Consider the following 71,332-nt stretch of genomic DNA (forward strand, 5'->3'; position numbering starts at 1 on the left):
AAAGCTGTTTTCCGTGAATGCCGTGCGTTAGACTTAAAGAATGTCATTGATCTTACGTTTAAATAACCCCAGGAAGGACTGTTGTCGGTGGTAGTGACTGACGTTTCGACAACCTGTGCAGAAGTCATCATCAGAGTCAAGTGAATGATTGTTGTCAGTAGAATGTTCTTATTCCAGTTTGTGTAAAATGATCGGTTGGTTTTGCCGTGATGTTATTGACTGTAAGACTCAGTTACTAACCAACGTTAAAGACAAAGACGAACTGAGGAACAGACAGGGAACGATTTATAAGATCAATTATTCCGACTGCCAAGCCTCCTACATCGGTGAGACTGGCAGAAACCTCACAACAAGACTGACTGAACACAGACGGGCGACGAGGAAAGGTGATATCAGCAATCACATTGCTGAACACCATCGACTTACCAACCACAACATTGACTGGGACTCTGCGCAATGCCTAACCTACAGCACTGACTATTTTCAACGAATGACTCTGGAAAGCTTGGTTACTAACTTAGAACAGACTCCCCTAAACAGATGTCAACAACTACCCGCTCCATACAAACGACTCATTCACGACATAAACATCACAAACGACCGGAAAATAACGACCTAACTTTACCGACAGATCGAAACAGACCAATCACGACCGACTTACAGTAACTACACAAACTACAGTAACTACACAAACTACAGTGACTACACAAACTACTGTGACTACACAAACTACAGTAACTACACAAACTACAGTGACTACACAAACTACAGTAACTACACAAGCTACAGCAACTACACAAACTACAGGAACCACACAAATTACAGCAACTACACAAACTACAGCAACGACACAAACTACAGCAACTGCACAAACTACAGTAACTACACATACTACAGTAACAACACAAACTCCAGTAACTACACAAACTACAGCAACCGCACAAACTACAGAAACTACTCAAACTATACCAACTACGCAAACTACAGTAACTGCACAATCTACAGTAACGACAAAAACGACAGTAACTACATAAACTACGGTAACAGCACAAACAACAGTACCTACACAAACTGTATAAATAACTGCAATTAATTGAGTTACTGGAACCACGCAGCTACACTGAACATGCAAAAAACCAGGATACATAAATAGCTAAAATACTATACAGTCTGCCCAAACTACGACCAATAAAACTTAGTAAGGCGAACGTAGGAAATGCTTAAGTCTTATTTAAAGCAGAAATTACTAACTACAATGACTTCTAAATTCTTTTTAACGGCTAAAATAACAGTTTGTGATCACTTAGTGCAGTGCAATTATGCAATACAAACTGTGTCGTGAGGCCTAAACTAATCCGTGTACTAAGTCTACACAGCGCGTCAATTTGGAGTACTACTCTGACCAGCGAAATAATCTTTTAATTTTTCTGACAAACAATTTCTAACAAACCATTTTAAACTTTTGGAGAGAAAAATCGAAGAAAATTAGCCGAAGTGTCTTTTTATCGCTCGCGCGGTAGGATTTGAATTCTTGGTAACTCAAGGTAAGATAATTTTTTTGAGGATTTTTCTTTGTATATTCGTGGAAGAACGACTTGCCTTTTTCCAACCTATCTCTCAAAAACTTTAAAATAAATGAGTCGTGCGATAGACTTACTTTTTTTCCAAGGCCTGAAGTCGTTGATGAACACTATTCAAGCTTGGAGCTGCATCGTGTTATTATCGCTGGACCTTTTCTGACGTTCAGGCAGGATTTCTGTCGCCGAAGCATCTTGAAATCCGCTTTTTTCAGTCGTTTCTTCTGCCAAGACGACTTCACGCAAGGTGAAACAAATCGAAAACACGATCAAGGAATACAAGGCGGCCCGAGGTGCAGTTAATGACATCGGGGTTTAGATACGTAAATTTTTCAGTGGGTTATTTGAAAAAATTCGTTTCGGTGTGAGAAGAAGTTTAATCTCTTTTTCTTCACAAGAAAACTGTGAGCTGTAAATCTTCCATGTGATGATATTAAAGCATTATTCCAACAAGCATTCATGAGTCAGGGGCGAGAACTTTTTAGCATTTCCTACTACATTACAATTACAATAAGGTGACCAGAATCTGTCCAAAATGTAATTTTGGAAGGGTGCATGACAAGTTTATTTATCGTATGAATTGTAGAACGTGCAAGGAGAGCTCTTAAAGATTTATCAAAACACTTTTATAGATCGGAACGAACTTCCCTCGTTCAAGAGCAGTTGAGCGTGAAACTAAATCTTTATAGCATTTGCTATGCACGAAAAGTCTGGGGAAACGCTTACCTTGGTACTTGTTACGGGCTTACCTAAAGTGCAGTTACATCGGATATGTAAATATTTACTTTTTTCAAACTTTGAGATCCTTTTACAATCCAATATAAACATATTCACCGACTGCGTGACAAATTTTTGTAACTTTAGCCGCCTGGGTACAGCATCCATACCGTTTTCCAAGTTTTACTTGTGAATTGTTTTTATTCCTTCTAGGAACAATAAAAACCCACTGACTTAGGAGGAGGTTTGAGTGAAACAATTTCGGGTTCCTCGAAACACAACAAAAAGTGAGGGTCACCTTAACGCATTTGAGTTATGGAGATATAGAGTTAAATTCCATGGCGCTTTTTAAGAGAATGTGTTGTCACCATAATAACTTGTAGTGCCAGAGGAGAGACTCTCGAACTGATTAGTGATGTTGGGAATTTTGTGATATTAATGAATAAAGAGGTTGAGGCTGTTATAGTCCGTCAATTGATAGATTTAAAATACAAGGAGAGTGTTTTTATCCTCTCTAACTTCGCGTTACTTATATTCAAACATCTTTGTATGTCGGCGTCACTTCTCATTCAAGAATATGTCAGCGTTTTGCAAGAGAAACTTGTTTAATGTTATGAACACATCAGATCACCAACATGAGGCATGTCAGTATTCCAACCTGCATTTCTAGAACAAAGTTTCTATCGAACTATTTTCCTGGACTCCTGAAACTTCAAACTAACGGGACTCCATCAAAGATATATCATACCAAGTTATATCAGGTTATGTTTAATAAAAAGTTGCTTCAAAGCACCAACGTTTCGATGAATATTAAAATTTCAAAGTCAACTAAATTAGTATCTCGAAATTAAAAGTGTCCGAATTTCAAATAACCACAAACTGCAACTGGCAAGAATTAAAAAAGGGGGGAGGGGTGTAATTTGGATTAATGATTGTAAGACAAAAACGTCGATCAAATCAAACTGTCTTTTCCTTTGAGTCCTGTACATCCAGTAACGCGAAACATTATTAAATTGTTATTTGGTCCTACTCTTTTATTTCTATTATTCGGCCCCTTTAATTTTTACGCGTTTTGCAGGTGTTTGGAGGCAAGCGCGAGACGAGTGCGAATAGCGGGAGAGCTTTTCTTCTCGCACTCCCGTCCGTACTCCAAACTACGCCATGTATTTTACGTATATTCCAGCGACAGGGTTAAATCTTGGTAATACTTCTATTAAGAGATCTTTCCCCGGCCCCTTTTTCGAAAATTGCGAGCCGAGTATCGATTGCAGTTCTGATTCAAAGCATTGCTGGCCATATCATTACAATACGTTGTGCTGGTCGTGATAAGCTATAAGGAATGAATTGTCAACTTCGGTAGGAAACACTTTACAGTAAAATTCGATCTTGCTCCTTCTCCCTTCAGTCCAACTCTCATGACTCCGTGGGTGACTACGACTAGATCTAGAGGTTTCGAAGTGCTTGCCTTCTCTTGAAATGTCTCAGTTGTAAAGAAAATAAAGGAAGATTTAAGTACATGTATTTAATATACAGCCTACAAATTGAATTTTCGTTTCAAGCCAAACCAGGAGCAGGTGAAACACAATTAATGTCGGGAGATATTTTACCTTATTTCTTCAATTGCTCAAACAACTTCCCAAGGGGGAAATAAACGGGGAAGAAAAGGGAAAATTCGATGCTTTTTAATGCAATAGGGAAAGTTTAAATCTGGGTCCGAAGGAAAAAAATCTGAAAAAATAAAATTAGAAATTTAGTTTCAAGTCAAAACACACTGGGTGTGCTGTGTGGACTATGAGACTTTGCCTCCTACGGATTCGGAAAACATTCCCTTACGGATTTGGAAAACATTTTGAAGATAAGCTATTGCTGTTGGGTGTAACTGATGTTTAGCTCGTGTGCCTGCACAAAAAAATGGGGATTGCTGAGTTAAACTATTTTAAGCATCGAGCCGATCGTTAGATTCGTGTTTAACGCCCGAAAAACGTGAGCCTCGTTTATTAGTTCCAAAGGAATGTTCTTTGCAATAGTAAGCGTACACACCTGATTTTGAATAATCTCATGAAAAATAACTGACCTGGATATTCTCGGTAAAGTGATTCGGGCTAGAGACACCAGAATTTTCATAAATAAAAGATATGCTTGACTTCTTCTATAGAATGTTCCATATAAACATATCCTTGAACTGTTCCCTGTCGTCGTAGGTCGAAATTGTTTTCTTTTTGATCACTTCGGTTCACAGTCAAACTCACACCAAAAGTGCATGAATACAAATCATAGAGAACCTATTTTAGTGATGTTCGTGTTTCACGAGTTTGTTACTGCTTCTTTGGGATGAAGCAGACCGATTTCCTTCAGGGTTTGGGTTCACCACAGCCCTCGAGAAGCTGCTCTTGTGGGTCTGTTCGATTATATACCGCCCTGTAGGAAAACCTTTTGCTCAAACTTTGTTATTCGATTGTTCACATTCCAAAAAATAAATACGATTCCAAGCAGATATCCTACGATGCAGAAGAAGAACAGAGATATCAAGGTGAAACGAGTAGCGCACTCATCAGACCGCTCTCCCGGTATATCCCTAAGTGACCTATAGGAATTGTTTTCGCCAGTGCATGACTGTTTTGATTTGTAAAGATATGGGTAAGTAAATATCGCGTCACCTTTTGTATTCAATATTTACATTGTGTATACATCTCAACTAGCTTTTATTTGTGTGTGGACCATTTTTTAAGAGTGGACTATGGAGACGGTATACGTATTGGCTTGTAGTTCGTATGAGGAACTGATATTTCAGTGAAAAATGTTACACTAACTCGTAGAATACTGGATGATTTTTTAAAGAATAAATGTAATATCATGATTCTAAAATCAAATTTATTATGATCCCAAAGAAGACGATGTAAACAGTGTATATATGTTGAAGACAGTCAATAAATGGAAGTTTTTCAGTAGTGCGAGTTTCAAGTTGCAGCCTTGAGATCAAAATTACTAAATTTTGGCTGAAGGTTACCAATTCATAGAGAATAGAGAAATGATCGTAGTCTGACGAAAAACGAATCTTAAGCAAGGACGTCTGATGAGAAGACAGTTTGCATGGGAAGGAAATAGATACAAAATAACAACAGCTGGTAGATATAGAAAATGTTTTTTTCGTTTTGTCATGAGCGTGGGACAAAGAAAAAATTCTGAGCCCCCATGAGGAATGGAACTGGTAAATACTCGCTCTATTTAGACTTTAAGGCCATCAGCATTTATGTTTTAGTTACCCCCTCTACTCAGTGTACTAAATTTGAAAGAAGGGGTCAGGGTTGTGGACTGCCTAGTTGGTGGAACAATTCAGATAAGCAAAGAATAAGAGCGACCGCGCTTGTCACTAACTTTCGAAGTCAGCAGAGCCTGGGTAATATCTGAGAGGAAAAAACTTAAACGAATTTGACAATCCAAGACAGAAGGAAACTGTAAAAACAAAAATTGATTCAATTCAAATTTGTAGAAACTAAAACGCTTCCCTCGTAACATGGTAACACACCAGGCACATACTCAAGCCTAACATTGAATTAATAAAGTGGGTAAGTTTCTAAAGAAACTGGGTTGCTGCGTCGGTGGGGGCAACAAGGTACTTTGGTTATATCAACCAAGTTGAAATTGTAAATTGGCCACCGTAAAGAGTTAAAAAGCTGACGTTTCGAGCGTTAGCCCTTCGTCAGTGCGAAGGGCTCTGACAAAAGGCTCTGACGAAGGGCTAATGCTCAAAACGTCAGCTTATTAACTCTTTACGGTGGCCAATTTGCAATTTCAACTTAGTTGATATAACCAAATAACATTGAATTACACCACTTAGCGGTGTTTTCGCTCCATCTCTCCTGGTTGTATTAGCATCAAAATACTTATGCCGGCAGGTTCAGCTGAATAGTCAATATTTACCATCACTTTATCGGTAGGGATCAGGCAATGGGTAACGACTCTGGATCTTCTCAGTAACTTTACTGGATCTTCTCAGTTCAATTTACCTTAAATCTCAGGAGGTGAGATGGGAGGAACATGGCTTAAGATGATTTGTTGATTCAACAACACTCGTTCTTGGGTGCATTTTATACACCACTACGATTCGATGATTCTCAGTTTCCAGCGCTTCCACCTATCCCTAGAGAGAGTATGTCAAGTACACGAATTAATATTGTAAACATCACGAATTGGTGATCTTAATATCGCGAAGCATCTTTCCGGGGCAGCGCTCCTTCAGCCGGCCTTGGTAATTAGTTGTTCGTAATTTAAATTACGAAGGCGCTCCTCTCCGAGTTCGCGCTTGTTTCCGTACGTATTCCCGGTATAGCGATTCGGGCTAGAGATCTCACAGTTTATACTAACATGAAAACTCCGTTTAACTCGTCATACACCGAAATAATTTGCTTTTCGATTGCGTTGGTACACACATCAAAATCACAAGAAAAATTTATAAAAACAAATCTTGGAAAATCTATCTAAGCCATGATTGTATTTCACGAATCTATCTCCGTTTCCCTACGATGTAGACCGCTTTCCTTACACATGAGAGAACCGTACCCCTCGAAAACCTGCTTCAGTAGGTTTGTGCTCAATTAATCAATGCCCTTAGAAACCTTTTGCACGAGTTTTTATGAGAGAATTATGCAGAGACCTAGCATTAAATTGTACTAGTTAGAGTCGTTTTTCGTTCTTTCTTGCTTGGTTGCTTAAATATTTATGCCTGTAATCTCAGAAGGATAATCGACATTTATCATCATTTTTATCAGTAGAAATCAGGCAATGGGTAATGACGCTGGGGCCCGTTTCTCGAAACTCGGTAATTTAACGGGCCTGAAGCCATGCGTTAAGCACCCAAACCTTTTGTTTATTCAGCTGATAGTTTTATTGTATCATTTTCAAAACTTTTGACATCCCCATCTTGAATGAAAACAGAACAGCTTTACGGGCCAGTTAAGTTACCGGGACTTTCAAGAAACGGGTCCCTGGATCGTTGAGTTGGAGACAAATCAGAGGTACTTAGAGGAATATTACCAACAAACAAAGGATGCATCCAAGCCATGATGTAACGTTACTTCTTGAATTTTCACCGTTGCTTTATTTACCCTTTATTCATAAAACCAGCACCAACACCATTTTCTTTGAAAAAGTAATCACTACAGTCTATGAAATCAATGTCTCCAAACTTTAGTGGTGTACCCTTGTGAACAAAAAGAATCTTTTCTCGTGTTACTTGGTGCATACAGCGCAGGTGAACTCTCTACCAGCGACATATGGATGACACGGAAGTGAGCCACAAACACCTTCAACAGGGTACAGTAATGCACCATTTTTGTTTGCCCTGGTACCTGGGCGGGCCTCCGCGTCCTCGTCGACACATATGAAGTCGTACTGCTTCCTATGGTTGTGGAATGCAGTCATCAAGTACCCATGATACTCCTCAGTCCAGCCGGTTGGACATTCATTCCTTGCAGGCATCATAAGCATAGCGCCACGAGATTTGACAAAACATACAACGCACGGTGCATCGTGGTCATGAAGGGACTTCTTAAAAGGATTGAAAGAGCTCACTTCATACTCAACACCATAGACGTATCCCGCGCTCTGGTGTCCATTTTTGTACTTGTCATACTTTGGACTGCTTGGAAGACAGAGATAGTTCACCCCACCGCCTTGGTGATTGTAATTTCCACCACCCATCAATCCTAAAGGGACCATCGAAAACGATCGTTACTCCTCTCTGAACATCTTAATTAACAAGTTTAATAAAAGAAGGACCTCTGTTATGTTATCCGACTATTATTAAGCAGTAAAATTCTGAAAAGGTCATTTTTCTTAGCAGCACTTTCCATCGCTGTTCTCCGTGTAATAAAGAATCCTTCAATCGGTATCTTAAATCCCTCTTTAAAAGGAAAAAATATCATAAGTAACCATGTATATGACGCATGACTAGTAAGCCACAACATTTCCACTGCACAGCAACTCTAAATACTACTGACTGTTACCTTTGTAGACAATCTGAGCGCCACCAGGACACGTAGTTCTTCCCCAACGAACATACTTTATCCCAGACTTTCCATGAAAAGCTGAAAGAAAAGGTTAGTTTCTGGGGTATTGTGTCACAACTTTTTGAAAGTGATGTATCACTATGTTATCATACTTAAAAGCTGTATTCAGCTTAAATCATTGCTATGAATATCAAGGTAATTTGTGTTAGCATCCGTAACTATGAAAAAATGTTAATTTAACATCCACTCTTTATATCTAGCCTGATTCAATCAATTTAAAGAGTTGTTGCTTTAGTCGTTGTTTTCCTCAGATTCATTTTAATTTTAACAAGCCAAAGGTGGGAAGGAGTAGAGATGGTATTTTATAGCGAGGAGTAAACTGAATTACAGTCCAGATACAGAATTTCTGACTGTTTCTTATGTACATGGTGACTCCCATCCATTCTTTTCCTTTAATCTAGCTTTTTCAAGCTTACCATCTTTCCCTGGGGGTCCAGGGGGTCCGGGAGGTCCAACAATGCCTTGTCCGTTATTCCGGCCGTCCCGTCCTGAAAATATGACAGAAGTGACCACAAGTCATACTTCAAAAAAGAAGAAAGAAAAAAAATAAAAATAACAACTAGGTGTAAACAGCTGAGCGAGTAATGATATACAAACCAAGAAAGTAGCTCGAGAACCATGAATCACCATATTTAGGTTTCAGCAATGCTTCTAACCTAATAGGAGGAAACCAAAACAGGAAAACGTGCAGTACTAGAACTATACACAAACTAGAGCAACCATCAAACCCCGGTAACTTTAAAAATTTCCACTGGAACCAAGGAAACTATTTCGTTCTTTAACAAACTATCGTAACTGAAATACTATAGAATCGGTGCACAATACAGCAACTAAAACTTAGTAACGAAAATGTAGGAATTGCTAGGGTTGCATTGACAGCACAAGTTACATTGATTGCACAAACTACAATGACTGCTGATTACTTCAGCGGTTAAAATAAAATTCCTCTGTGATTGCTCAAAGCACTGCGATCGTGCAATACAGAAATCACACAAACAGTAATAGATACCGAAACTAATCTGTGTACAGAGTCTCACAACTTTACCAATTTATCGCACCACTGCACTAATTACAAACTTAAAAATCAAAATAATTACACGACGTGTTAATTTGGTAAACTACGCCTGCGAAATAATCTTTTAATTCTTCTATTTCTATATTGTCTCCAGACAAATACACAAAAAATTTAAAATTTTTAGGAAGCAAAATATACGAAAAGTGGTCATTTTGTCTTTTCTTCAATCGCGCATTAGGATCTGAATTCTAGCTAATTCGAGGGTAAGATAACATCTTTCGGTCTTTTCCTTTGTAGATCTGTGAAAGAGCTACTTGCCTTTTTCTGACTTATCTCTAAAAAATTAATTCAAGTTTGTATGCTGGTCTTTGATCAATCAAAATTGAGTTCATCTTAAATATAGAATTACTAAATCGAGAGACAGACTTACTTTTTCTCCAAAGCTTGCAGTCGTTGGTGAACATTATTCAAGTTTGGGGCTCCATTCGTATTATTTTCGCTGGACCTTTCCCGACGTTCAGGCACGATTTCTGCCGCCGGAGCATCTTCAAGTCCGCTATTTTCTGCCGCTTTATCTGTGGCGACCATTTCACAGAAGGTGAAACAAATCGCACACACAATCATGGAATACATGGCGGCCCGAGGTGCGGTAAAAAACATGGTGGTTTAGATATGTTTGAATATTTCAGTGAGTTCTCGAGAAAATTCGTTTCCCTTGCGAGCGGATGCCAACTCGTTCTTTGAGCTCTGAAATCTTCAATATGAAAAAATAAAGCTTTATTCAAACGACTTCCTGCGTAAGAGGCGAGAACATTTTCGCGTTTGCCACCACATTAGAATTACAATAGTATGACAATAATTGTCGTAAATAGATTGTTAGGGTGTCAAGTTTTTTGTTGAATCAAATTGAATAAAAAGTGAGAGGATTTGTAAAATAACTATCTTGCTACGTTCGTAGATTAATCCGAATCTCTTCCGTCAAGGAATAGTTTCTGAGAATGAAACTATCTTTATGGCTGGTGTCTACTAGAAAAAGCCTGGGCAAGAGTACCATATAACCCAACATTAACTATGCATTCAGACTAGTAGACTTTGTTTTTAAGTTTTGTCGTGAAAGATAAAGAAGTGGAATGCATAATTAATGTATGGGGTTATATGGTACTCTCTCCAAAGCCTGGGGGCAAACATAATTTAACAGTTTTCACACACTACCTTAATTGTAGATAAATTAGATGTAAATATTTTTTATAAAACATCGAGATCACCTCATTATATAATATAAACATTCACGACCGGGTGATAAATTGTAGTAGTAATAGTAATAAGTTGTAGTGGTAAAAGTCTTGAACAAAAGCTCATCTTTCAAACCGGCAGTCTAAATCCCACAGGTATCAACGAACGCTTTTCATTCCACTAATTTATTCGTGTTTTTCTCGTTTCCATGTTCCCACCAATCACGTAGCTCCATTTTCTGCCTTTAAAAGCAACCACAACCCACAATTCCTCTATTCGCTCCGACGAAGGGCTAACGCTCGAAACGTCAGCTTTTATAATCGTAACGGTGGCCAATTTACCATTTCAAATTTGTTGATATATTGAAATTATTTCGTTACCCCCACCGACGCAGCCCCAAACAGTTTCTTTAGAAACTATCAGTCTTTACTCATAGATTTAAAAGATTTGAACTTGTAAAATTATCAAAGTGAATTTTGTCTTCGTTTCTTTTATTCACAAGTCTTGGTTGATAATCCTGAGATGAATATCGTGGCAGTAAAGACAACTATCTCTTCGGAAATTAAGGTTTTTTTACACTCGGTCGCCCCCAAGAATTAATTCCTTGAGGTGCAGTTATGCAGCATTCGCGAAGTTAAAAGTAGTTGGAGCAAATCATTAGATTAAGCTACTTACAATACGCGTGTTGTCGTCGAACGATTGCGGGAGTTAGGGCAATCAGTGGGATGTGCATAATTACGAGCTGGAACATTAACAAATGACGGTAATTTATCTTTTCCCTTTATTTTCTCATGTCATACTAAGGAGGTGCAGACACGTTTTTGCTCTTTCCGTGATTTTGCTCTCTTTTAGCCATAAACCTTTGTCAGCCGACGTCGGAGTGGACAGCAATCTAAGGTCACCTGTGACAGCACTGAGCGATTTCCTTCATTTATTTTGCGCTATGGAACATTGTTTCTTTCGAATACTTGATTGGCACTGCATTTCAAGAATCATGCTTTGGAAATTTGCATCCTACGGTTGACTGCTAACGTTCGGGTATTATTCTTCAATTCTATGGTTACAAGAAATTTCAAGACCCCTATCGTGTTGTTTGCTACTCTAGCGGCTTCGATGCAAATTTTGCTACTTTCTGGAGAGGTGGAGACTAATCCCGAGTGGCAAGATACCCTTCACCAAGATGATGATTATTGACAGCTCCTTGGTTGGTTTGTTCCGTGTACCTGCCATTGGGCATGGAAAATATCTTAAATAGAGATCTATGACAAGAACGCCCCTAACCGGAAGTAAAGTTGGGACAACTTTCCCTGGGGCACTTAACAGATACGTCACAAGTTGAACAAATTAGTGCGTTGCAGTTTAAAAATTAGTTTTTTATAGGCTAATATGATAAAAAATTGTTCGCCGAAGACTTCGTGAATAATGTTAATGGTTAAAATGACTGAGGATTGGAGAAGAGCACTTACTAATACTGACACAGTAGGGAATGTTGGCTTAAAAAAGCGTTCGATTCCACATATCATTCTATGCTACTTCAAAAGTTACAAGGCATAGGAATGGCCGAGGAAGTTTGGTTGTCGATCAAGGATTATCTTGCTAATCGTAATCAAGTTACTAATGTAGTTCAGGGCCCATTTGTTCGAAGACCGATTAACGCTAACCCAGGGTTAAATTTTAATCCGGGTTTCTATATTTCTCTGTTCAAAAGCCATTTTAAGATAATTTTCCCAATTCTTCTTAGAACATTCAATCATCAAATTGTAAACAAATAGAATTAAAGTGAATTTTGTTTTAAAACTTACAAATCTGAAAATAAATTTCACGATAACCCTTGGTTATCTTAACCCGCCTTTGAACAACCCGGCCCTGGCTGCGGTGCCCGCGTACGTAGAGTTACTTCCGATGTTCTGCAAGGTTCCGTACTCGGTCCCTCCCTACTTTCATTATTTTAATGATTCACCGGACATTACTAATAATTGTGAAGGTGAACTTCATATGTATGAGGGTGGTAACATACCACAAGATTTCGATTTAGCGTCCTGGGCGCTTGTTTACTTACGGTACCTCAAGGGAGAGCGCTTATTCGAAACAGGGCGCCTTTTTCTTTAAGAAACAGCAGGACATGCAACAGAGCTATAAAGCAATATTTTTCCGAGTGCGGAGTGCGGAGTGCGGGGTCTAAAAAAAAAATTAAACGAATAATCAAATACATAAATAAATAGAAATAGTAATTCAAGAAATAAAAATAATAATAATTAAAAAGTTCACGCCGCCCGAAGTGGACTGTTCATATGGTATATTTAACTCAAGATTTTCATAGTTAGCAGTTCACTTTTACGGAAAAAAAAGTAAAGAACAGTCGAGTTTTGACCCTGTCTAGAAAATGCGAGAAATTACACCTTCGGTTTTTCTGGAAAGCCGTATTACCTCGAAACAACCTCAAGCTGTGCTTTCCAAAAATAAACTGCCTGTGTGAACTAACCCTTGAACCATTCTCACGACTTGTCAACTGCGCGTCTTAAAGTTCTCGCAAAGTTCAAACTAAAACCTTGAAAGATACTCAGCGCTGAAAATTAGTAAGATAAATAATGTAGACTGACAAATAGAGAAACAAGTCAATACACAGGTAAAGTTGCACTTTGAGAAATGAAATTATTAAAAAATATATTTTCCCAAAAGAGCCATTTAACTGCAGCGCAGCTTAACCAAACCACCTTTATCGCCAATAATCACGCGCAACTCCTTAGCCTCGCATTCCTGTTTGATTAGCGATGTCACACAGAGGGCAAGGTTGGCAAACTGATTTATCTGCAAAACTTTGCTTTTGTCGAATTGCTTTTGGTTCTTTGAAAATGTAATATATACTTAGATTCCGTTGTGAACTTTCGCTAGATAAGGGACACCGCTTGTGATTGATAGCTCTGACAGCGGTGTCGACTACGCCGACCAGAAACAGTGCTAAGCTTCAATGTAAATCTTTCTACCTATATAAGCACGAATATTATATAAATCGCTTTCTCATGAAATAAAATACTTTTATTTCATTACTTTTATTAAATAGTTTATTTAATCTTTACCTTTTTTTCCGTAAAAGTGAACTGCTAACTATGAAAATCTTGAGTTAAATATACCATATGAACAGTACACTTCAGGCGGCGTGAATTTTTTAATAATTATTTTTATTTCTTAAATTTCTATTTCTAGTTTTTTTATGTATTAATTATTCTTTTAATTTTTTTTTTTTAATAGATTTTTTTAGACTCCGCACTCCGCGTTTTCGGAACAGCCCGTACAAAGGCCGAACGACTTTGTTGGGAACGGCTCACGTCACCTGTCTGGTCCTACAGACGTCAGCTTTCACTCATGGTTTTCTATGGGGTTGCGCGTGTGGTGCCGGACGGGTCATATGATAACTCAAAATATGATAAGATGAACCCATTCGTTTTGAAATGGGCAGGGCTGTAATTTGGATTTAGTATTTTAAGACAAGAACAATCAATTCAAAATGTCATTGACTTTTCAGACCCGTACACTCACCAGCGTGACACATTCTGAATTTGTTACCTCGTCCTCTCTCATTAGGCTGAGTCACGGCTTTACTACACTTCACGATTTCTCTCTCCAAAATGTTTAAGAGAATTAGGAGAATTTCCCATGAAAGCTCTTAGCCTTCTGATTAGACTTAGTTTTTCCGTTTTCTAAGATAGGGGAAGCAAGTGCAAGACCGACGCGAATTACGAAGGCGCTCCTTTCCGAGTTCGCGCTTTTTTCCGTACGCATTCTCGGTACCGGGATTCGCGCTAGAGATCCCACAGTTTACACCTGTATAAAAGATCCGTTTAACTCGTCATACACCGAAATAATTTTCTTTTCGATGGCGTCGGTACACACATCAAAATCACAAGAAAAATTCATGAAAATCTTGGCGAACCTATCCAAGCAATAATTGTTTCAAGAATTTTGTCTCCGCCTCCCTACGATGCAAACCCCAAAGCATGAGAGCACCGCAACCTGGTGTAGTGGGCATGTGCTCAATAGGCCTCTTTAGAAACGAGTTGGAGCCTTATGCGAGTTTCGCGCTGCAATGGTGCTTGGGATCGTTACTGGGGACAGATATCAAAACAACAACACAAAACATGGTAGCGAAGCAAGAAGAATGTCAAACTTTAACTGCTGCGTACCAGGCTGTACTAATAGCCATCGCAACAAACCTTCGGCTTTTAAATTCTACTGCATTCCATCAATCGATATAAAAGGAAGCAGACAACTCAGGAGGTCGAAGTCATGAACGAAACAGAGACAGATCTCACCAGCGAGACATCAAACATGGACGCGACTAACGTCCAAGCAGTATAAGACTCCGAAACGCAAACTGACTTAAAATGCGAGCTCATTCGTGAAATGGAAAAACAAATAGAAGATCTTAAGAATGAACTTGAAAGCTTAAAAGTTAAAACCAATGCACTACAATATCAGCTTGGCTCAGGAAATCGAGAGACTAGTCGACTAAGCTTCCAGCTGAAAAACCTGCGATTTGACATCGAAAAGTATCGTGACAGAGAAGAAGCCAGCGCCGTAAACACATACAGTTCCTTTGTTCAATGAGTTTTAGAAGCTTAGCTCCTGGAATATCTTCTTCAGTTAGTAAAAATTTGCTTTTATCCATGTTCTTTCTACATGACAACACTAGAGAACAAGACTTCATAACAAGTCTATCCCTAGTAACGATCCCAAGCACCACTACAGCGCGAAACTCGCCCCAGGCTCCAACTCGTTTCTGATCACTGTCCTTAGAAATCTTTTGCTCGAGTTTTGTATTTCTATTGTCCACATTCAGATGAATAAACACGATTCTGGGAAGAAGAAGAACAACAGAGATATCAATTTTTTGCAATCGTTCACGAGGTTTAACATTGACATTTTTTTCTCAGTTTATCCTTTTTTTTATCCTTCGTTTTAACCTAGCTGCTTTAGAGTACTTTTTGACTCGTTAACAACTTTTATGATAAATATTTTGCGAAGAGCTAACATTAAATTATACTAGACTGAGTTAGAGTCATTTTTCGTTCTTTCTTGCTAGGTTACTTAAATATTTATGCCAGTAATCTCGGAATGGTTATCAATATTTATCATCATTTTTATTAGTAGAGATCATGCAATGGGTAACGACACTGGTTCTCTGAGTTGGAGATAAATCAGAGGCATTTGGAGGAATGTTGCGAACTCTGAAAGGATGCATGGAAGCCATACTGTAACATTACTTTTTGAATTTTCAGAGTTGCTTTATTTGCCCTTTATTCTTACAACCAGCACCAACGCCATTTTCTTTGATAAAATAATCACTACAGCCTATGAAATCAATGACCCAAACTTTAGAGGTGTCCCCTTGTGAACGAGAATATCCTTCCCTCCTCTTACTTGGTGCATACAGCGCAGGTAAACTCTCTACCAGCGACATATGGATGACACGGAAGTGAGCCACAAACACCTTCCACAGGGTACAGTAATGCACCATCTTTATTTGCCCCAGTTCCTGGGCGGGCCTCCGCGTCCTCGTCGACACATATGTAGTCGCGCTGCTTCTTGTGTCGGTGGTATTCAGTCATGAGATACCCATGATACTCCTCGGTCCAGCCAGATGGACAATCATTCCTTGCGGGCATCATAAGCATTGAGCCACGTGATTTGACAAAACATACAACGCACGGTGCGTCATGGTTGTGGAGGGATTTCTTAAAAGGATTGAAAGAGCTCACTTCATACTCAACACCATAGACGTATCCCGCGCTCTGGTGTCCATTCTTGTACTTGTCATACTTTGGACTGTTTGGAAGACAGAGATAGTTCACCCCACCGCCTTGGTGCCCGGAATGTTCACCACCCATCAATCCTAAAGAGAAAATTGATTATGATCACAACTTTTCAGGGAACAATTTATAATGAAGTTTCATAAAGGAAGGACCTCTTTGATGTTACCCGACTATTAGTAAGCAATAAATTCTGAAAAGGTCATTTTTCTTAGTAACACTTTCCATCATTGTCGTTCGTGAAGAAATGAATCCCTAAAGATTATTACTGCCTTAAATCCCTCTTAAATAGGAAAGATAATCATCGTCAATCATGAATGCAACGCATGACTACTAAGCTACTACGAAATAAAGACGACTGGCGCAGGAATTACTGACTCTAACCTTTGTAGACAATCTGAGCACCACCAGGACACGTAGTTCTTCCCCAACGAACATACTTTATTCCAGACTTCCCAGGCTGTCCAGGTTTTCCAACTGCTCCTGCAAGGTTAAAAATGGGTCAGTTTAGTGCATCTTGAAGATGATGTTATATGTTATTAAAAATGCTGTGTCCAGTACAAGTAGCGAAAGGATGTTTCTGCCTTATTTCTACCTGCTATGAAAAGCTGAAAGAAAAGGTTAGTTTCAAGGGTATTGTGTCATAACTTATTGAAAGTGATATATCACTATGTTATCATACTTAAAAGCCGTATTCAGCTTAAATCATCGCCGTGAATGTCAAGGTAATTTGTGATAGCATCCATAACTATGAAAAAAATGTGTATTTGTCACCCACCCTTTATATCCAGCTCGATTCAATGAATTAGAAAAGTTGTTGCTGCAGTCGTTGTTTATCTCAGATGAATTTTAATTTTAGCAAGCCAAAGGCGGGAAGGGGTAGAGATAGTATTTTATAGTGAGGAATAAAAGCGAATTATTATCAAGATACAGAAGTTCTGACCGTTTTTTTAAGTACATGATGATTCGTATCTATTCTGTTCCCTTAATCAAGCTTTTCCAAGCTTACCATCTTTCCCTGGGCGTCCAGGAGGTCCGGGAGGTCCCACAATGCCTCGTCCGTTATTCCGGCCGTCCCGTCCTGAAAGTATGACAAAAGTGACTACAAGCCTTGCTTCAAAAAAGCAAAAAAAAAAAATAATAATAATACAAATAACAATTAGATGCAAACAGCTGAGCGAGTAATGATATACAAACCAAAAAAGTAGCTCGAGAACCATGAATCCCCATATTTAGGTTTCAGCAATGCTTCTAACCTAATAGAAGGAATTCAAAACAAGGAAAATGTGCAGTTCTAGAACTAGACACAAACTAAAGCAACTATCAAACAGCAGTAACTTTAAAATTTTCTACTGGCACTAAGGAAACTATTTCGTATTTTCAAAAACTATTTTAACTGAAATACTACAGAATCTGCACAAAACTACAGCAACTGAAACTTAGTAACGAAAATGTAGGAATTGCTATGGTTGCATTGACTGCACAAATTACATTGATTGCACGAACTACAATGACTGTTTTAGTAAACACAACAAGTGTTTTACTTTGTCCATGTTGAAGTTTTTACACGACTACTTTTTCCCGCGAATCGGGTTACATAATTATACAAATTAATAAACCATGTGATCATAATATTTATTACACTCCCCGGGTTATCATCACGATTTTGGTGATGAAGCGCGTTAACTTAACAAACTTAGTGTTCAATGTTGAAACTTAAACTCGACCGTCACTGTTCGACACTGTTCAATGGGTCTATCGTATGTTTCCTTTTTCTTACACTTCAACAGGAATTAAGTGCTGTATTACCCTACGTAGTATTTGCGGCTTTCGATCGTTACTGCTTGCAACCTTGACCTTAGCCCATCGAATCTGACCATCTACCAGGCAACAGTTCTTCGACCCTTGCTAATTTCCAAAAGTTTCTTGTGGTCCCCAAAGTCAGACTTAACTATCACTATGTCGGCTACTGATATCGGACTCTCCTTGTTCAGTCCCTTGCATTTCTCATTAGCACGTAGACTTAAAAGGTACTCGTGTTGGCATCGACTTTTAAACTGCTGTAACAACCTTTGGTGATGCTTCGCTTCTTTGTCAGGGACTTGCTTACACTAACGATTTCAAAGTGCTGGTTGTCTGGTGCGATAGCAACTCGTCTACCATTAATCAAGTGTGATGGGGTAAGTGGACTGGAAAGTGACTCTTCGTCATCGTAGACATGTGTTAGTAATGGTCGAGCATTAATGATTGTTTCAATCTCCGTCACTGCTGTTTGTAGCTCGTCATAGTCTAATGTTGTGCGTCCCACTGTTTTCTTCACGGAATGTTTCACACCTTTGACCATGCGTTCCCAGTAACCACCCCACCGAGAGGCTTTCTCAACGACAAAGTTCCATTTGATTCGATTGTCAGTTAAGTAGCGTAGAACTTCCTCTGATCGTGTGATCTCCCTTATGTCCTTGGATGCTGATTTGAAGGTTGTGGCATTGTCAGACGTTAGGGTGAATGGTAATCCCCGGCGACTTACGAACCTCCGAAAGGCCAACAGAAGGGAATTGACACTTAGCGATGGCGTTAGCTTCAGATGGACCGCTCTTGTGGAGGCGCAAGTAAATAAGCAAACGTAGACTTTATTGTAGCTCTTTCATAGAAACCTTTCATCACGTATATATAACGTGCCCAGGAATTCTAGTCCTGTGTGGGCAAATGGTGGGTCTAGAGATACATCGGTAAATCTGGAAATGGTGGTGGTCTGTAGGGAACCCCTTCTACCTTTTTGCAGGTGACACACTTTCTCAAAATTCCCTTCGCGGCTTCGCGACCTCTTGCTATTCAGAATCTTTCTCGAATAATGGTTAAAGTATCCTTGATACCACTTTGCGTTATCTTGGAATGTACATCCTGGATGATGAGATTCGTCAATGGTTGTTTAGACAGAAGTAAGACTGCGGTTTTGCTCTGTTCTGAAAGTGGGGCATTGCTTAATCTACCCTTGCATCTGTTGATTCATTGATCGTCCAGGAACAAACCTAGTTGTGTAATATAGACTGGCGGAAATGTTCCTCTTTGACTTTGCAGAAAATCAAGCTCTTTGGCAAACGAAACTTTCTGTAAAGTCCTAATCCAAAGCTTCTCGGCCTGATTCATTTCTTCTGCGTGGAAGTCCTTTCTTAGCTCCCTGGATAACTTGCGCGTTCCACTGTCCAGTGTACTCTTCTTAGCATTACGTATGATCGCAACATGTAGGCTGTGACACGAAATAATCGTGCTACACTGCTGTATCGTTCGATGTCCATAACTTGGCTGAGATCAACTGACTGATATTCTGACTTTGTCGTGACTAGAGAATGCGTTACACTTGCAGGATGTTTTACGATTTCTAGGAGGACGTCTTCGTTTTCCAACAATGTTTTTGTTTGAGGCGACCTGGGCCAATGATCTCTTGACAACTTTAAGAACTTGGGCCCATTCCACCGCGTTTGGTTTCGCACTAATTGCTCTCCTCCATACCCTCGTGACGGTACATTAGCCAGATTCAACTCCCGCGATAGAAATTAAAATCAGCCTCGTCAGTTAGTTCTCGTATCTTGCTGACCCGGTATTGCACGTAAGGTTTCCATGCCTTGGCGTTTTTTATCCAACATGGCGTGGTGAATGAATCAGTTCATAGAAACGTTCTTTCGATTTGTAGAACTGACTGTAGGGCTTGTTGCATCGAATGAACCAGCTGGCCTAACAGTGTGCTTCCTAGCAGTTCCAACCTGGGAATTGTTCCAACCTGCACTGGCTTCCGATCAAACCACAGAATAGAAGTCAAGATAGCAATGTTAGTTCACAAATGCATCTACGGCGTTGCACCACAATACCTCTCAGACTTGATAAAAATCAAAGTGAGTCCGCGGTATCAGTTGAAATCACACCGGGGCATACTCCTAATCGATAACACCTACAGAACAAAAAAGACACTCGGGGATAGGGCGTTCGAACACGCTGCGCCCAAAGTATGGAACCGACTACCTCTGTAAATTAGACAGTGTCAATCGTTGGATACTTTTAAAGTTTACTAAAGACACTTCTTTTTAATTTAGCTTTCTATTAGTTCTTTTATTAATTCATATTTTACCTTTATTGTTTTTCTGGAAAATTGTAAATTATTATTATTACTATCATTATTACGATTAGCCTCAATGCTGTAAGATTTTTAATGTTGTAATGCGCATTCGATCATATCTTTTATTGCATGTTAGACTGCGCAGTATAAGAAATACATTATTATTATTATTGACTGTGGTTTGATCGGGGCTACTCTAGTCTTTGATGTCTCGATATTGACTTCTGTTTCACTATTGCTGAATTCGGTTCTCAGGTAGACGACTGCTGCGTACGTACTTTCGGAAGCATCGGAAAACCCATGAATTTGATACGAGCAAATGGCTGACTCTGTCGTGGGATGATTGGCATAACATCGGGGCACTCGGATGTTCCTCAGAGTGTTCAAGTCGTAGAGCTTCTCCTTCCAAGCTTTCATCCCAGTTGACCTTCTCGATACACAGACTTTGGAAGAGGATCTTCATGCTGATTTTGAACGAAGTTAACAGGTCAATAGGATGGAAAATTTTGGCAGCCAGTTTCAGTACAGATCATTTAGTAACTGGAAGGCTTTCTGCGTACTCGATGAATTCGGAGAGGTCATTGAAATTCCTCTCTATTTACGTCCCAGTAAATCCAGAGTATCTTCACAAATTGTTCTTTCTGCGATTTAGCAGCTTCTGCACTTGATGATTCTTCTTCGCCTTGATTTCGTGTGCTTTCCATTTCGTTTGGATTGGTTTTTCTTTTCTTCGTCCTGCTTTATTCGTTCGCGAAATGACTGAAAGTTAGAATTCCACTTGCACCTTGTTCTACAAGTCCACAATTTCATTCTCACGAAACACTCCCCCTGCCAGATCGTCAACATAGAGACTTGAACTTAGCAAAGATGTCACGGCAGGTTCACTTTCTTCATACTTGTCAAAGCGGTGATTTATGGTACTTGCGAGAATAGTTGGACTTGATGTCACGCCAAAGACGAGTCTTCAAACTGGAACTGTTTGATTTCTGGGCAATCCTTCTCAATGTCGTCGAACTAGAGAAACCTTAACATTCTTCTATCATGTGGGTTGATCTATATCTAATGAAAAGCCTACTTAATGTCAGCTACCACAGCAATTGGATAACCTCTAAACCTGATCACAATATCAAAGAGGTGTGGCACAGGTTATACTCGTTTGAAGCGAGGAAATGACCTTCCTTCCACGGCAGAAATACCTCGTTTCCTCGTTCCTTCTCGTCGAAACGTATATTCTTCAGAAACTCGCCACCATTTAAAGTGCACCTACACCCAAAAAATTTTTTTCGCTTAACGAAGTAAGCTTATTTTTTTGAGTATTTCTGCGCAAAAATTTTTTTATTTGCTCAAATCTTCAATTTTCTATGCCCAGTCAAAATACGGAAAATCGGCCGCCATCTTGCCCCACGACCGAGTTTAAAGAGGAATGGCTCTAGTGGGTAATGTGACGTCAAATCGAGAACACGAAAGTCTGCTTTTCACACATTTTCACTTGTTTGGGAAGGTTGTAGTCGATAATTGTCCGAAAATATGCCGACTAAGTGTGTTGTAGAAGGATGTAGCAACGTGCGAAATTTGCAAGAGGGTATCGCGCTCCATACAATCTTCATACAACACACCTAGTCGGCATATTTCGGACGATATCGACGACAATCTTCCCAAACAAGTGAAAATGTGTGAGATGCAGACTTTCGTGTTCTCGATTTGACGTCACATTACCCGCTAGAGCCATTCTTCTTTAAACTCGGTCGTGGGGCAAGATGGCGGCCGATTTTCCGTATTTTGACTGGGCATAGAAAATTGAAGATTTGAGCAAATAAAAAAATTTTTGCGCAGAAATACTCAAAAAAATAAGCTTACTTCGTTAAGCGAAAAAAATTTTTTGGGTGTAGGTGCACTTTAATTGAGACTCGAATGGTTCGTCCCGTACTCCTAGCGAGTCTGTGTCCAAGAATTTCTTCAAAGTGATACTCAACTCGTCGTTCTCACTGTGAATGTCATATCGGCTCAAGGACATCAATTTTGGTCTCTCGATGATGAGATTTGTAGTTGAAAACTTCTCCCTGGATTCTTCAACACTTGTGTGACCAGACAAGATCCACGCAAACATACTGCTAACCGCTACGGGAGCGCTTTCGCCGCGAATAACATCTCCTGATACAACATCAAAGAAATAATGCGATCCGATTAAGAAATTAATGTTTTGTGCATCCCCTTCAACTATACTTGCTTCAGCGAGTTCGAGACCTTGCAAATGTGTGTAATTGTGGACATTAACTTTGGCAGATACCGCTGAACGAATCTTCGGAAAACACAGCGCTGATATTTCGATTTCTCCTTGAGATCCTTGTAAGTGTAGGTTTACCACATCGCATTGTTGGTTTGTGTATCTTTCGTCTCCAAAGGTTTTGAGATGTAATGTTTCCGACCTGACAGGTGAAAGATTTAGCTTTGATTTTAATCGGTTTGCTATGTACGTAAGTTGACTTCCGGTATCCTAAAGAATTCTGACAGACGCAGTTTTGGGAATAACATCGTTAACAGCCGTAGCCTTAGCCGTTTGTAAGAGAACAGTTTCCTTTACTTTATTGCGCACAGTTGTCGTTGCTGTCTTCGTTTCTTCGGGAGAAATTTATTTCGGTTTTGGGCTTACAAAGTCACGCAACGAACAAATCGACTGATGATGCCGCTGACCACAATGACGGCATGTTTTGGGATTTTCGCGTTCCTTCACATCGTCACCAAGTCGCAAGCAATAGCGCTTTATACTAATGACGTCATGAAATTTTAGACCCCCCGCGTGACTCAGACAAACAAACTCCACTTCTTTGAGAGCTACAAGGGAAATGGCGAGTAGTTCGCTTATTCCCTTACAGTTCTGACCGAAGAGGACGGCGTTTCTGGCTCCAAATTTGAAAGAGAACCGGAAGAATACACTGTAGACCAGCTAAAACGGTGGTTAAAATGTAGGGGCTTAAAATTAAGCGGTAAACGAGAAGATCTTGTACAGACTGTGTGAGATGCGGGAATTATCACACCCTTGATCCGGCAATCGATCATGGAAAATGGTTTGCTGCCAAAGTTTTTCAAGAAAATTCTGATGTAAACAATGTAAAAAGGGGGTTGACAGGCCTACACGACTCCCCAGCGCGTGTTTAGAATAGCCTATTCAAAGTTTGGCTCTCACGAGCATGTTTTTGAGCGATCGCCTTCTTGTAAGATACGAGCGGCGGATTTTTGTATATTTCGCTCAATACTGATTGTGTTTCTATTATATGCCAGTTCATGTAGGTTATGTAGTTAATGTTCAGGCAGTTGTCATTGAATAATTTCTGTCTCTTTGACGCTGAATTTTCTCTTTCTTTCGGTGCTTTCCTCTAAGGAGCATGTGCTCAACTTACTTGCGCTGGTCTTAGATTTGCCTTTAGTGGATCGGGAAATTCGGCTGTTGGACCTTTTCCGCCGGGCCAGTGAAGAGCACAAATATAACTTAAGTGTTTCTTGTTATGATTTTCTCCGTGAAAAACTCATGCGAACAAGCCACCAGCCAACGCTTGCACTTTGCCATGTCTCGCGAAGGTTTTGGGAAAGGAATGAATACTTTCTTCCTTAATTCCTTTCACTCTTTGAGTGATTTTGGCCATTTATCTGCATATCTTGAGTCTGTCTTACACTCACCCCAACAACAGTGTTTGGTACTAACCATGCCCCTTCCTTTCAGAACGCCAAGTCATTTTTTGACGAAATTTTCCGTCGTTTTGTTTTAATTTTAGAGCTCTCGCTCATACATTTCCTTAAGCTGGTCACAATGTTTGTCTGAGTCTGTGCGGGGGGTCTCATAGGTTATCACGTAACAAAATCTATTTTTAGTAATAGTATAAAGCGCTATTAACGCATCGTTTATCTGGTTCCAAAATGTTTCTTCGTTTAGCGGTATCCTTAACAACATCGCACGAGGCAGAATAATGTACGTTTCGACAAAAGACACATTTGCTTTTGCAGCTCTCACCTTGCTGTGAGACCAGAGAACTGAGAGTTGGTGGTTGATTACGAAATTTGGAAGGACCCGATGCTTGGGGTGATTTTCGGTCCTCTCTTGTTTTCGTCATCTCGCTCGCTTCCCCCGCTTCGACTTCAATCTTTATCACGTTTAGCAACTCATCAATTTTCCATAATGAATCATTAGAGTTCCTAGCTATCTGCCACCTAATCTCGGACGGCAATTCGGACTTAATGATTGAAATTAATATACTGCCGTATTGATCTGATGTTACACCGAGAGATGCCCAGCCGCGGGAATAGGCATATATTTGATCGTACACTTATCTAAGGCTTGAAGGGCGATCATTTGAGCATGGTGACACTTTAACAAGCTGGTCCATATGTGCACTGATAATTTTTCTGGGGACGGCCAAATCGTTCTCGCAATAATTTAACAGCGGCATCGTAATCTACCTCGGTTAATTTAAGACCTTGGATTGTTCGAGCTGCCGCTCCTTCAAGAAGAGAATTGAGATAGTTAAACTTATATTTATCAATGTTAGAAATCCCTTCGTTACGATGTACCACGGACTGAAATGAGTCCCAAAAGGTGTTCCTTTTTGCATCATGTCCTTTAAACCTTGGAAAGGATAACTTCGGTAATCTAGTACGAATAACATTTTGACTCACTGGCTGTGCCATCGCTTGATAGGATTCCATGTGTTGTTAAGTTGACATATTTGCTTTGCTTGCATTGTCAATTTTCCCCTTGCGACAAATAATTGTAAAGGTAACTTCCACGGACCCTTCGATTTCTTCATCTATAGCTTCGACTTCGCATAGAGACAGAATTTCTTGATCTGTTTCGGTTAAGGACTTTTGTTTCCCATCCAAAAGTTGTCGTACAACATCTAGCCGCTCGTAATCCTTCGCTTCCAAATCGCCTTGCAATATTTCGGTTAACTCGGCACAATTTCGATACGTATGGTCGGTGGCCTTCTCGTACAGCTCGTAGTCATTTCGATTTCGCGTTACTCGATTCCATACTCGATGCACTTGTCGTGCTGGACGCATTCGATTTCGATTTTTTGTTTGTCATCGCGATTCTGTCCCACGTTGGGCGCCATTTAGCAAACACAACACATGTTCTATTTTGTCCGTGTTGAAATTTTTACACGACTTCTTTTTCCCGCGAATCGAGTTACACACTTATGCAAATTCATAAACCACGTGATCATATTCACTACATGATGATAACATCAGGGGTTAAAATAACATTCCTCTGTGATTACTCAAAGCACTGTGATCGTGCAATACAGGAATCACACAAACAGTAATAACTACATAAACTAATCTGTGTATAGAATCTCACAACTTCACAAACTTAGCGCACTACTGTACTGATTACAAACTTAAAAAATTAAAACAATTACGCAGTGTGTTCATTTGGCGAACTACGCCAGCGAAATAATGCTTTAATTCTTCTATTTCTATATTGTCTACGGACAATTACATACACAATTTTAAGTTTTTAGAGAGCAAAATATAGGAAAAGTGGTCTTTGTGTCTTTTTATCACTCGCGCGTGAGGATCTGAATTCTAGCTAATTCGAGGTAAGGTAACATCTTTCAGTTTTTTCCTTTGTAGATCTGTGAAAGAGCCAATTGCCTTTTTCCGACTCATCTCTAAAAAATTAATTCAAGTTGTACGTTGGTCTTAGATCAACTAAAATTGTGTTTATCTTAAATGTAGAGTTGCTAAATCGATAATCAGACTTACTTTTTCTCCAGAGCTTGCAGTCGTTGGTGAACATTATTCAGGTTTGGGGCTCCATTCGTATTATTTTCGCTGGACCTTTTTTGACGTTCAGGCAGGATTTCTCCCGCCGCAGCATCTCCAAATGCGGCTTTTTCTGCTATTTTGTCTGTGGCAACGATTTCACGCAAGGTGAAAACCATCGCACACGCGATCACGGAATACAAGGCGGCCCGAGGTGCTATAAAAAACATTGTGGTTTAGGTATCTGAGAATGTTTCAGTGAATTGTTGAGAAAATTCGTTTCCCTTGTGAGAGGATGCCAACTCGTTCTTCTCCGCAAGAAAACTGTGAACTGTGAAATCTTCAATATGATAAAAATAAAGCTTTATTCAAACAAGACTTCCTGCGTCAAAGGCGAGAACATTTTCGCGTTCGCCACCACATAGAATTATAATAGTATGACAATAATAAGGGTGTCAAGTTTGTTTGTTGAATCAAACGAGGGAAAAAGTGTGAAATAAAATAGCCATTTTATAAAATTTCTCTAAAATAGCCATTTTGCTACGATCGTGGATCAAACCGAATCTCTCTCGTTAAGGATTAGTTTCTGAGAATGAAACCATCTTCGCGGCTGGTGTTTAGTAGGAAAAGCCTGGGGGCAAACATAATTAACAGTCTTCACAGGCTACCTTAATTGTAGATAAATCGGATGTAAATATTTTGTATCAAACATTGAGATCACCTCATTATATAATATAAACATTCACGACTGCCTGATAAATTGTAGTAGTAATATATTAAAAAGATTTGAACTTGTAAAATTATCAAAGTGAATTTCGTCTTCTTTTCTTTTATTCACAAACATTGGTTGCATGATAATTCCGAGATGAATATCATGGCAGGAATGACAACTATCTCTTTGGAAACTAAGATATTTTTCACACTCGGTCGCCCCAACATTTATTTCTTCAAGGTGCAGTTACACAGCATGCGCGAAGTTGAAAGAAGTTGGAGCAAATCATTTGATTAAGCTACATACAATGCGCTTGTTGTCGTCGAACAATTTCGGGAGTTAGGGCAATCAGTGTGATGTGCATAATTAAGAGCTGAAACGTTCACACATGATGGTAATTTTTCTTTTTCCTTTATTTTCTTATGGCATACTTTTGAGGTGTAGAAGCGTTTTTTCTCTATTCGTGATTTTGCTCTCTTTTAGCCATAAACCTTTGTCAGCCGGCCTCGAAGTGGACAGCAATCTAAGGTCACCTGTGACAGCATTGAGTGGTTTCCTTAATTTATTTTGCGCTATGGAGCATTGTTTCCGTCGAATATTTGGTTGGCACTGCATTTCAAGAACCATGCTTTGGAAATTTGCATCTAACGGTTGACTGCTAACGTTTCGGCTATCCTTCAATTCTATGGTTACAAGAAATTTCAAGACCCCTATCGTGTTGTTTGCTACTCTAGCGGCTTCGATGCAAATTTTACTACTTTCTGGAGAGGTGGAGAATAATCCTGAGTGGCAAGATACCCTTCACCAAGATGATGATTATTGACAGCTCCTTGGTTGGTTTATTCCGTGTAACTGCTACTGGGCATGGAAAATATCATAAAAAGAGATCTATGACAAGGACGCCCATAACCGGAAGTAAAGTTGGGACAACTTTCCCTGGATCAGTGATCAGATACTTCGCAAGTTGAAGAAATTAGTGCGTTGCAGTTTAAAAATTAGTTTGTTGTAGGCTAATATAATGAAAAAATTGTTCGCCGAAGACTTATTGGTTAAAATGAGTAAAGAGTGGAGAAGAGCACTAACTAATAATGACACAGTAGGGACCGTTGACTTAAAAAAGCGTTGGATTCCACATATCATTCTATGCTACTTCAAAAGTGACAAGGCCTAGGAATGGCCGAGGACGTTTGGTTGTCGATCAAGGATTATCTTGCTAATCGTAATATCAAGTTACTAATGTAGTTCTGGCTGTAGTTCCAGCGTACGCAGAGTTACTTCCGATGTTCTGCAGGGTTCAGTGCTCGATCCCTCCCTATTTTTATTATTTTCTAATGATTTACTGGAAATTACTAATAATTGCGAAGGTGAACTTCATATGTATGCTGATGATAACATACCATAATGATTCGATTTAGCGCCCTGGGCGCTTACTAATCAACCGTCCCATGTTTTACCTTTGGAATGAGGAAAACAACAACTTTGAGTGGCTGAAAATGTGGAAGCGGGTGACCAAGTGCTAAGTTATTATTTCAGCCCCATGGACCCCTGGAGTGTCAAGGGGATGTACACAGTGGCTGAAGAGAAGGGAGTTGGCTCTCTCTGAGCCACGGGGGTATGTTTGCTGGGCAGCTATTAGCTGCACCTATCCGGAAGCTGTGCCCAGGAAATTCGCTGGAGTCTAGACCCCCCTTGCTGATTAGGAGCCTAGTTTCCCTTGTTAGCTTCTCCCGGGATAAACATATCAAACTGTTTCCCCACTGCGATGGACATTTGTTTTTGTCGGTTCCAGCCTGGCGCGACCGCTAACCCAGATGCCCTCCTGAGCAAATTTTCAAAATGGCGAACAAGCCAAAGAGAGAGATAAGAGAACCAAAGCGATTCTGCAACGAATACTCAGCATACACCCCTGTTAAAAAGGTCATTTCACAGAGAAAAGATACAAAATTGTATGATGTTGAAGTCACGGAGGTTGACAAACCCAACAAGAGACTGAAAATTCACTACATTGGCTACAGTACACGCTTCGATGAGTGGAGACCCTTCGGGGACGGTGAAGCATCTGAATATTTTCGTTCGAAATTGTATAGATTAGAAGGCTGCAAAAAAAATTTATTGGACGACGTTTAGGGTAAAAACAGAAATCTAACCTGAAAAAAATGTATTTATTCCGACTCTTTCGGAAAATAACTTTACAAATCTTACTTGTTTATCTCGTAAGTAAACGATGGTAAATTAATACCCGAATCGCTTTCCGAGCTACCCGATTCTTCTCCCGCTTCCTTCTCACTAATAAAACAGGAAACGAGCAAAAAGAGGAAGTAATTTGGATATATCAACAAAGTTGAAATGGTAAATTGGCCACCGTAATGATTACAAAAGCTGACGTTTCGAGCGTTAGCCCTTCGTCGGAGCGAAAGAGGAAGGTGTGGCTGTTTTGACTAGCCATTTGACGAGGTTCAATCTGCTCCTTGTTCGACAATTTACATATCAAAAGAAAGGAAATTTGTTCCTCTCTTTGATTTTGGCGGTACATTTTCAATATGCGCTTGCGTAAGAGAGAAATCGCCCAAGACTCCTTGCTCGGTCTTGTTTTGACCACGTACGCCTTCTTAATTTTGACGGACCCGCTCGGGAAAAGGTGAAAATGACGAGGGAAAAACTTTACTTTGTTGTACGAAAATACACAAAATGGAAAGCCATGATATTATAGTTCAATATTTCGGTGATACATTGTTAACTTTTTATACAGAGAGTCGGCAAGGTGATATAACATCCAAAAATCGCACTCGATTTGAGTGGGCCGATGAAGTGGGCGTGGTCACGAAATTCAGTAAGAGACTATTTGTACCCCGTGAATTTGATATGACCCACCAGATACATAGGTGAAAAAGGGGTCCAGAGTCTGAAGACAGGGGCCTGGAATTCAGGCATGCCACCATTGCGCAGATGGGGCACAAGGGGAAATTTTTCTTTTCGACGGCAATGGTTTGTCCCTGTCTAAAAGGGTCTGTTTTGGACACTTTTAATCACACTAGCATATACTGGGGTGAATTCCTTCGCATAAAAGTTATGTCTCTGTTCGTGAGATGGTGCTTTGGGTCAAAAGTTGAATTGCAAGTGAGTTGACCTATGCGCAGGAAGCCAAAAAAGGCAAGCGTCATTGCTGCCCGGAGCATTAAGGAATCCCTATTGTCAGTACTCTGCACCTTAAGGAGACTGTAAAATAAGTTCAACAGTTGTAAAGTTATTGGTCTACGTACTTTGGACTGGTGCCCCTGTAAACGCTTAATGCCTCGAAGAATGAGTTGGAGACGAAGGAAATTAGATAAGTGAAGCTCATAGCCGTGGCTGGAATGGTAATTTTTGACTGCCGACAAATAGTTCTTGAAAGTGCTGTATTGCACAGAACGAGCTATTGCGACTGAGAAATTAATTAAAATATCTTCGCTAATAGGAAGTTGTGAACTGACGTATATTTGTGAACAGACAGTGAAAAATTGCCGCATACCAGAACCATATGTCTTTTTGGTGCTCTGGGCAAGGGATATCCCCAGATAATGCTCAGCTTCCTTTGCTAGAGCTTGTACAGATAGGCTGGGATGGGGTCAGGTGTTGCATTGGCTTGGGGTGCGAGCTGGTGGAAGCGTTCCATCAGTTAGGATTTCCTTGACCAGTTTGGCCGGCAGCTCGTGCACAGAATCCACTGTTGGGTCTGTAACAGAATAATGCTGTGGACTTGCAGTTAGCCCCGGTAAAGATCTTTGGAGTGCATCGTTCCCAGAGGAATCGCTTGCTTGCGTGGGTGGAGCAGTAGCTGGTGGAGACAAGTCATTGAAGGCGCTAACTGCGGCTTGAGCGGCGGCTGATGCGGCCTTTTCAATCGCCTCGTTTAGTGACCCTCGAACAGTCGATTGTACTTGGGTGAGCTGGGTGGCTGATAAAAGCCCATCTTGTAGCGACTCCCTGTCCAGTAGCTCCTGGACTTGGCGCTGAAGCTGCTGAAATTGCAGTTCAAGGGCAGTTTGATGATTTTGATTTTCCACGTGCTCGCTGCCATCTTGAATAGGGGCGGAGTGCCAGGAAGATTTTCTGTGTGAGTCTGTGCCTCTTCTAATCGTTTCATCAGGACAGCATGTCCTCCGGTCGTCGTGAGGTTTAGCCTTCTACACAGGGATCGCAGATCCTTTACGTATAGCTTGCTAAGTTCGAGATCGGCAGGTATAGGACCGGGATCGACCGGCGTGGAAGCGTTCCTTGCTCTACGAGCCGGAGGCATGTTTCCAAGACCTCAGTGGTTTTCGGTTAAAAGACCACGAAGAATACACGTTCGACTAGCCCTGCACCTTCACCTACGTAGAACCTGGCGAAGCTTACTGCTTTCCGATGATGGACGTCCTGCTAAGTTGGTGTCTAAGTTAAAATGTACGGAATTGGGGATCCCTTGCTCTCATGGTTCTGCTCCTATCTTGTTGGAAGACAACAGAGAGTCGTTGTAAATGGAACTTGCTCTACCTGGTCAGAAGTAGGATTTGGGTCCACGCAGGGGTCAATACTTGGACCGATGTTAGTTTTTATTATTTATTAATGATATGCCAAACGCAGTATCTAGCGCAAAGATTGTAATGTTTGCTGATGACTCAAAGTGCTATAAAATCATAGAGCAAGAGTCTGATTTTGAAAATTTGCAACGAGATTTAGATGCACTTTTAGATTGGTCCTCGCGCAATGAAATGCATTTTCAACCTGCCAAATGCAAAAATGTGCGCATATCTAGGAAACGTGTAAGCCCGCCACGTACTTACAGTTTACATGGAATTAACCTGGAGGTGGTTAAGTCTGAAAAGGATCTTGGGGTTATGATTGTCAAGGACACCTCTTGGAAGGAGCACATAGTTACGATTGTTGTTAAGGCAAATAGGATGTTGGGTTTCCTAAAGAGAGAGTGCGCGAGTCTGGTCGATAGTAATGCCCTTCTGCACCTTTACTTCCCATTAGTACGCTCCCACTTATGTTATTGCTCGCAAGTTTGTGCCCTTCAGTCTGCTATAAATTAGTTAATCCTCATCGAGCAGGTACAGAGAAGAGCCACGCGTTTTATTGTAGGTAGAAACAGTGATCTTTGTTACAAAGATCGTCTGATTAAACTGAATTTACTTCCTCTAAATTATTGTTTAGAATATCTAGATTTAGTTTTCTTTTATAAGTCCTTGAAAGGAGATGTAATTAAACACGACACCTTGATGAATATTTTTCCTTTCTTAGAGGGTGGTCTCGCCGAGCTAACTCTGAACTTTATCTTAGAACAAACAGAACTCGCACCTCACTTTTCCGTGATTTTTTCTTCGACAGAATTACCATTTTGTGGAATAGCATTGCTGATGACATTAAAGTGGCTCGTAGCAGTTTCCTCGCGCGGGGAACAGATAACTCTTGCGTCACGCGCGAGAGAAACGTGCGAAAGAAGCCCGAGATTAAAAGACGAAAATTTAAAACAAAGATGGCGGCGCGAATATTTTTTTCTACTTTTGTGAGAAGTTTACCTAAGAGCGTATATTAGATGTGTTGAGCGGCCACTGTGAATGCAGGAGATAGAAACGAAGATAAAGAAGACGATTTTTGGAGAAGTAAAGGTTGCTTCACTTCACATCTAAAAGAAATATTCAACCGATATGAAATCTTGCGACGGCGAAAAAAGGAGAACTCAAGTGAAAGATAATCTACCTGAAGTGGAAGAAGACTTTGAAACTTCAAGGAAAATAATATGATGCAGCCGGAAGTCGTGTGTAGGATATTTAAGATGAGCCCGGGAGGCTGTCTTTGACAGCTGTTTAATGATTTTCTTAGCAGTAAATCTCTGTAAACTTCAGATCGCAGGTGCTCGGTCGAACACACGCGATAGTCAGCGGTAGCTGTAAAAGATCATAAGCAAATGTTGATCTTTTAGAATCCGGAATTTGAGATGCGCTAGAACGCGCGTGGGAATTGCTAAACTCACGAAAGCTATTGCATGAAAACAAGTCCGGTGAACCCTTCTTTTTATTGTTCCAATATGATAATAACGTCGAAAGGAATCATCAGAAAAAAAAACTAGAAAATTCTTCGGAAGGAAATTTGCGATGTGCGAAAATTGCCTTTTTTCTAGATTTTCTGTAATTCCGCTCCAAAACCAATCACTGAAAAAAATCACGGGATCACCGGGTTAGTTTTCGAATTATTTAAGCCACAAGCTAAAAAATGCGTCTGGCATGCCATGGAAACTGTCAGTGACGAAATGACACCTATTTTTGGATAACCAATGATTATATAATTCAACCCCGTAAAAGTGTTCAACTGGCCTTGGTCAGTCTTTCTGTTGTATTCTTTCAAAGTTGGTTTGGTTTGGCTGTCGCGACCGACAGATCCAGGTTTTGAAGCATACAACAACGTTGTTTATTCTCCCTTGCGGTTGTGAGCTCTGAGATGACTCACTAGTCCAATATAAGAGTGGCAAACTTTTGGACACTTGTGGCATGGATAGCAACCCTGTGCTAGTATACGTTCTCTGCGGCAGCGACGACGTTACCTCAGATCTTCTATTCGAGTATCCTCAAACTTCGCAACCCCGCACTTAACAGCTGTCTTCCACTGGGCTCTATCGCTTACAAGAGCTTCGACGTCAGTTATGTCGCATTTGTTCAGCATGCTCCTCAATTGATCTTTAAAACGCTTCTTAGGCGCACCAACTTTACGAGCACCATCAGACAGTTAGCTGTATAAAAGGGCTCGTGGTAGTCTCTCGGCGCTCATACGAACAATATGCCCTGTCCACCGAAGATGGTCTTCCAGTATGTAGGCCAAAGTTACAAACCACCAAAAAGATGAAACCCGGCACGAGCCACCTTAAGTTAGCTACATCCCTGGATTCCTTTTAGCGCAAGCTCAAATCTTTTCTCTTCTGGCGTCTGCATTATGTTTTTGGTAGGGATAATATTCGCTCATAGAAGATTATTTGTCCAAAATGCAGAAGAGTGAATATAAGAAACGCATGTTCTTGATAAGATGCTTTTATCTAATCATATATATGTTTTGTTTTTAGATTTATGGGGTTTGGTAGGGTGGTTGAGCCTTGTAGGGAATGCTGTATCCTTTTGTTCTAACACCTGTATGTATTCTATATGTGCAAATCTTGAAATAATAATAATTATGAAATAAAAAAGGAAAAAGTTATGAGCCAAAGCGCGCACGAAGCCCGTTACTCGAGGATGCAAATTATGAACTTGAAAGCAACCATTCGAGGAGCGTTTTGAGTCGACGTCGTTTGAAATTGCCTGAATTTCAGCAAATTATACCCGAGTTGTTCCATATGCTCGAGGATCTCTGCCTATTAAGTATTTTTCAAGTGTATCCTGTATACTGTATGCAAATTATGAACTTGAAAGCAACCATTCGAGGAACGTTTTGAGTCGACGTCGTTTGAAATTGCCTGATTTTCCCGAAAATTATACACGAATTGTTCCATATGCTCGGGAATCTCTGCCTATTAAGTATTTTTCAAGTGTTACTTTAAAAAAACCTTTGCTTCCAGCCACCGAAAAATGAACCGTGAACCGATGAAATGACGCGGGCGATTAGTGCCAGCACTGGGATAATTTGGATAATTTGGGCGCACCATATCTCTAAAGCAAGCACGGTGATTTATTTATTTATTTATTTTTTTATTTATTTTTTTATTTATTTTCGAAAAAAGACATTGGTAGGGAACATTTGCAGAAAGTTTAGAAAAAAATGTTCGTTTACTTTTGTTTTCTGAGAAATCACCTTAATTGTCTTTATTCTTTTACACGCCCAGTGGTGAATCAGCATGGAAGTCGAATAACAGTAGGATAATGTCAATCACCCTTTATTTCTCTCTGTTGAAGGGCCATTTTATTTTCAGAACGATTTCTTTAAAAAGTCGGTTATAACTTACAGATGGCAATTTTTCGGCGTTGCACTTTGGTTGACTCTAACTGTGATTAATTCAATGTTGATGAGTGAATTGATACAAAGACTTACTTTTTCTCCAAAGCCTGAAGTCGTTGGTGAAGATTACCCATGGTTGAGGCGCTATTCGTATCATTTTTTATGGACCTTCTCTGTCGTTCAGGCAAGATCTCTTCCGAAGCCACTACAGATCCGCTTTTTTCAACTGTTCCTTTTGTGGCGACGATCTCGCGCAAGGTGAAAAACATCACATGCACGATTACATAACACAATGCGGTCCTGGGAGCGGTCAATAACATTGTAGTCCAGGATACGTTTGAATCTTTCAATTTGTTAATCAGAAATTACGTTTTCCTCGTGAGTGGAAATCAACTGGTTTTTCTTCACGAGACATCTGTGAGTTCTGAAATCTTCCTTGCGAAATTCAAACAGACTCCACGAGACAGAGGCGAAAACTTTTTCGCGTTTGTTACTGCATTACAATGAAATGGCAAGAAATGTCAGAATTACGATATTGAAAAGTGAGGTGAGAAGTTTACTTGTTGTTCCAAATTGGAGAACGTGTAAGGAGATCAAAAATAATCAGGCACTTTTGAGGATCAAAACGAACCTCCCTCATTTAAAAGCAGTCAGAGTGAAATCATCGTTATGGTGGCTGTTTAATACGAAAAGCTTGTAAGTTCCTCTTGTAGGCTACCTCACGTGCGAATTCACTGGATATAAATATTGACGTTTTATCAAACATTGTGAGCACTTCATTGTGTTACATAAACATAATCACCGGCTGCATGAAAAATTGTTATAATCATTTCAGTTCTGAAAATATTTAAAATTGAGAAATTTACAAAATGAATTGTGCCTATGATTCCTTCATTTTACAAACTTTGGTTGATAATCCTGCAATAATATCGTTTCAGCAAATGACCTCCGTCTATGCGAAAATGTGGATTTTTTTACATCCGGCAGCCTTCAAGGGTTAATCCTTTCAGGTGCAGTTACAAAGAATTGAAACGAATTCGAGCAAACTGTAAGATTAGTTTTGCCAAATTGCGCACCTTGTCGTCGAAATATTTCGGCACCCCGAGGAATACGCAAAGTCAGGTGCGAAAACGTTTGTTTTTTTGTTAGTTTGTTTATTATTATTTTATAGAACATTAGACGCAAATTTACACAACCCGCATATAGCATTAGCTAGTCTTGGCGGGTATTAGTAATAAATAAGTAAATACTACACATTGCAAGCTAAAGAAGTTTCATTACCACGATAAACTAAAGAGATTTTACAAGTCATAAAAAATTCGACAATTAATTTTTTTTCAAAATTTTTGGTATAGTCTGGTAGCTAGTCCTATAAGCTTTAATTTGATATAGGGATTTAGATATCTACAGTTTAAACCGGACGCGCTACATCGCTTGCACGCGAGACACCCCTGAAGGTGCACGGTAACCTTAAAAGAGTTTCGAGTAAAATAATCTCGGGTGGTTCAAAGCACAATAAAATGGGAGGCACAGAGTTCGTTTTTGAGACATGGACACATAACGCTGAATTAAGGGGTACGTTTAGGAGGATTGTGCCGTTTCCATAATAACTTGTTTTGCCTGGGAAGAAGCCTTAAGGGGGGGATTTTTATGATGGCAACAAGTAAAGGTGGAGAGGATGAACTCATCCATCAAACAATAGATTTTGAATTGTAAGTAAAATGTTTTGAGCGTTTTTGACTTCTTGTAGCTTTAGCTTGAACATTTTTGTTCGTTGTCGTGACTTGTCATACAACAATGTGTTAACGTTTTGTTAAAAAAAAAAAGAACACTTGTTCGCAAACAAGAACACATCACCAAGTTGAAGCATTCCGGTATTCTATCTCGCATACCTAGTAACACAATATTCAAAGTTACATCAAAGCAATACATTTTCGACGAATATTCTAATTCTGAAAGCAACTAGAGAAATACCTCAGTTGAATGCTGTTTACTGTCCTTGTTTCGAAAAAACCTTCACCGCAACTGACAATTAGAATTTCAAATTTGATAGGGCAAATTCATTCGTCTATAAAGGCAAGGCTAGCTGTAATTTGGATCTAGGACTTTTAAACCAGCATAACCAAATCAGATGTCTTTGACTTTTGAGATCCATTGTTCTGGCAGACTATAATATTCTAAATTTAATTTAATTTATTAGCTTTGCCAATAATACATATAACCTATAACACAGCCGGATAGAATAAAATAGCAATAACAATAACAATAATGGGCAGGCAACCACAACAGCGATAGCCAATTACTGAGGTCCCAAAAGTATTAAAATGGTGAAACGATCACATCAATGATTAATAATTAAGAGCAACATAGAGTTAGTGTTGTTTTCAGGCTGCGACATGAATTGCATTTTGTACAAATAGTTTTATAAGTCCTGGGAATGTCAATGTCATAGATCTCTCTAAGTGCGGTCGAATAATAACACATCAAAACACGTTTAAAGTCACTCACATTGTTCATACTTAAGTTAAGCTCGTCAGACAATGTGTTCCAGATTCTTATTGTTCGTACAATAAATGAACTTTGAAAGGTTGAGGTCTTGCATTTAGATACAAAGTATTTAGTAACAGTCGTATTGGCCGACAATCGTGTGTGTCTTGTAGAACGGGGAGTAGGAACAATTTCGGGGTCTATATCCACCAAACCATGGGTAATCTTAAAAAACAGTAACATATCTAAGTATTCATGCCAGTAGCTAATAGTTAGTAAGGAAAGAGTTTTTAGTCGTTCTTCATAACTCTGAGAGCACGAGAATGGTAATTTCAAGATGTATTTTGTAGCCCTTCTCTGTATCTTTTCTAGATTTGAGATAAGATAAATAGACTGTGGTGCCCAAACTTGTGTAGCAAGCCCAGATGAGGTCTAAGGATGGTTAGATAGATTGATCTTCTTACACTGGTATTTTGTATGTGACGCGTGTTTCGTTTAGCAAACCCAAGGAGCTTGTTTGCGCTTGAGCATTGCTCTAAGACTTGGCAATTCCATGTTAGGTCAATGGAGACCCAGACACCAAGATCGCGTTCGTGACTTGTTTTCTCCGACATAGCTCCATTCATATCGTAGGCAGTATTCAGTGGCTTGATTCTACGTTTGATGGACTGGTGGTGGCTTTTCGTCTCATTAAATTTTAAGCCCGATTCTGTGGACCAAGATCCGATATTATTTAAGTCCATCTGGAGAGCAATTTCATCATCAGTAGATCTTATTTCTTTGTACAATTTGGTGTCATCTGCGAACATTACAGTTTCGCTCTCGGAGATCATGTTCGGAAGGTCGTTTACGTAGAGCAAAAACAGAGCGGGTCCCAAGATGGACCCCTGGGGGACTCCTGATGTAACAGGTAATGCATCAGATGTGGCGCCAAGAACAATAACGCGTTGGAGACGACCTGTGAGGTACGACTGGAACCATTCGTATAGTTTCCCTCCAAAACCAGAGATATGAAGTTTAGAATTTGCTGTCTCGACCTTCCCAGTCTCTATTCAGCTTGGCAGAAGGTGTTAGGAGAGCTCTAAAATGATAATTTTCTTGGCACTCTCGAGGATCCAGATTATATCAGTTCTTTTTCTAAAAAGTTTACAGAACACTTCACATTATTTACGACAGTTCTAGGACTGTAGATTAGATGTAGTTTAATAGTTTCCTGGTGAGCGGATGCAATCGCAAGAGCGCAAATTACGAAAGGCTGTCCTTTCCTCGCGCTTGTCTCCGCACGACAGAAAGCGTCATAAATATTACGTTTCTTCCAGATCTTCAATTCCTCATAGAAATTCATAGGTATCCTCCTCCAGTCGCATTCAGAAAACCATGAGGTATCTATTATAGTTCTGGCCATTAACATCATTAAGATGGATTTTACTGGCTGTGATAAGCTACAAAGCACAGGCATGTCAACTTTGGTAGTAAACACTCTACAAAGAATTTTATCTCGCTCTTTCTCTTGTCATTCCAACTTTCGTGACACCGTGATTGTATGCTTACTTTCTCTTTAAATATCTAAATGGTGGAGGAGTAAAGGAAACTTCAAGTAAATTTAACGAACAAGCAGACTATAAACGAAGAGTGTCACATTCAGTCAATCTATCCTTGTAAGAAATGGGTATAACATCGATTGGTAGCTCGTGCAAACTAAGATCGATTGGTAGCTCGACAAAAAAAATTCGATCATTTTAAGCAACGAGCCAATCTCGAGTCTTGTTTACTAGTTTCAAAGGAATTTTTTTGTAATGGTAAACAAATACCTTTAAATTTTGAATAATTTGATGAAAAATAACCTAACTTGAATGCTACAGGCAAAGCCTTTGACGCCAGAGACAACAGAATTAATATACATAAAAGAACTGTAGATGCGTTTGACTTATTCTCATAGGATTTTTTATACACTCCTTTAACTTTTTCTTGTCGTGATACAACGAAACTGCTTGCACTTCGATTACATCAGCACTCAATCAAAATCAAACCAAAAATGCTTGAAAACAAGTCTTAAAGAACCTACCTTAGCAATACATTGTGTTATGAGGTTGTCACCGCCTCTGTATGATAAAGACCGATTTTCTCTCCTGTAAGATCACCACAACCCTCTAAAAGCTGCTGTAGTGGGTATGTATTCGATTAATCTCTGCCCTCTGGGAAAACCTTATGCTCGAGCTTCGTAATTCGATTGTTCACGTTCAAATAAATAAACACGATTCCAAGTAGAAACCCCACGACGCAGAAGAAGAACAGAGATACCAAGGTGAAACGAGCAACGCAGTCATCAGACCGCTTTCCTGAAACCGCCATAGCACTGCGTGACGCTACTGAAATTGTTTTTGACCAGTGCTTTGACCTAATTTGTAAAGATATGCAAAATTACGCCTAGGTAAATAACGCTTCCTCTTTTGTATTTAGTATTTACACTGTGCAAACATCTCAACTAGCCTTTATTTGTGTGTATCTTATTCGAAGGGGGATCTGATATTTCAGTGAAAAATGTTGCATTATCTCGTAGAATACTAATGTAAGAGAAAAATACTAATGTATTTTTAAACAAAAATCATAAATTTAAAATGTAAAATTAAACCCAGCATGTTCCCAAAGTTAGAGACAGTAGATAAACGGAAATTATCAAGTTCTGCGAGTTTCATGTTTAAGCCTTGTGTCTTTTGAGATCTTTCCTTCTTGAAAATTACAAATTTTCTTAAGCGCCACCAAATCACAGAAAAATGAACGGAGTCTAACAAAAAACGAACCTCAACCAGGAATCTCAGGTGAGGGGACAGTTATGCATGGGAAGGCAAATACATGTAGATACAAAAAATTCGGTTAATACTCACATCTTATGAATTAAAACTCCAAAAAATCCTCTTTTAGCTATCCCAACACTGAGCAAGTTGATGCATTTAAATTTCAAGGGAGGTACAAGAGTCGTGAAGTTTTTTTTGCTGTACTTTCGAGTTTAAAAGAAATGGACTGCATTTGCGCTGTTTCTACTCATAGCTAGTGCAACAATCTAAAAAGACAGAGTAGAAAAGCAACTGCCGATGTCACGAACTTTAAGAACTAGCACAGTGCGACATGAAACATGCATGGTCACGAGGCATCCTTAGAATTCATAAATGTCCGCAAGTTGCAGCAAAGTACAGCAAGGAAACAACCAGTGGGGTTTGTACTAAAAGTTATGTCCCTATGTGTGTACAATGGTTGCCAGGCAGTGCTAGTTTTTATGGAGCTCGTGATCTGGGTAGAAAGCATGCATTCTTCCTTGTAAACCTTTAGAAATAAATTGTCACTTTACTTCATATACATTGTTACTATATCTTTACATTTCATCGCCAGTTTCCCCGAGCAGGATAGTGACATTTTTCAGCTCTGATATTTCAGATTCTATACAAATCCTTAATTGTTCTGATTTGAGAGAAAATGAACGAGATCTGCAGCCAGAATGGCATACACAGTAGCGAGTTCACTCATGTACATTCGCCTCATCATCGCGATTGCTTGAGAATTTGGCATCATCAACCCCTTCCTCAAAGAATTTCTGAAAATGAAGGCAGATTACAACAATTTAACTAGATTTGTGAATAGTCTTTTTAACAAATCCAAGGGGATAAGAAAGCAAGGATAAACAGCTTACCTTCCACACATTTTGATGGAAATTCTCTCCGTGATCACTGTTAGTTTGTCCCAGACCTCTTATAGGAGACTTAAATTGTCGGTCGTCATCAGTAAGAAACCCTGGGTCATATATCGCCAAGTAGTTACGTAACTGGATATATACATCAGCGTGGAAGTTCTCTGCAACACTGTCAGCTAATTCTTTCAACTCTTCCATACAGGATCGGATGTTTGTTTGGTCGCAAATGGATTTCTGTAGAGAAGGTGGAGAAGCGCAAATGCCTCACACTGTGGCCACTTATTACAAACACGTATGTATTTGTATGAACTTCGCGTTTGAGTTCTTGTTATTCGACCTGAATTCTGGGACGTCGTGTGTATAAAGCAAGGCTAGTGATTAATTAAATTTTTGCAAATTTAAAGGAAGTATTTGAATCAGTTATGTAACCGACTGGAATCTCAGAGGCTGTACTTAGTATTGTTTCCGGAGATTACTTCTTCTTAAGATAAAAAACAAAAAACAAATACAGAACAAAAAAAAGAAAAACAGAAGTACAGAAAAACAAAAAACAAAAAAAAAACAAAAATCAGAACTACGGACATTTCTTTTGCGAATTTTACCTGTATGGTAATCGTGTCGTCTACGTTAACATTGCTCCACCACCACCCTGAAGGGATGTAAAGTATCTCCCCTGCCTCCTGTACACATTCTTGTGGTTTGTGATCATCTTGTAATTCAGGTCTAGTATAAATCCACCAGGTAAATGACTCAGACTGCTGAGAGGTCTGTGTTCGATGATTATTGTGATTTACTCCTAAAAGATGATTAATTCAGTGCTCATTTGTATCTATGAAGGGGATTTTTCAGTTTATATCAAAATGTCATCCGGCATGAAGATGATGAGAATGGATAAACATGGTAACTGAGTGTGTTTTTGAATTTAACATTAAGTTATATTCACTTATTCACAAAGGAAAAGTGTAACAATTACAACGCCGGAAATTTCTAGGTTAAATCTTTGGGAGTCCAAGGGTTAACTGAAATGGCTGACAATCTTCGAGGCTGGTGCTTTAAAAGGCTAGACGAAGGGTTTAGTTCAAACTGACGTTCTAAACCTTACAAGTTTCAATGTAAGGAAAGCTATATATCTTGTAATCATCTCGAGGATGGTTATACCATGAAGTGAGTTTGATCAGAAAATCATATTACTCGACTCAACATGGTAAGGTCAAAGTGTGCTTCACAGCTGTTGTCTAAAGTGAAGGAACCTTTACAAGGTCTGAGAAGAAACGTTTCGACGAATTGGTCCCAATCATACGAAGCGGACAAGAGGAACGTAGAGGACAACTAAACACACACACACACACACACACACACACACGTACGCACGCACACACATACACACACACGCACACATACACAGATACACAAAAACAGACTAAATCTGAATTTGCCAAATTTAAAAGAGCGGTTCCGCCATGAAAATTGTAACGCACCCGGTACATAGTACTTTGATGGTGGATAAAGACCCCAAAGCTTTTTGCCTTGTATCAGAGCGCTCCATAACGAGGCATTTAGTGCCTCTACGCGCCAGTGAAAACCAGACCTTGTTGGAGCCATCTCGAAAGAAAGCTGGGGAGGACGAATATCTTCGTCCACAACTTCCTGAAAATTTAAAAAGTTGAAGAAAGATTTCAGTAAGCAAATAATACATACATACATATATATATATATATATATATATATATATATACAATTATTTAGGAAAATAAAAATTAAAACTTCGCACTAAAACTTCGCACTACAGATCTGTTTCGAAAGGGTTAAAAGTCCTCTCTCGTCAGGTGGGTAAGATACTAGTTGACTAACGACATTTTTTACGTAGGTGGTTTGAGCATGCCTTATCAAATATTTAGTTGAGTGCCGGCACGCACTCGCCAGTTCGTTCCTTTTGTTTAGGGTGCCCGCCCCTGTTCTGCATATGATAAAGAATTTTTCAGCTATGCAAAGATTGCATCTCTTTGTAGTATTTGAGTACGGCCTGGCGCGAGCTATTATTTTCCAGGTCACGGAAAACTCCGTTTCAGCATCCTTCAGGGACCAGATATATTTGCTCAACTCTGTTGCGTTCCTTTTGTTCTCATGTCTAAATGAGGCTGTATGATTTCTAAATCTTGTTTTAAATTGGTTCGCAGTAAGGCCGACGTATGTTTGGGTTCCCAGGGGACTTTCAACTGTGGCCTTGTAGACCACATTTTGAATTAGGCAATTGCCACGTAGCGGGCAAGAGTGTTTGTCTCTACAATTGCATGATTTTTCTTGTGATGGAGAGTTATTTGCGAGGGAGGACTTGTTGTGGGCGTCGATTTTTCTTTCTAAATTTGGTATGCATGAATAGCTTACTTTCAAAGTGTTCCTATTAAAAATTTTTCTTAGCGGGTGCCCTGGCGAAAAGGACTCTTTTACGATGCCTAAAAATGTTTTTCCCACGTTAGTAGCAACGTTCTTACTAAAAGGTGGGTTATACCAAGCTATATTTCGGTGTCTGCCTCTCCCTTCTGTACTCCTCTGGTCTTTAGTTGTTGTGTCAAATTTTAATTGATGATTATAGCCACTTGCTTCTAACGCTTGCTGATACATGGGTGCTGCTTTGTCGAAGGATACCCTGTCCGATGAAATTTCGCTAAGCCTTTTATTGATCGCCAGGGGAATGTTCTTTAGGATGGAAGGTGGGTGATTACTATCACAGTGCACATACAGAGGTGTGTTGTTAGGCTTTGAATATGGCTCATGAGATCCTTTCTTTAGGTTCAAAGTGACATCGAGAAAGTTGACCACTTTTTTGTTTGCTTCGATAGTTATTTTCAAGCCGTTGGTGCTGAACACTTTGCAAATATCTTTTTTAATTTTTTCGATCCTTCTCGGTATTTACTGGAATGCGCCCAGGCCGTCATCCTTGTATAAGCCTATTTGTTTTCTGATGTCTTCTGGCAGTTGGTTTAGTAAGTACGATCCCACTAGTTCACAGGTTTCCGCACCGTCATACGAGCCCATTGTAACATCAAATGAAGTTGTTGAATGCTTTTTGTTCCATGGGGTGTTGTCGTTGAATTGAAGTGATTGCTTGGTGTGAAAAATAATTCTTCTATCTTCCGCGGAAATGTGCTATAGGAAGCCGCGAAAGATAGAGCGTCGCTTAGAAGCTTGTATGAAATGGACGGGTAGAAGTTTACAATATCGAAGGCAATGAACGAGTGTTGGTCTTTGTTAGGGATATTGATGAACCAATCGAGGGTCGCTCTTATGTTTTTCTATTGATGAACGTTGGTCTTATCGATGACGGCTTTGTTTATCTTATCAAGGATTTGCTTGCTTACTTTGCCTAACTCTGATTTGGTTGGATTAATCAGGAGGCATGTAGGGTTGTTCTGAAAGTTGTTCTTATGGTCTTTCAACGTAATGAATGATTCTTTAGGTGCCAACATTTCAACTCTATCGTCTATCTTTAGGGTTTGGGCGAGGTCTTTCGCTTCGGTGTTAATATGCGTTTCGGCGTTAGCGGGGGCTTTCTTGTACTCCTTCTCTATGTTTTTGTTCAGCAGTGACTTATAGTCGTTAGCATTCATCTTATAGAAATTCGTGGTTTTATCTGCTGTTACATACAGGTTGCTGTCCTTGTTGATGGAATCGACGTGCTGTGATATTTTTTTCTGGAATTCGGAAGGGCGGGGTGCTTTGAATTCGATGTTTCGGATCAGGTTAGTCATCTTATCTTCGAATTCATTAAGCTCAGGCACTTGCGGTGGTGTTTTCTTTGAGTTAATTCCGTCTGTTTCGAGGTGGTCAGACACTATATATATATATATATATATATATATATAACTCGTCTCTTCCTGCCGACACAGAAACAAAGCACTCCTACGCAACAGCTGACTTGACACTTTTCACACTGCATAAACCATGTTAATTAGCAATTAGTGTAATATATAAGCGACGGTATCGCATTATTCTGCCATTAAAATCCCCTGATGAGTGGGCAACCACGGAACAGGTCTGTAAGGATGTATATGTAGTTGTTTTTATCCGACTACCACACATTATACCCACTCTACTATCTGTATCGAGCACTGTTTCACGGACACCAAATTTAATCCATCTATATATATATAAACAGAATAAAAAGGTAAACCAAACGATGAGCTCCCAGTAGAAGGATCCCCGGAGGATACGATGCTTCAATGAAAATATTAAGTAAGTGTAAAACGATGAAACATGAAGTAAACTCCTAACTGTTCCAGCTTTAATGTGGCGACGTCTCGTCCTTCGGCCTTCTTCAGATGGAACGTATTTACATAAAAACTAAAAGTCCTAGTAGGTTTCCAGAGTGACCTGAATTTATACTAAACGTAAGAGATATAAATAGTATTGCGACATGAATTCCAGACCTAAATAATAGGTTATAATAATGAGTAAAAGGCAAGAATGTGCAAGGGGTGAAATAACCACGATTGGTTGCGAAGAACTCGATTACATTGTGTAAATGATGCCCTAATTACGCTTATATAGCGGACGCGATTTTTGGATCTGAATTCGCGTCTTTTGTTAAGTCCGTGGGGACTAAGTGTACAAAGTTGTGCGGTCCAGTAGGCCTCTCTCGTAAGTAATAATCTATCAATGTAAGCTGCGTCCCCTTGGCTGGTAATTTTCTCAATAACAATAACATTAATTTCAGAAATTTCGTGTTTGGTACAATTGAAGTGGACTACAAGCTCGCACGTTTTTTTGTTTGTTCGCATAGATGACTTGTGATTACGAAAACGCACCCTTGAATTCAGTGGAAGTAGAACCCACGTATTGTAAACTGCATTTCTTGCACGAGGCCAAGTAAACGACATTTCTGGAAGAGCAACACAAGTTTTGGCAAATCTTATAGGTTCGGCCTGTGGAAAAACTCTTAAATTTGGAATCTTGAATTAAAAAATTCTTCCAAAGGTCGCATCTAGAAAAGCATTTAAAACACCCTCCCGTCTCCTTCTTTGCCCGACTAACTTTCCCACCCACACAAAATCTAGAAGGCGCCAAAATGTCTTTGAGGTTTTTGGTACGGCGATATGCTGGAAAAATCGATTTTGATGGAAAAAGTTCCGATAACTCAGGTGACGATCTTAAGAGATGAGCATGCTTTTGGATAACCCTCTGAATATCAGGGAGGATAGGATTGTAGTCGAGGACTAACGGAAATACTTTTTTGTTGGACTTGACATTTTTCTTGAGGAGTACTGATCTTTCAATTCTCATCAAACAATGCAAACCGTACAACAACATTACTAAGAAATGTAATTTATGTCTCTTTGAAAAATTCACGATTATATGTAAAAACGAACTTTGCAGTCTAAACAAGCGAAATGAGCTAGCAAGTTCATGCCCCCATAGAAACAGATACCTCATTAAAAACTTCCTAATCAAGTAACAATCTCCGAAATTATGCATACCAGTCACATGACTTATATGGATAAGTAGCGTTTTTTTTATATATATCCAGTAGCAACCGCACTCCAGCTTTTATAGCCAGTAATTGTAAGTTAACGGTGAATCGTTGAAATTACGTGATGAGTGTGGTCATTTTCGACCATACGAAACAGGGCTGTCGTAATAAAACGATGAACTACCTCTGAAGTCTTGAACCAGTTCGTCATAATTATTAATGCTCCTCTAAGAGTTGAGCGCTCTTCGAAATACAATAAAATCAAGTCCAAGAATATATATATATATATATATATATATATAAACGTAAAAAACCTCATCCTCGAATCGGAGAGTGCTCTACAATCATGGAGCTTTGTAAACAATTGTATAGGAAAATAAAAATTAAAACTTCGCACTACAGATCTGTTTATATATATGTCAAGCTCGTCACCTTAGGTGTGATTTGAGCACTCTTGCATGGCAAGGTGTCTGCACTTGTTCCCACAAGTGTAGTGCCCAGGCAATGGTGTAAAGCTAGCCTTTATTCTAGAGCTTTTCTCAGTGTCTGCACTGCACTGATGAGGCCCAGAAGGCCGAAACAGTGATCGCTTCTCGGCTTTTTTGTGTTTCGTTAGGCTTGGCCAATTTGAAAGCTAAACTCACACAAGCAAGGATTTTGAGGTCAGTACGCCCTTTTGGGCCTTTATATTTGCTTATTAAGAAGATTCTGGGATGATGTCAGCGCATACGATGAATACTGAAGGAATCTTAGAAGATGTTTTGTCAGCCGCTCAAAACAACTCGCCCGATGAAAATTCATACATGGTAAACGGTGAATCTTATGCACTGAGTGCAGCAAGAACATCTGGACAAGAATATAGAAATGAAAACCAAATCCAGCGACAAGAACATATATTTAACGAGAATTCTATGCCACAGCGTCCGAAGACAGCCTTTTTTACGCCTGATAGACAAACAACTGCTCGCTCCGTATTTGACGCCTTCGCAAATTGCAAAGTTTCTCCTACCGACATCCAGTGCCTGCAACGCAAGTTAAATGGCAAAGTCGTGGTAACCTTTAAATCCATCACCGCTAAAAAAAATCTCCTCCGTCTCAACTCACTCAACATTAACTCCGAAAACTACGCTCTACAAGATATTGATAAACCTCTGACATTCCTAACGATTTACGACGCCCCTTTTGAACTCTCGGACCTTGTAATCATTAAACGTCTAACACCCTACTGTAATGTCTTAAACTACCGCCGCGGAAAACATATGTACGCCCCAAATGTCTACAATGGTCTCCGACATTACCGCGTACGAATCTCCAAACCAATTCCTAGTTTTCTTCGCTTCGGCAAGGACCAAATTTTTATTAAATATTCAGGCCAAACTCCTACATGTAGAAAATGCAATCGCCCAGGTCACTTCAACAACGCCTGCCCAAACAAAGTATGTTATAATTGTGAAAACACTGGTCACGAAGCCCGTGAGCGTCAACGTCCAACACTTTGCTGTATTTGCAAACAAGAGGGTCACATAGACGTTAATTGCGAATACTCGTGGGTTTTCCCAACAGTACATGGCGCGCCAACAGACGAAAAAGAAGATGTAAATATCGACGATGACAACCTTAGCTCTGCTTCGATGGAAAATTTGCCGCTCGCCTCTGCCCTTCCTCCGCCTAATCAATCCGAGAAACCCGTCCAACCCGCTGACTCGGATTCTTCGTCCATTGACGAAAATCTCCTGTTGGCCTCCGTTCTGCCACCGCCCGTACAGTTTACTTTGCCTGCTGAACAACTCGCTGATCCTTCTTCTGAACTTCCTGCTTCTGATCCAACCACTCAACCGCCTCCTGAACAGCCCAATGAACTTAACCAGCCCGATTCTTCCGTCTGAACAACCCGATCTTCCGTCTGAACAACCTGACCAATCTTCTGAATCTACCCCTACGGACTCACCTCTCATCACTTCTCAAGGACTAATCGCCACGATCAAATCTGCCATCAAACCACCTTCCCGCCGAACACCTGCCAAACTGCCCGACGAATTTTCTCTTGCGTGCTCCCGAAAATCTACCGCGCCAACACTTGTCACCGGAAAACCCCGTTCTTCTATGCCTGTACCTACCGCATCACACACTCCCATATTGGTCACCCCTAACAACCCAGAAGAAGAGATGGAAGCTACTCACGAACTGAAAAGAAAATCATCATCATCTGAACTCTCGACCCCTACCTCAGAGAGAAAAAAGGGGAGAAACAGGTCAAGGAAACCCAAGTAAGCTTATAATTCTTAAGTGAGTCCTTTTTCAAGAATCCTTCAAAACGTTAACTATCAATGCAAGGGGGCTAGCAAACCCCCTTACCTACAATTTCTTGTTTGATTTGATCGAGAAGTCCAACTGTGATGTCTGTTTTGTACAAGAAACGTTAATTCATTCTGAATCTACTATCAAATCTCTATCCCGTAGATGGCTGGACCGTAGCTTTTGGTCTCCTGCCTCCGGGAAACAGGGTGGTGTCATCACCTTGATTTCTTCAAAATGCTGAGACGAAATCGTATCTTGGAAGAAGGACTCACAAGGTCATATTGTCAGTGTTTTGATCAGGTGCAACGACGTTGATATTAATCTAGTCAATATCTACGCTCCTACCAATCCTACCGAACGGAACAGTTTTTTTGTTTCGATTCACGAATTTTTTATTCCCTCCTCTGCGATTACCATCGGAGGAGATTTTAATTGTTGCGACAACGCTCTCGATAAATTTGGTGGGAATCTCTCTATACACAAAGAATACGAATCTTTAAAAAGGGATTTCGCGCTTTCAGATGTTTGGCGAAATTTGTATCCAAGATCAAGAGAATTTACATGGTTTAATTCCACGCGGTCAATTGGGAGTAGACTTGACAAGTTTTTGATTTCGAAAGATTTATTTTCACCCAATGTTAAGTGTGACATTCGCCCTTGTTCGGTATCTGACCACGATTTTGTTTTTCTTACCTTTGATATTCCCACCGCTGTAAAACGCGGTCCAGGCGTTTGGTGTTTCAACAACTCTCTTTTGAACGATAAGGATTTTTGCGCCACTATAGAGAAACTAATTGATGATCATGTACGTTTTTTATCTTGTTTTCCGTGTCTCCAAGATTGGTGGGAGTTTTTTAAACAGTCTATTAAAGGAGAAACGATCTCCTTTTCCCACAAAAAGCGAAGACAATTGCAAAGAGACCAGGTGATTTTGACGAACAAATTAATCCGTCTTCGTCAACGTTTAGCTGACGGAGACAATTCCGTTGTCCCTTTAATTTCTGACACCGAATGTCGTTTGAAAACCCTTCGAACTAAACAAGTCGAAGGAATCATTATTCGTAGTAGAGCAGAATGGCTAGAGGAAGGCGAACGCCTCAGTCAGTATTTTTTAATTTAGAAAGAATTAAAGTGCACCTACACCCAAAAAATTTTTTTCGCTTAACGAAGTAAGCTTATTTTTTTGAGTATTTCTGCGCAAAAATTTTTTATTTGCTCAAATCTTCAATTTTCTATGCCCAGTCAAAATACGGAAAATCGGCCGCCATCTTGCCCCACGACCGAGTTTAAAGAGGAATGGTTCTAGTGGGTAATGTGACGTCAAATCAAGAACACGAAAGTCTGCATTTCACACATTTTCACTTGTTTGGGAAGGTTGTAGTCGATAATTGTGCGAAAATATGCCGACTAAGTGTGTTGTAGAAGGATGTAGCAACGTGCGAAATTTGCAAGAGGGTATCGCGCTTCATACATTCTTCATACAACACACCTAGTCGGCATATTTCGGACAATATCGACGACAACCTTCCCAAACAAGTGAAAATGTGTGAGATGCAGACTTTCGTGTTCTCGATTTGACGTCACATTGCCCGCTAGAGCCATTCTTCTTTAAACTCGGTCGTGGGGCAAGATGGCGGCCGATTTTCCGTATTTTGACTGGGCATAGAAAATTAAAGATTTGAGCAAATTAAAAAATTTTTGCACAGAAATACTCCAAAAAATAAGCTTATTTCGTTAAGCGAAAAAAAATTTTGGGTTTAGGTGCACTTTAAAGCTCAACGATCCCACATCTCTTCGGTTTATGATTCTACCGGTATCGAAGTCTCCTCCCAAAAGGAGATTGGAAAAGCTCATATCGATTTCTACACTCAGCTCTTTTCCGAAGAACCGATAGATGCTGCTCTTCAAGACGATCTTTTATCTTCTCTATCACGGAAATTAACTTTTGATCAGGCGTCATCTTGTGAAGGCGAGATCACGCCTTGACGAACTTACTCTCGCTATGAAAAATATGAATAGGAATAAATCACCTGGCCCTGATCGCCTTTAGGTTGAATTCTACGCTAGATTTTGGGATCGTTTAACTCCACATTTATGTCGAGTCTTAAATGCATGCTACCAAACCGGAGAGAGGTGTGATTCCATGAAGATGAGCAACACACGCGTTATTTTTAAGAAAGGAGATCGTAAGAATCTAAAAAAATGGCGTCCGATTTCCCTCTTAAACGTTGATTATAATTATATAAGTTATGCTCAAAAGTTCTCTCTCTTCGACTCTCTAAAGTTCTGGAATATATCGTTGACCCTGATCAAACTTGCTCTGTGCCCGAACGCAAAATTACTTCAAACTTACATTTACTTAGAGATATCTTAGATTACATCGACCGCATGAATGAAACCAGCATTTTGCTCAGTTTAGATCAAGAGAAAGCCTTCGATCGCGTTAATCGCACCCTTCTGCAAAGCCTCTACCCCGTTTTAGTTTTGGCCTGTCCTTTTGTTTTTGGATCAACACTTTATATAATGGCGCCAATATGCGTGTTATTGTTAATGAATGGCTAACCGATGCGATTCCTTTGTCTCGTGGGGTGAGACAGGGGGGATTCCCTGTCTCTCCTGCTCTATGTTTTGTGCGTCGAAACTCTCGCATGCGAAATCCGAAATAATCCTGAGATCGAAGGCTTTTTCCTTCCGGGCGCACATGGTCTCTGTTATAAAGTTGGAAATTATGCCGGGTCTATTATCTGTTGAGACGCAGCGCAATTTGCATTGGAATGTAAACACCTTTCAGGACGCGAATCGAAATGAATCTCGTCGGGAACGTGCCTCTACTCCCACCCTTCTGGTTGGCAATGTTCGTTCACTGTTACCGAAGATCGATGAACTAGAGTGTGTGGCCGTGCAAAATAATGTTGATGTGGTCTGTCTTACAGAGACATGGCTTTTTGACGATATTCCGGATTCTGCAGTATCCCTGCGTGATTTTGTGCTCATCAGAAAAGATCGTCCATCGCACGCTGGTGGTTTGGCTGCTTATATTAGTTGTACTATGCCCTGTAAACGTCTCCCAGAATGTGAACTGAACGGCGCACTAACCGAGACCCTCTGGTTTCAAATACGGCCTGTTCGCCTTCCACGCTGTGTGTCCATAATTCTTGTCGGTGTAATTTATCATCCTCCAAAAGCAACATCTGATGATAACACTCGCTTGTATATTCATATACAATCTGTTGTTGATTCATACATGCATGACCATCCTGACTGCCTGGTTTGGATCGTTGGTGATTTTAATCACACCTCCACTAATATTTCAGCCTCACACTTCAAACGAACGTGCGGCCTCACGCAAATTGTTAAAGTTTTTACACGCGATACAGGCATGCTTGATTGGTGTTTAACCAGTCATCTGAAACTCTTTCTGTCACCTAAACAGTTACCAAAGCTAGGCTCTAGTGATCATTACTGTTTTCTTGTTCCTCCGGGCATCTTGCCTGCCCAGCTACCGATACAAAGAACCTATCGCCGGGATAGTTGTATACGAGCATTCGGCGCTTGGATAACAGCTTTCTCGTGGTGTGACTTGTTTTCACTTGAGAGCTGTTTAGAGAAATTTGAGTACTTCCATCGTACATTACTGACGTCTGTGAACACGTTCCTCCCTATACGAAGCTCGCGCACTTGCCCATCAGATAAACCCTGAATTACTAGGAAGATTAAAACTGCGATTGGCAAAAGGCAAAAATACCTCCCGAAATTCGGAAAAGACTCACACCTGTTTCAACGCTGGCGCAATAACGTCATCCGTCTTATATCGCGGTCAAAGAAGGCGTTTTACAATGCGAAGGTTAAGAGCTTGATTCAAAGATTCTAATATAGGACAATGGTGGAAATCGGTGAAATCCCTGTCTGGGATTTCTAGCAAAGAGGGTCAGTGGTACAGCCAGCTGATTGATGGAACTTCAATCGATTCCGTTGATGTCTTGATGGAGAAGATCAACTCTTTTTTTTTGTGATCTTACGTCATCCTTCACTCCCATCGTAACTGTTACTGAGGTTCCTGATGAGCTGTATGTGTCTGAGAGCGAAGCCTACAAAGCACTCGCCTCGACAAACATCAAGAAAGCCAGTGATCCAGATGACTTACCAACTGTAATCCTTAAGGTCTTCGCGTTTGAATTAGCTCCTGTGGTTGCTAACATTTATAATGCCAATCTCAAAGACTGCCTCATCCCTCCGTTGCTGAAGTGTGCCATCGTTCATCCCATTCCAAAACAGACCCCACCCAAGTCTATTGAGGACGATATACGCCCGATATCTCTCACGTGTCAGCTTGCTAAAGTATTTGAAGGTTTTACACTCACGCGCGTTCTCCCTACAGTTTTAAAAGATCTTGATATTAAGCAGTTCGCGGTATCAGGGAAGTGAACAGAGCAGGCAATAGTTTACCTGTTGCACCTTGTCTTAGAAGCTTTAGACAAGGGTAATTGTTCTATCAGGTTTTTTTTCGCGGATTTTAAGAAGGGGTTCGACCTAATAGACCACGTGATATTGTTAACCAAGCTATCTAAATATGAGATCCATAATTGCCTCATAAGGTGGATAGCTTCTTTTCTGCACGAGCGATCCCAGGTTACACGCATTGGTACCACCTTTTCTTGCGCGCGCACGTTACGTGGCGGTGTCCCTCAGGGTACGAAGCTTGGCCCTCTACTTTTTGCGGTCATGGTGAATGACTTTGTGAGTGCCAGGGCTCCTCGTGCTAAATACGTGCATGACCTCACTGTCATCGAGATAATTCCTAGAAATTCCCCCTTTGTATTGAATTACATCGTAAATGATATCAACTCTTATGTATGTCAGAATAACATGCGCCTCAATCCGCGTAAATGTAAAGTCCTCACGGTTGACTTTCTTCACTATAATAGTTGCGTGCCCATGCCGATCATGGTCGGCGGATCCCTTGTCGAGCAAGTTCCGTCGTTTAAACTACTCGGCGTTCATGTTTCGGAGGATCTTGGACGGTGCACATTGACTGGTTGGTGAAGAGGGCCAATCGTAGACTGTTTGCGTTAAGGCAGCTGCGTAAGTGTGGCGTTCCACCTGAAGACATCGTTGCCATATACTGTGCACTTGTAAGATCTATATTGGAGTACGCGTCAGCTGTGTTTGCTGACTTGCCAAAGTACTTGGATAACGCACTGGGAGACGTCCAGAAAAGCGCTCTTTCTATTATATGGCCTGACCCTCCATACGAACATACGCTTGAAAAGGCCGCCATTCATACCTTGTCGGCACGCCGCGCAGCTGCATGCGTGCGGTTCATTCGTAAAATTCGCCCAGGCCATCCCTTATACCCCCATATTCATGAGCGGGTACTTCACAGCACAACGCAAATGTGTCTGCAATCAGGCAAATCTTCTTACCGCACACTTGTCAGAACTGAGCGTTTTAGAAATTTCGTTACCGTTAAGTATCAACCTGTGTAAAGTATTGTGTGTATTTATTTCTTTGGGTTTCCAGTGTGTATATTTTTAAAACTGTACCAGTAATTCAGCCTTAGGCTGCAAGTGGTCCGAAATAAACTATATTATTGTTATTATTATTATTATTATTATTATTATGCTGACGATACGACCTGTATAGTGAAATCTTATCGCTCTCTGCAAGTTCTATTCAACATGATCAATATTTACGAGCGTGGCTCTGGGGCACGCCTTAATCTCACGAAAACAGAGGTCATGTGGTTAGGGGCGTGGCGTACGCGCGACGACCAACCCCTTGGCCTCAAATGGATGAGAAAAATTAAAATTCTAGGTGTTATTTTCGGCCGCGATACTGAATTAGACAACTGGCAGCCAAAACTAGAGAAATTAGAAAAACATCTAAATTTATGGAAATCCCGCTCTCTTTCTCTTGTCGGCCGAGCGCTCATCGTTAACACCCTCGGAATTAGCAAGCTCCTATATCTCTCTACAGTTTTGTGTGTCCCGAAATGGGTCATTTCTAAGGTTAACGCTTTATCTGGCCATTTGTCTGGGGCTGTCGAATTGAAACGGTTAGCCAAGCGTCCTGCTACCAATCTCTTAGCAATGGCGGTCTTGGCATTTTGAATTTCCTGATCAAAGGTAACTCTCTTAAATTAACCTCGGTGATTGCCAGTCTAGATGATCGCGAATCAAAATCCTTTTATTTGGCCAGATATTTTCTAGGCTCTAGGCTTGCCTCCTGTCGCTTGGAGTGGAGCTCTCTTCGAGATAACTCTACCCCGAGTACAGAGATCTTGACGCCCTATTATGAGATTGTTCTCTCGGCTCTCACCACTCTACGTGGGATTCTCTCCCGCACGCAGTGGTGCGATTTTGAATTTTCTTCCAAGAAATGTTATCGAACTCTCTTGAGGGAAAACTCCACATGTCCAATTCTTCATCGCTTTTGGACTCCCTTCCTTCCGATTGACTTTGATCTTGACAAATTTTGGAATTTAGTGCGAGACGACTTTTCTGAAAATCATAAGAACGACATACTCTGGAAAATTGTACTTCGCGCTATTAAGGTCCGCGACTCTCTAAAGAATTGGGGATATATCGACTCGGATAAGTGCGCGTTCTGTTCCCGTAAAGAAACTATAGATCACTGTTTTCTCAATTGCCCCCGTGTGAAATCTGTATGGTCCCACTTTTCCCCTTTATCTCCTCTATCCTTGGAACTAGCTTTCGCCCGTCTCGTACTTATGTTTTCTTTTTTCGTTGGACCCCCACTAGCCCAAAACAGAATTGTGTTGCTCGCTTTCTAATAAAGGCAATTCTGTACAGCATCTGGAAATTTCGAAATAAATCTACCTTCCACAATGGGAATGACCCCCTTGAGGGTATAATTCGCTATGCCTTCAGTTAGACCAAAAACAGAATTGCGTGCGACTACTTCCGACTCTCGTTATCTAACTTTAGAAACGCTTGGGAGTCCCCATCAATCTGTACACTTGATGGGGACTCCTATAGAATACTTTTGTAAATAGATTACCTTAAGCTTTAGTTAACATTAGATTAAATTAACTTGGAACTATTTACAACTTAGAATTAGCATTAAACAATCCTAGCGTTACATTAATATTAGTCTACATTAGCCCTAGCCATACCAATATTATAGATTAGGCTTGTATTAATATTAGACGTAACTATTTTGGAATTATTTATAACCTTACATTAATATTAGTAATATTTAATACTCGTATATATTTAAGAACTCTTGAACTTTGGAACTTCGAACTGTTTATTAATAATTAGTTGGAGCCAAGCCCACGTGCTTTAGCACTTTTATTTTGTAACTTAGGTGGTTTGTTATGAATAAACTCTTTTTAAAACTTAAAAGGTCGAAACAGTGTGCGCCCTGTCTGCAGTTAAATAGCTCTTGCTTGGCTTTGTATATATATCTGGCATGGCTTAGACGATACCACAAATGTGGGATCGTTTGGGGTGACCATATCGGTTCTCCCCCATCCCAGCATCAGCAGTGCACTGATGAGGCCCAGACGGCCGAAACAATACTGTCTGCAGTTATATTAATTATTATTAAAAACTGGATCATTGAATAATGCAATTCAAGACTTTTTATTGGCTTAGCCATTATGGTATATGAGCCAATATACCATAATCTAATATCTGTACATTGTAACATCCGGTTTCTTCTTACAAAATAAAGTCGAGAAGATTTGTGTAATATCTTGGGGCGTTTTTTTTTTTAATAAAACAATTATTCCACTCGCGCTTGTTGGATATGAGATGATTATAGCCAACTTGGCGCTACGCACCTCGTTGGCTATCTATCATCTCATATCCAACGCGCGCTCGTGGAATAATTGTTAAATATATATGGCAAACTCTTTATTAAGATATCTTTTTAGGGTAGCCAAATAGACCAAATAGGCCGAGAAGCCGAACGGTCATGTACATAAACAACACAAAACAAAATCGGGCAAGAACTAAACGTAAGAAAGCGAACACAACTCGAAAATTATTTTTTTCTTGTGGAAATACAAAGTTTTTCAGCATTCATCTGGGTTCGAATAGGAATAGTCAAGAATGGATCAGTCTAAAATAGAGCTACTAACCTCAAAAAAGTCTTTGGAAAATTTCGGGAAATTTATTGCGTCCATAAGCTCAGGATAAATCTGATGAAAATCTTTCATGATCACTTGGGCTGGATCTTTGTACATATCAGCAAACAGGACACGAAATTCGTTCCACTGTGAATAGGGAGTGACATTGTCCATGATGTCAACTTTCACTCCTTTGGTGAGGGTACTACCTGCAAGAAGCGTCATTAACTGTTTCCACGTCAATGTGGCTAGTTTAGTGGATGCGAATTTCTAACACCTGTGGATAGTAACCCGGCCTAGATCTGATTGGTTAATACCTTCCTTTTCTCGTTTTTTCTGCTCTTCTTGCTCATTTACCGGGATGATGTATTAATGTTGAAAGAGAAACTACATGCTTTTCTTACCTAAGGTTAACAGTACCAAGCATGGTCCTAAGTCATTTCGTTATTTTGCTGCTAAGACTTGGAACGCGCTACCAGATGCTATACACGCAAAGGCTCGCACAAGAACGTTTCTTCACGATATCCGTCGCCTAAAATTTTAAGTTTTTAGTTTTTTATCTCTGTTTTACTACACATGGTACAAATATATATTTACATTTGCGATATCCTTTTTGTAATAATATTTTACTTAATGTACATAATTCCTAATGTACATAGTTCCTAATGTAGGTTGCAATTTTTTATGAAATATTTTGTTGTGGGCTTCCTGGAAAGTAGCTTGTAGCTAAGTGTGGTGTCACATCAAATAAAGAACTACTACTACTACTACTACTGCGGCTGCTACTGCTACTGCTACTGCTACTGCTACTACTACTACTATTACTACTACTACTACTGCTGCTGCTACTACTACTACTACTACTACTACTACTACTACTACTACTACTACTAGGAATTTTAGGGCTGAATTCAGACAACCCCAGTTTTTAATGCCGCCGAACATAATTAAGGTCTTCCCAGCTTCTAGGCAATGATTATCTGCTGGAAAGATAACAACTATATTGCTTATATAGTCATGCACAATCATTTTTTGAACTCGCCAGATAACTTACAATCGTCCTTACCGAGTGTATCGAAAGTCCAGGATTTCATAGCTTCCCAGTCATCCATCACTCCTGTTAAAATGGCAGGCTTTCGAGGCTTCATAAACCGCTTCACAAATGTCTCTTTGGATGGTCGATGAACACGTTCGATTGTGCATCGTATATTACCAGTGTCATGTCTGATGCGCTCGGACATGCGTTTGAAGTACAGCCGTTCCCGCTCCATGCGCTTCTGTCGGCGCAGTTCATGCGGTAATCTGCGTTTGCCAGTGAACTTCCCTTTTTTCGTCGCGTTACCAGAAAAGGAAAGTGTTTCTTTCATCTGAGGGGTTTGTATTGGAGAAAATGCGTCAAAATCAGCAGTTCCAATTTCTATTATAGGGGAAAAAGATACCTTTAACTGTAAGCTCAGTTCAGTTTAAGTTCGGCACTAGAGGAGAAATGACTGTCCGCAGGAAAATTTTACTTCAGTGATTTTTTCGTTTCTCTTTACGACATAGTCGACAGAAAAGTTACAAGACAAAAATACTGCAGCGTATGATATATTGTTGGCTGGCTTAAGTGTAAGTTGAAAATTGTGGGTTGTATGCTGAGCTTCAAAATTATGAATTGAACATATGAATCATTTTGGTTAAGTTGGTCTGAAAAGGTCGAGGTTTACCTATCATAAAAATAACGTTTTCTACAAAATAATCAAAATAATCATGATATCAGCTAAAAAAAAAGTAAACAGCAAACGAGAGTGTTTCAATGAGGTTAACCATTAGCCGTAAAACGGCCAAAAAATTAAACCGTTAGGCGCAGCAAATCACAAATTTTAACTGTTAGTCGTAAAAAAATCATCCGTCAAAACTTTCTTTGGTGATCACGATGGAAAGTAGTAATCGTAAGCCGTAAATTGGGCAAAATTTAACTGTTAGCCGTAAAAGCCATCCATTTCCCTTTCAGTTGAAACCCTTAAATGAGATCACAACGCCGTGATTTTACGTTTTAGTTCGGTTTCCCTGTGATTAAAATCGTGCGAATTAACCGTGATATATGTTTCCTGTTATGTTATTATCCTACAGCCACCTGATCTCCTCCTCCCAATAAAAATGCATTTTTTGGTGTATCCTTCAGGAAAAATCAGTTCAAAAAGTCGATAAAAAATTTCTTTAAAAATCAACCTTTTGGTAAAATATTTTATCATTGAAAAATTATTTGCCATAAATACAACAATTACAAAATACACTACAGCTGTATATACACGGTAACGACTGCTGAAATACTCTGTCACAAATCCACGTTTCCCACCTTTAGTGGTCCTGATAAAAAATGAACTGCTCCTTCCACAGGTTTCAGGAGCGCTGTTCTCGCAGATTTTGATCAAGTAATCCCCATTTTGGATTGTTGGTGGTACAAGCCAGGCATGACGCATGCTTCCTTCTTTAAACTCGCTTAAACCCGTGGATATTTGTGCGATTTTTCTCTCTTCGTGATCCAACAGTTCTATATTCCATTTGAAGCAAAATTTGGACTGAGTCCATATGATGGGGTAAGAGTGTTGCCCCGACATCCAAATGGCTCCTTTCACAGGCTCAATCACAGTTATATTATTCTTTGAATTTAGAGCGCCCTCGCACAACAGAGACGGAACAAGTAAATCTATAACAAGCGCCAGATATGTTATTAGTTTTTTGATGAGCATTTTCGAGCCAGAGTCTTTAGTTGGCTTCAGATGACTCTAAGGATGGAGATGATCATGGTAATAACTATGAATGAATAATGACTAGTGACGATGTCAAGTGTACTATGTGTGATACGTGTTCATCTCCGAGAGACAACTAAGTTTCCCATATTACATTTGCACATGTCAAGTCAATAATCGAACCGAATATCAATGATGTGACGTGTCTAGAAAGCACAACATTCCTGAACGTTTTAACGGCATCTCTTAAATTTCCTTTTGATAATAGAATAGAAATGTGCTCTTCCTACATGTCTTTGACCTAAAGAAAGAGACTACTTATGTTCCAGGTTAGCATTCCTTGTCATATCTATGTTATTTTCTTTTAGATCAGATTAGCTACCATTCAACACGATAATACATATTGATGTACATGAGTAAAACATGTATATCATTTCTAAAATCATTGTTGGCGCAGGTGACAATAAAGTAAATATAGCCGTAAAGCAATGCAAATCTCTATAAATCAACCAAACTTAACTTTAGACCGAAAACTTTGATGCAAACGATGGGTAAAATAGTCTGCCATAGACGAAATGAAAGTAAACGCGACCTTTACTTCACCTATGACTGGTTGCATCGCGTGTCCGGCCATATCACATTTGTTGTGTCATTTTGTCTTTTGATCGTGCAATATCAAAGTTATTAATTCGTGAAGAAACTCATTGAAGAGGTATTCGGTCGATTATAATTATTGCAACGCAAAGCGTCAATTTACAAGGAAGTGATTGACAAAAAAAAAAAGAATTTTGAAGGAACAGTGAAATTTTAAACAGCTGAGACTCCATTGAAAAGCCAGATCGGTAACGTTAAATATGAAGCTGCATGCTTTGTAATAAACTTGAAACACATCTTTATTCACCGGAAACTAAAACGTTTCTTCTAGAAAGAAAACGTATAAATTTTGACAGAATACAGAAGCAATGTGAAAATGGGACCACGTACAATAGAACTCGTGAATACATTCAGTTTTTCAAGCAGATGTAACCACATGGTTGATATAATGTGCATAATCAAAATGCAAAAGTGTAGTTCATGTTGTTCCCTGATCATTTCAACATGGGCATCAAAACGCCTTTCCAAATTCGAAGTGTCATTACTAAATACGTTTCCAATAGTCTTCGTATATTTTGAACAATGAAAAGTTTCTCCATATATTTCGCACACCAAAGCCAAAATGACGGCCCACTATCGAATCTTCTGCGTAATAACTACACTGTTTAAAATGTAGCCAGCTTGGTTGATGTTTTCAGTCTTCGTATCTCTCTTGAAATATAAGATCGAAGATGGTGCGGTTTTGATTTCGCACTTGGCAGTAATCTCTGCATTGTTGCATTAACGATTTGAGTCAAGGGGTCGGAGTGTATTGTTGCTTTTACGATTTGAGCCAAGGGGCAGGAGTGATAAGGCATATTTGCCCGTCTGTGAGCAAATCCCCATCGAGTTCCAAAAACTACAGACCAGAGAAGGTTGACTGGTTTACATAAAACAACGATTTCATTGGATAAGAAACTGACATTTTTTTAAGAGATTTTATCGAGTAGGTACCAATCTCAAATAATGTATTATTTTGGCCAAAATACATGTACACATTTCAAGTAAAGCTTCTGAGCGTGTTTCGGAGGGAGACTTAAAAAGTTTGTTAGGCTTTGATGGGCGGTCTTCTACGAAAGTGTTCATAACGATTTCTGCAGGGAAAAATGTCTCTCTTATTGCGTTACGTTATGCTCAGTCTCATGACGTTAGCGGGCTACTCGACAAAGGAGCGGCGTTTCGTTTTCTTTCATGCTGACAACTTTATGAAACTCTTTCAAACTTTATACTCATAGGGGTTACCCGGCTGAGTAAATGTTTTAGCTGAAGACCTGTTTTGACTCACTGCATACCGCGTAGGGTCAGATTTGTTAGGTGTTCATACAATACACCAAATTACCTTGGTTGTTTTACTCCCAACCATTAAATCCTTAAATTAGTTCGTTTTCAAAATTTCAATTGAAGCAAGAACTAAACCTACCGAGTGCATCATCTTAATTACGGTTATTTCCCAAACGGAACACAATAGTCATATTAACTAGTTTAATGAAAGCTAGCCGACTCAAGAGTCAGTGGGACACTAATTCTTAGCTGGCTTAAACGGTTGTTGAAATCGTTGATAAGTTATAATTAGAACCAAGAATATTTTTCTGTAAAGGCCTCTTTCTAATGATACTTGTATTTATTTGATGCTTCATTGAAAATGTCCCAGCGAATTGATCCATTTCTTTGTTTCATTGCCACTTAGAAAGAGCTCACCGAACACTAGCTAAAACAAACTAAAGATCACGCATGACATTAAAAAGTTAAGTTAGTTTTAGCCCAATATAGCGGATTCTTGATTTTGATCGTGAGCCGTCAGAAAACTCTTCCCTCTTTAAGGTATATGGATTTTATTTCACCGCTTGATCATTAAATAACTGTTTACGAAACAATCTTTCTCAATAATCATAATCTAGATTATTATCATGAACACCATTCAACTATTATCTGTCTTTTGACCACAATAATGAAGAATTGAGAACAAACTAAGCTCTTATTCTCCACAAACAATGCTTTTCTGAGCAAAAGTATATTCCTTTTCATTTTTTTAAAATGTTTCAGTAACATCGATGTCCACTTTCTCCTTAAGTTCACGAGGGTCCTAAAATATCAACCACTCCACAATTGCTGATAAATATAGCCTATGTAAATTGAGTTTTATAATGTTCCGATAAAAATATCAAATAAACGCTACAATCGAGTCGGCATAGAAACTCAGTTCTGTTGATAAATCGTCTTCACTCATTTCGCTGAAATTGTGTGACGAAAATATCAATTTGATTAAGGTCTTCTTTTCTTAGAAGGTTCGAGGTGTCTGCGTCTGCTTCAAATGATCCGTGCGAATCTGACCTGTTGTACTTGGGAAACCCATCACTGTGGCCAAACTTTAAGCTATGATGATCACACGGCGTGCAATGCTTTTTGAAACAGTTTCACCGATTCACAGAAGGATTGTAAAGGCGCCCAAAGAGTCAGAAGGGGACCACGCCATTCCAATTTATCCACATTTTCAGACACTTTTGATCACAAGATTAGCACTTGATGGCGTGATGATTGCCGATATAGATTCATTAACACTCAATGAGGTGTAAACAATTAATCCGCATGTTTACACCAAAGCCTCTCTTCCTTGAGGCAATTCGTCCATGAATCTAAGACTGCACCAGTAAACGGCGAAAGCAGCCCCGCGAATAGAGGACAAGTTACACTACGTACATCAGGAGCAGTAACCATGAGCTTTATGTTAGAAGAACTGATATCAGTTGGTCAGGTCGTGTTCCTCTGCCTTCTGCAGTTTGGTGCGTTTCATGCTGGAAAAGCAATATGGCAAAAGAATACTTCAAATTTGCCTCCAGGACCTTGGGGTATTCCAATAATAGGTGAGACCTTGCACACCCCTTTCCGTGCTTTTAGCTCGTCTGGATGTTTCCAGACGTGTGTACACCCACGTAAGTTCGGTAGGTAAGATCATTTCCTCTTTGGCTAAAAAAAAAAGAAGATTATCAAAATGACTAGAGGTGTTCAAAGGTCCCTCGAATATATCGTTAATGCTTTTGTTCTTGGGCCATCGTAATTTGATCAGAAATAAGACACAAACAGCGAATGTTTTCCATTGGGGCTTTGAAAATCAGTTGCCTTAAACTTAAATTGTGACAGGATTAGTTGTTGTGAATTTCGCTTTTCCCATTACTTTCACAGAGGAAGGTAAAATCAACGATATCAATAGTTTATCCGACATACATGTGATGGGGGTAAAAGGAAACCTCCTGCACTCATCGTATAGATGAGGCTCATTTACAATAACCATGTTGACCTGATATAACAACACCGAATTCTCTCTACTGACTAATTTAAAAAGAGGTATATGGCAGCCAGAAAGAAGAGTTATGGATGAGATTTTGGACTTTTCTGTCCACGGCAGGTGCGAAGTCAGTCAGTATCGAGACTGCACCCTTGTTGCATGGGCTTATTCTAAAGTAACATAATTACGTATCAAGAACGTTCTCCTATTTCGTTAGATGTAATATTGAATATTTTATTTGTATTTATTAGATCGGGAATATAATCGACACGGTGAAGCTGTTTATGTGCCAGCCACTCGGCCCTCTAGGCAGTCTCCGCGTGCGAACGAAGCGAACGTTGCGTATTTTTAGCCGGCTATTAATAACTTAAAATGAAAGTTGATAAACCCCCGAAATTGAAACAACATTTTTTTCCATAATCTGCAAATGTCTTTGCACCCGATCATTTTTGTGCGTTAGTTTTTCGTTTCTGTAGGATTACTGGCAGCGAAATGTGTTAAACACTTGTTAAGGAGGTGTACGTGTCGTTAAATTCGTTAATGTTAGCATCTGACTTTCGTAATGACTTTCGTAATGAAAGTGACTTGTAGCCACTTGATCATGGTATACTGATCAGTTAAGTGAAAAAATTACTAATTTGGAGAAGTTATTTGGTTATTTATTTTGGAGTTCTTTAGTTATCCCTTTTGACGCTTAAAAGACTGAATGCACCATGTTCTTTAGACTTTGTTTACAAAACATCTATCATTTGGTGACCTTCTGCCACCAGAGCCGCAAATGTCTTACACAATGTGATCAATTTTGACACGTACTTCAGAAGTGAACTTAGTTGAAATATAAAACCTACATTCTTTTGATGAGTGCGAGCTAAATATAAAATGTGAAAAAAAAAAAAAAAAAAAAAGCAAGGGCTTCGCTACAAATCGTTTGAAACCAGACACCGCTCTATTGAGAATCAAACAACCGTCTTCAACGTCCGCTTCTAATTCTGGTAATAAATATAAACCACGCGCAAACCGCAAGTCGGTGACCTTTTTTCTTGTTAAACAGCAAATCAAAAACTTGTCATAAATCAAACGTCAAACAATCAATAAGTCACGTAGTGTTTGAACAATCCAACATCGTGTTAAGCGATCATGAATACAATCAACTCAGTATTTACTTGCTGATCGAGGTGACTACTAGGGTTTACGTTTCAGTTCCAACCAGTATGAACGCTTTAGTGATGTTTGGAGATCACCGCTAGTACTCTTTTTGTCTGACCCTAACTGTTTCCAAAATATTTTGTGGCTGCTTATTTCAGGAATGAAGCACGTGTTCTGAAGAAAAATGAAAAAAAGCTGCCCAAAAATACATTGATCTTGCCTTGTTTCAGTATGATGCACATCCCATGACAATCATATGGATTTTACATCGCAAGAAAGCCGACAACATGAACGGATGTTCCCGAGCTGTGGTAATTTCATGTCACAGAGCTAGTTTAATTAGGGGAGAGAAAAGTGTGCAGCATGCATATGTAAACTTCAGTAAGTAATAAATTGTCAGTTCGTGTGTTGCCTCTTTTCTTCAGGAAAGGTAGCCATCGAGGTTTGTGACCTAGTATTTAAAGGTATGTTTCGCCTAAGAATACATTTTTCTAAGCACTATGCATGGTCAATGGAAAAGGGCTTAAGCAAATTAAGAAACGCATCCTATCATTGATAGGCTTTGTAAAGAGTAAATAACATCATATGACATTGAAAAGCTCTGGAGATTTTAATCAGCCGAAATCTACACCCTGAGTTTTTTTTTACCTTAGTTAAAAAGCTCTTGTCCAGGATCGTTCACACCGAGCATATTTTTCTGGTTCGTAGAGAGATATGTAAATACATACATATCAAGCTGTTTCATATTCCAAAAGATGCAAGCGCAAAGCTATTATATTAGTTTCCTTCTGGGAAGCAATCCACGTCTTTATTTTGCCAAAGTCACACAAAAACCAAATGACATGTGTGGCCTCATGCTTGAGGATCGTTTAGTGATGGTTTAATATGAACTCGATGCTATTCTAGAAGGCCACATCAGACTCTTCGGCCTTTAATACATGGCTATAATCCTCGCAGTACCAGCCTTGCACTAGCTGTTGTGTCTTCAACAGTTTATAACTTTCATAAGATAAGCCTAAGCTGGATAACCGTCGCTGTGATGTTAAGCTCTTAGTTCTTATCTGCTTCCTGTCTCGAGGTGCAAGAGGCTTCACCTTGATACTAAACTTCGCAAAACAAATATCAACTTTGTATGTATGAAAAATGTCGCTGGAGTCTCAATTACCCTTGGCTCAGACACCGAAACTCGAGCTGCAGAAGCAAAACTTGTTAACACTACGTGGGTCTCAAGTTTGCCAAAACCAACATTATTGTTGAATAAAGGCTGATAGTTTCTAAAGAAACTGTTTGGGGCTGCGTCGGTGGGGGTAACGAGATAATTTGGATATATCAACAAAGTTGAAATGGTAAATTGGCCACCGTAACGATTACAAAAGCTGACGTTTCGAGCGTCATTAAACATTCATTGTTGATGTCCTTTTGAGTTCATCTTCCCAAAAGGCGATAAAAAGGTTTTCAAAAATTCGTTACTCGAGTCACATTTCTGTAAAAAATTTGAGGGGTAGTAGCCAAAAAGGTTTCCTGATTTCTTTGAAGCACTGCCTAAGCAGAATATTCTCCAGTCTCCAAATTGCACCAAAGGTGGTGATACCGCTCGAAGGTTGTCTGAGAAGAACAAAGACATCCACAGAATGTCAACGTAGTCAGGAAGGAAACGATGGAGGAGAAAGAGAAAAGTCAATTCAAACAGTGTGAACTTTCCGTAAATTGACCCTCGCTTAGCGAACGTGAAGGAAATGTTATTAACGTCTTGCATGTGTCTTCGGGGGTAGCTTCGACTCTACCATCCGCGTAGCCATTTACCGGAGTGATGTGGCATATTTATTCAAGTATGCTGAAAATCAATACCAATTTTATGACGGGTAGGATCGTGCAATTACACAGTAAATTGAAATGATTTCCCGATCTAGGGGGATTTAGCCCCTATGCCACTTCTCCAAGCTGCACTTAAGCGATGTCTAAAGTGACCAGCTGTGTTCCTCTTTCGGGCCAGCTTCCCTTTGGGTAGTCGAGTAGTTTGAAAAATGGCAATAAAAAACTGGAAAGATAAAAGCGAACCATTCCCTTTATCAACGAACGACATGCGTATTGAAGTCCGATGAAACATCCTGTATTCTTAACAAATAGAATATTTTTCCCATTTGTGTGCATTCGATTGGTGTTTGTAAATTTCTATACATGCATACTCATCAGTTGGAATTTCTCTCGAAAGAATGTAAACTTTCGCGAATGTAAAACGAACGGAGTTTTAAAAAATTTGATCTGAAGAAGGGCTGAAAAAGCAAATATAGAGACCTCGAGAATATTTAACTTAAGAAGGGCTTCTGACAGTCTGCATTTGGGCGTCTCTGTAATGTCAGTGATACACGCTTTCAATTGTTGATGATCATAGAGTATGTAGAGCGTTTGATAAAACTGTTTCACTGAAATTTTATTGCTCTGGTTCAACTTATTTAAGTTAAACAACATATCTAAAAGTTTCATGAGCTGATCTTCTCAAATGTTAAAAATTTTGCTCGGGTAATAACAGTAAACCAAACCCTTACGAATGGGTCAATATTCTTTAGCAACCGCAAGAATCAATAAAATAATCGGGTTACTTTTGTGGTAATTCGAAGGTTCTTTATCCATAAGTTCTACTTAATCGTCAAGCAACGAGGATGATGTTCGAACATTCTCATATCATCGCCAAGTTCTTCAGCAATGCAATCGAACTGAGGTAAACAGTTAAAGCCAGTTTTAAACACATTACCGGTATAGAGCTTTCTCTCTGCCGGTAACTTTGACTATCATTCAAATAATTGTACAATAAAGAAAAAGGCGGTGGGTGAAATACTCGATTCATGGACGAGTAAAGCCTATGCAATTCAATAAGTGCTCAGATGGGAATGGTCACGACATCTTTCAGCCACAAAATCAATACTTCTTCTCGAAGTTGCTTAACAATGTGATCGCCCTCTAATACTGAAACCAAGAATTCGTAAAGACTTTGATCTATATAAAAAGATTCAATACTTATCGTTCAAGATTAAGGCATTAATCTATCTTTGAAGCACATTCCTACATGTAACTTGATAAGGGTGGCGATCATGATCTCTCAACAGTTAAGATGGCTCAACTAGCTTACACCCCGACCAAATTGATATTGCATGTCTGAGTGAAAGTATTCGATTAAAGAAGGGTTTTTTTTTTGTTTTTTTTTTTAATAAAACAGTAGACTTCTCAAAAATAAGGCTTTGAACTTGCTAAATCACCTCGTAAGTTTCTTACGTCAAGCAGTCACTGATGAAGGGCCGACTGCTGTCTCTTGTCTGTTCAAGCTCGTTGATTACAACTAGCATTACGATAGCATGTGCTTTCTCAAAGTCAAATGTAAAACGTAAATGTCTTCTGATATTATTTTGCAATGAAAGTGGTTAAGACTGTTAACATATTGTTCAAGAAATAAGTGACCTCTCGTCTTGTTTCCATACAGCGAGGAACTTGTCTAAAAATAGCTTTGAGAAACTGAACCGTTCGCATGAACACAGCCAGAAAACAAAGCAAAACAATACCCCATATGAAGCCTAATAAATCTCTGTCTATTACTTAGCAGCATTCCTTTGTACAGAATCCTTCGCTATTTTATCCTTTGTGAGGCGATCGAGCCATGGGTAATTTGATTAAAAAAATTCTGCCTACGGTGGGAATCAGAAAATAGCAGGCGGCATTGTTAACGCTCTTATTTGTAAATAGACTTATAACGTGAAAATAAGCGACGGCACACGACAGCGAAAAGGGCGGCAGTCAACCTTTGACATTTCCTAAATATAACCTCAAAGATTGACAACTCAATTCTCTTCAATGCATTAACTCCGCTTCACAAACCTTACACTGGTTGGTCTTTATTTTTCATAAGTGAGACGAAAATACTCTGCATTGAGTGGCCCAAAGTCAAAAGGTACTTCACCGTTCATCTAGCATTGCCAAATCTTCGTTTGATCGGTAAAAACATTCAACTTTGCAGAAAGTACCGCCGATCAATTTGATAATAGGTCACCTTTATCACCCCCAAGAGTATGGCGTGATAAACGCCGACAACTAGATAAGGGTTCACCGGAGTGTAACACTTGGTTTGCATATTTATGCCCAATCACAACCTCTTGAGATCATTTGAACCTTGATAGCAACAGAAGCAACAGCTTACTGATCAGAAGAAAAGCTCTGTACCTCACATTCCAATGACTATGGGGAGTTTTTCAATTACAGACAGCCTATCCGCTGCACCGATTTTGCTCTTCTGCTTCCTGACTTGTTTCTTCCTGAAGAGAAAGTCAGCACGGGAAAATTCTTTTTCTAATTTGCCTCCAGGACCTTGGGGCTTACCAGCAATAGGTAAGGTTATTTATCTTTTGGAATAAATTTAACTCTCTATACACCGGCTGTTATCGAAAACTTTTTTGTCATCTCATGAGGCGTTCGCCACGATTTCAGCTCGTCAAAAGGCATAAAAGTTTGCACCTTTCTCTACTTTTGCAATCGAAAACTTTTTGCTCTTACAAGTGCCACATAAATTTTCCAAAAAATGGATGGGATGAGATCAGACTAACAAAATGGCAACAATTGATTTCAGCATTGTCAAAGTTGTAAGAGTCAATTTAAATAAGTCCTTTGAAGTTTTGCAAGAAGGAGATAATAATGTCGGTGTAAGCAAGAACCGTATTGAGTTATTCCACACGGGGTAAGGAAGAAAAACTATTGATAGAGGACGAAGAGGTCTAGACATCCTTAATCGAATACTCCTTTGCTTCACATGAAATTCAGTTTACCACTGAGTCAATTATTTCAGGGAAAAATTCCTTGTTCTCCAAATTAACGATCACTGCGTAACGATTCAATAACTATTGGAATTATCGGCTGTACCCACGCCTTGCATGACAGTTGCGCACGAACAAAGCAATTATTGCGTGTTCTCAGCCGATAGCCGTGACGTCGCTTTGTTCTTACTTCAGCAAAAGTCATGACCACAGAAAATAATGCATCTAGATGCCTTGGCTAAAACCGCCATGGGTCAATGTACCTAAATTAAAATGCAGTCTCTGAACTTCCTTGTATTTAGAGGATCCGTCTTAAAAATGTGTCGAGTAAGAAAAATTAAACTTCATTCTTTTCTATCTTTGCAACGCTGAGTGGGGCCAGTTGGAAGAACGAAGATTTTGTCGTGCGGTAGAAGATATCTAATTTGAAATAGGTTAGAGGACGAGATTTGACCGAAAGAAAGATTATGTACTTACTTGTTATTAACCTTTGGAGGTTTGCTTTGAGCTTTAGCTTGTTACGTTTCTAGGTAGCTTGTAATGAAAGGATGGCGCTTTGAAACCAGTAGAATTGAAGTGATCTTATCCCACCTTTATGGTGATAAAATAGAACAGAGTTTCTGATCATATTTTTTAAAGTAGAGTGCCAACGTTTGAGAAAACACAATGTTCGATATATTTGGACCATTGGTGTGAGCTCAGGTCAGTTCATTACTTGTGTTGAAACTCAGACCTAGAAACATGAGAAGTTTGAGCATTGTGGCATAACCCAAATGGAGTGTGCAGCTGAAACTGTTAAGAATTCAAATCAATGCATGCGTCAAGACGGCTTTCGAAATAAACTGTACAAAATTTTACCATTTTTCAAACCAGTGCTAATGATAATATTTAAAAATTGTCTACTGTGGCTGAAGGTGTTTAATTTTTGCACGATTTTAGTACATGCAATTCTAGTCCATTTCTCTCTCCAAATGAACAACGTTGGATCTAACCAGGTTTTGTTTCAGCTGAGTGTAAAAGACGCCGCGTTTAAGCCACAAAATGTTTAATACGATCCACTGACCTTCATTTTAAATGAATGAAAACCTTAAAAACAAGTATCAATTGTCCAAGAAGCTATTTAGTATGCATATGCCATGATCATGGCCTAATGTAGAAGAGTCCATTGCATGTCTTAAGCCTTCGCTAGGGATGACTCAGCGAAGGAATTTTTCTTTAGACCATTTCCTTTTTTTATTAATCATTGAAAAATTCCTTGCACTCGGTATTGATGTCATGGAAGCATATCAGGTACAAGCCTTTTTTGAGGCGTCGTTAAGTACTTGAGGCGAGTTGAGATGAGGGAGTCGATATCGCTTTCAATCGCAAAGCACCTTTCAGACGTTTAAAACATTTTGAAATACCATGAACCAGCAAGATAGACAGGATGTAACCTTCTTATTGAGATATCTACAAAGCTTAATCGACAGACGAAATTCAACTGTGCATGCTCTTTATTCCCCCCTTTTTTTTTTTTTCTTCATTGAATGAACTCAAAGGACAGTACATTTGTGCATCTACTGTTCAGAACGTCAGCTTGCATTAAAATGCCTCATCGCCACATAACGACAACGCCGGAATTCGAAGCTAGCAGAGGGGGTGAAATTCGACGGAACGACTTATGAAGATCCAGTAAATACTTCCCTATTCAGTCGTCGCTAATAAGGGAAAAGCGGTGTAAAGGTTAATGAGAGAAGCATCTGTTTTCGGCATTCTTTTAAAAAGATTCCTGC

At 39.6% G+C, this 71,332-nt stretch overlaps 5 protein-coding genes and 2 long non-coding RNA genes across 10 annotated transcripts in view; 2 read left to right on the forward strand and 5 right to left on the reverse strand.

Moving 5' to 3' along the window:
• Positions 1-3,046: 3,046 nt before the first annotated feature.
• LOC148734971 (uncharacterized) lies at positions 3,047-4,907 on the reverse strand. The gene is made up of 2 exons (XR_015999080.1): positions 4,369-4,907; positions 3,047-3,774 (listed from the first exon to the last, which is right to left on the reverse strand). It is a non-coding gene; the product is annotated as an uncharacterized LOC148734971 (long non-coding RNA).
• A 2,462-nt stretch (positions 4,908-7,369) lies between these two features.
• On the reverse strand, positions 7,370-10,144 carry LOC148734972 (uncharacterized). Its single transcript, XM_088754127.1, has 5 exons — positions 9,808-10,144; positions 8,960-9,018; positions 8,779-8,850; positions 8,300-8,380; positions 7,370-7,999 (listed from the first exon to the last, which is right to left on the reverse strand). Exons 1-5 carry the CDS (start codon positions 10,035-10,037, stop codon positions 7,524-7,526), a joined length of 918 nt encoding a protein of 305 aa, XP_088610253.1. The 5' UTR covers positions 10,038-10,144; the 3' UTR covers positions 7,370-7,523.
• A 5,727-nt stretch (positions 10,145-15,871) lies between these two features.
• LOC148734973 (uncharacterized) lies at positions 15,872-26,628 on the reverse strand. Its single transcript, XM_088754126.1, has 5 exons — positions 26,286-26,628; positions 17,615-17,673; positions 17,427-17,498; positions 16,802-16,900; positions 15,872-16,500 (listed from the first exon to the last, which is right to left on the reverse strand). The coding sequence occupies exons 1-5, from the start codon at positions 26,513-26,515 to the stop codon at positions 16,025-16,027; spliced, it is 936 nt and encodes a 311-aa protein (XP_088610252.1). The 5' UTR covers positions 26,516-26,628; the 3' UTR covers positions 15,872-16,024.
• Positions 26,629-37,111: 10,483 nt separating this feature from the next.
• Positions 37,112-39,810, reverse strand: LOC148734974 (uncharacterized). Its single transcript, XR_015999336.1, has 2 exons — positions 39,491-39,810; positions 37,112-38,991 (listed from the first exon to the last, which is right to left on the reverse strand). It is a non-coding gene; the product is annotated as an uncharacterized LOC148734974 (long non-coding RNA).
• Positions 39,811-39,900: 90 nt separating this feature from the next.
• LOC111343093 (uncharacterized) lies at positions 39,901-60,320 on the reverse strand. The gene is made up of 7 exons (XM_022950229.2): positions 59,309-60,320; positions 58,037-58,387; positions 56,983-57,179; positions 42,589-42,757; positions 41,713-41,906; positions 41,111-41,344; positions 39,901-41,014 (listed from the first exon to the last, which is right to left on the reverse strand). Exons 1-7 carry the CDS (start codon positions 59,700-59,702, stop codon positions 40,940-40,942), a joined length of 1,614 nt encoding a protein of 537 aa, XP_022805964.2. The 5' UTR covers positions 59,703-60,320; the 3' UTR covers positions 39,901-40,939.
• LOC148734975 (uncharacterized) lies at positions 47,309-49,127 on the forward strand. The gene has a single exon (XM_088755452.1). The coding sequence runs from the start codon at positions 47,309-47,311 to the stop codon at positions 48,461-48,463; it is 1,155 nt and encodes a 384-aa protein (XP_088611578.1). The 3' UTR covers positions 48,464-49,127.
• Positions 60,321-62,395: 2,075 nt separating the features above from the next.
• LOC111332879 (cytochrome P450 1A1) overlaps positions 62,396-71,332 on the forward strand; it is a 12,527-nt gene continuing 3,590 nt past the window's right edge. The window contains exons 1-2 of one of the 4 annotated variants that reach the window (XR_015999005.1): positions 63,058-63,196; positions 64,923-67,964. Coding sequence is in view for 2 of the 4 variants with exons in the window: in XM_022938346.2 (XP_022794081.2) it covers positions 68,985-69,138 (154 nt within the window). In the remaining 2 variants the exon portion in view is untranslated. Of the gene's footprint in view, positions 63,197-64,922; positions 67,965-68,855; positions 69,139-70,144; positions 70,263-71,332 lie in introns of those variants that run through there. The other 3 variants (XM_088754224.1, XM_022938346.2, XM_088754225.1) reach the window with 3 other exon arrangements.

Source organism: Stylophora pistillata, chromosome 3 (genome assembly GCF_964205215.1).
Source record: "Stylophora pistillata chromosome 3, jaStyPist1.2, whole genome shotgun sequence".
NCBI classification, from domain to species: Eukaryota; Metazoa; Cnidaria; class Anthozoa; order Scleractinia; family Pocilloporidae; genus Stylophora; species Stylophora pistillata.

What these genes read in the sequence shown, in the direction of transcription:
- LOC148734972 (XM_088754127.1), bottom strand. Translation starts at nt 10,037, where the DNA reads ATGTTTTTTACCGCACCTCGGGCCGCCATGTATTCCATGATTGTGTGT. An exon ending in CTGCAAGCTTTGGAGAAAAA is followed by an intron (nt 9,019 to 9,807) that starts GTAAGTCTGTCT and finishes TCCTCCTATTAG; the next exon opens with GTTAGAAGCATTGCTGAAAC. An exon ending in GTTCTCGAGCTACTTTCTTG is followed by an intron (nt 8,851 to 8,959) that starts GTTTGTATATCA and finishes TCATATTTTCAG; the next exon opens with GACGGGACGGCCGGAATAAC.
- LOC148734973 (XM_088754126.1), bottom strand. Translation starts at nt 26,515, where the DNA reads ATGTTTTTTATAGCACCTCGGGCCGCCTTGTATTCCGTGATCGCGTGT. An exon ending in GTTCTCGAGCTACTTTTTTG is followed by an intron (nt 17,499 to 17,614) that starts GTTTGTATATCA and finishes TCATACTTTCAG; the next exon opens with GACGGGACGGCCGGAATAAC. An exon ending in TGCTCAGATTGTCTACAAAG is followed by an intron (nt 16,501 to 16,801) that starts GTTAGAGTCAGT and finishes TTTTCTCTTTAG; the next exon opens with GATTGATGGGTGGTGAACAT.
- LOC148734975 (XM_088755452.1), top strand. Translation starts at nt 47,309, where the DNA reads ATGAATACTGAAGGAATCTTAGAAGATGTTTTGTCAGCCGCTCAAAAC.
- LOC111343093 (XM_022950229.2), bottom strand. Translation starts at nt 59,702, where the DNA reads ATGCTCATCAAAAAACTAATAACATATCTGGCGCTTGTTATAGATTTA. An exon ending in TTTTATCAGGACCACTAAAG is followed by an intron (nt 58,388 to 59,308) that starts GTGGGAAACGTG and finishes CCCCTATAATAG; the next exon opens with AAATTGGAACTGCTGATTTT. An exon ending in TTTCCAAAGACTTTTTTGAG is followed by an intron (nt 42,758 to 56,982) that starts GTTAGTAGCTCT and finishes TTAAATTTTCAG; the next exon opens with GAAGTTGTGGACGAAGATAT.